This window comes from Ranitomeya imitator, chromosome 2 (assembly GCF_032444005.1).
Source record: "Ranitomeya imitator isolate aRanImi1 chromosome 2, aRanImi1.pri, whole genome shotgun sequence".
NCBI lineage: Eukaryota > Metazoa > Chordata > Amphibia > Anura > Dendrobatidae > Ranitomeya > Ranitomeya imitator.
Genome location: NC_091283.1, coordinates 629,071,491 through 629,132,438, shown reverse-complemented (window position 1 = coordinate 629,132,438; position 60,948 = coordinate 629,071,491). Strand labels below are relative to the sequence as shown.

General features: G+C 44.1%; 1 protein-coding gene across 3 annotated transcripts; it reads left to right on the top strand.

The window, feature by feature from the left end:
- Window positions 1–220: 220 nt before the first annotated feature.
- LOC138665255 (zinc finger protein 34-like) lies at window positions 221–57,070 on the top strand. Of its 3 annotated transcripts, none has more exons than XM_069752567.1 (10): window positions 221–275; window positions 15,163–15,253; window positions 21,702–21,837; window positions 24,152–24,343; window positions 24,431–24,554; window positions 31,128–31,225; window positions 31,310–31,459; window positions 31,533–31,682; window positions 31,760–31,871; window positions 55,768–57,070. In XM_069752567.1, exons 3-10 carry the CDS (start codon window positions 21,730–21,732, stop codon window positions 56,829–56,831), a joined length of 1,998 nt encoding a protein of 665 aa, XP_069608668.1. In that variant the 5' UTR covers window positions 221–275; window positions 15,163–15,253; window positions 21,702–21,729; the 3' UTR covers window positions 56,832–57,070. The 3 variants fall into 3 exon arrangements, with proteins under 3 accessions (XP_069608668.1, XP_069608669.1, XP_069608670.1); XM_069752569.1 differs by having other exon boundaries at window positions 257–275; window positions 15,185–15,253; XM_069752568.1 differs by lacking the exon at window positions 15,163–15,253.
- The last annotated feature ends 3,878 nt before the right edge of the window (window positions 57,071–60,948 follow it).

Below are 60,948 nucleotides of genomic sequence, written 5' to 3'. Positions count from 1 at the left end.
GCTCAGGACTTTATGGAGGAGCAAAAGGAAGAATCTCTGTTTGGAAACGCCACGCAAAATCACACAACTGACTAACACCCACTCGCAATGAGCAGCAACTGACTCACCAGGAAGTAATCCTCCTCATGCGTCTCCGGGCACCAGGACGGTGGAGGAGGGCGACTCCTCCCGCACACGTGACTGGTCACATGACGTTGACATCGTCCCAGGTCCTTGAGCTACATTACTTCCGGGTGAGCTGGTTGGTGAGCAGTGGTGCCTGCAGTCTGCTGACAGTACGTCTTGTCTTTGCCCACATTGTCCCCTGTGTCCTGCTATAGGGGCAGCTGGCCGACACCTCCTGCTGCAGGGCTGTGTGTGCTGATTGGGTTTATGTCTAGGGGGCTTCTATTAGTTCAGAGTAGGAAAGCCTGAGTGTCTTCCATCCAGGAGAGACGTTCTGAGTGGGTGCTGCATAGTACAGGACCAGCACAGTAGATGGCTTCCACACTCTGCAGAAAAATGTCTGCACAAAACTTGGCACCGTGTGGATTTTTTATATTCAGCCTGTCACTGGTTTCCTGTAGATTTCAGCTTTGATTTCACCCCTTGCAAAGAATAGGATGAAACCTGCACCGAATCCACAGCAATATTCGGGGACAGACTAAACTGCATATTGGGATGATGGGCTGCAATACTAGACTCCACCACTAGATGGCAGCACATTTTACAAATGCAGCCCAGGAAATGACTTCTTGTAATATAGCAAGAAGGGAATATGGGTATAACTATTGTTCTGTATGGGGATTATGGGTGAAATATCACAAATACACATGCCCAGGAACATAATTAATCTACTTCTGATATGAATATGGGTATAATTATTGTTCTGTATGGGGATTATGGGTGAAATATCACAAATACACATGCTCAGGAACATACTTCATCTACTTCTGATAGGAATATGGGTATAATTATTGTTCTGTATGGGGATTATGGGTGAAATATCACAAATACACATGCCCAGGAACATACTGCATCTACTTCTGATAGGAATATGGGTATATCTATTGTTCTGTATGGGGATTATGGGTGAAATATCACAAATACACATGCTCAGGAACATACTGCATCTACTTCTGATAGGAATATGGGTATATCTATTGTTCTGTATGGGGATTATGGGTGAAATATCACAAATACACATGCTCAGGAACATACTTCATCTACTTCTGATAGGAATATGGGTATATCTATTGTTCTGTATGGGGATTATGGGTGAAATATCACAAATACACATGCCCAGGAACATACTTCATCTACTTCTGATAGGAATATGGGTATAATTATTGTTCTGTATGGGGATTATGGGTGAAATATCACAAATACACATGCCCAGGAACATACTTCATCTACTTCTGATAGGAATATGGGTATAACTATTGTTCTGTATGGGGATTATGGGTGAAATATCACAAATACACATGTCCAGGAACATACTTCATCTACTTCTGATAGGAATATGGGTATATCTATTGTTCTGTATGGGGATTATGGGTGAAATATCACAAATACACATGCCCAGGAACATATTTCATCTACTTCTGATAGGAATATGGATATAACTATTGTTCTGTATGGGGATTATGGGTGAAATATCACAAATACACATGCCCAGGAACATACTTCATCTACTTCTGATAGGAATATGGGTATAACTATTGTTCTGTATGGGGATTATGGGTGAAATATCACAAATACACATGCTCAGGAACATACTTCATCTACTTCTGATAGGAATATGGGTATAACTATTGTTCTGTATGGGGATTATGGGTGAAATATCACAAATACACATGCCCAGGAACATACTTCATCTACTTCTGATAGGAATATGGGTATAATTATTGTTCTGTATGGGGATTATGGGTGAAATATCACAAATACACATGTTCAGGAACATACTTCATCTACTTCTGATAGGAATATGGGTATATCTATTGTTCTGTATGGGGATTATGGGTGAAATATCACAAATACACATGTCCAGGAACATACTTCATGTACTTCTGATAGGAATATGGGTATAACTATTGTTCTGTATGGGGATTATGGGTGAAATATCACAAATACACATGCCCAGGAACATACTTCATCTACTTCTGATAGGAATATGGGTATATCTATTGTTCTGTATGGGGATTATGGGTGAAATATCACAAATACACATGCCCAGGAACATATTTCATCTACTTCTGATAGGAATATGGGTATAACTATTGTTCTGTATGGGGATTATGGGTGAAATATCACAAATACACATGCCCAGGAACATACCAGGAACGTGGTATATCTCGATTTTTCCAAAGCGTTTGATACCGTGCCGCACAAGAGGTTGGTACACAAAATGAGAATGCTTGGTCTGGGGGAAAATGTGTGTAAATGGGTTAGTAACTGGCTTAGTGATAGAAAGCAGAGGGTGGTTATAAATGGTATAGTCTCTAACTGGGTTGCTGTGACCAGTGGGGTACCGCAGGGGTCAGTATTGGGACCTGTTCTCTTCAACATATTCATTAATGATCTGGTAGAAGGTTTACACAGTAAAATATCGATATTTGCAGATGATACAAAACTATGTAAAGCAGTTAATACAAGAGAAGATAGTATTCTGCTACAGATGGATCTGGATAAGTTGGAAACTTGGGCTGAAAGGTGGCAGATGAGGTTTAACAATGATAAATGTAAGGTTATACACATGGGAAGAAGGAATCAATGTCACCATTACACACTGAATGGGAAACCACTGGGTAAATCTGACAGGGAGAAGGACTTGGGGATCCTAGTTAATGATAAACTTACCTGGAGCAGCCAGTGCCAGGCAGCAGCTGCCAAGGCAAACAGGATCATGGGGTGCATTAAAAGAGGTCTGGATACACATGATGAGAGCATTATACTGCCTCTGTACAAATCCCTAGTTAGACCGCACATGGAGTACTGTGTCCAGTTTTGGGCACCGGTGTTCAGGAAGGATAGAATGGAACTAGAGAGAGTACAAAGGAGGGCAACAAAATTAATAAAGGGGATGGGAGAACTACAATACCCAGATAGATTAGCGAAATTAGGATTATTTAGTCTAGAAAAAAGACGACTGAGGGGCGATCTAATAACCATGTATAAGTATATAAGGGGACAATACAAATATCTCGCTGAGGATCTGTTTATACCAAGGAAGGTGACGGGCACAAGGGGGCATTCTTTGCGTCTGGAGGAGAGAAGGTTTTTCCACCAACATAGAAGAGGATTCTTTACTGTTAGGGCAGTGAGAATCTGGAATTGCTTGCCTGAGGAGGTGGTGATGGCGAACTCAGTCGAGGGGTTCAAGAGAGGCCTGGATGTCTTCCTGGAGCAGAACAATATTGTATCATACAATTATTAGGTTCTGTAGAAGGACGTAGATCTTGGTATTTATTATGATGGAATATAGGCTGAACTGGATGGACAAATGTCTTTTTTCGGCCTTACTAACTATGTTACTATGTTACTATGTTACTTCATCTACTTCTGATAGGAATATGGGTATAACTATTGTTCTGTATGGGGATTATGGGTGAAATATCACAAATACACATGCTCAGGAACATACTTCATCTACTTCTGATAGGAATATGGGTATAACTATTGTTCTGTATGGGGATTATGGGTGAAATATCACAAATACACGTGCCCAGGAACATACTTCATCTACTTCTGATAGGAATATGGGTATAATTATTGTTCTGTATGGGGATTATGGGTGAAATATCACAAATACACATGCCCAGGAACATACTTCATCTACTTCTGATAGGAAAATGGGTATAATTATTGTTCTGTATGGGGATTATGGGTGAAATATCACAAATACACATGCTCAGGAACATACTTCATCTACTTCTGATAGGAATATGAGTATCATTATTGTTCTGTATTTGGATTATGGGTGAAATATCACAAATACACATGCCCAGGAACATACTTCATCTACTTCTGATAGGAATATGGGTATAATTATTGTTCTGTATGGGGATTATGGGTGAAATATCACAAATACACATGCCGAGGAACATATTTCATCTACTTCTGATAGGAATATGGGTATAACTATTGTTCTGTATGGGGATTATGGGTGAAATATCACAAATACACATGCCCAGGAACATACTTCATCTACTTCTGATAGGAATATGGGTATAACTATTGTTCTGTATGGGGATTATGGGTGAAATATCACAAATACACATGCCCAGGAACATACTTCATCTACTTCTGATAGGAATATGAGTATAATTATTGTTCTGTATGGGGATTATGGGTGAAATATCACAAATACACATGCCCAGGAACATACTTCATCTACTTCTGATAGGAATATGGGTATAATTATTGTTCTGTATGGGGATTATGGGTGAAATATCACAAATACACATGCTCAGGAACATACTTCATCTACTTCTGATAGGAATATGAGTATAATTATTGTTCTGTATGGGGATTATGGGTGAAATATCACAAATACACATGCCCAGGAACATACTTCATCTACTTCTGATAGGAATATGGGTATAATTATTGATCTGTATGGGGATTATGGGTGAAATATCACAAATACACATGCCCAGGAACATACTTCATCTACTTCTGATAGGAATATGGGTATAATTATTATTCTGTATGGGGATTATGGGTGAAATATCACAAATACACATGCTCAGGAACATATTTCATCTACTTCTGATAGGAATATGGGTATAATTGTTGTTCTGTATGGGGATTATGGGTGAAATATCACAAATACACATGCCCAGGAACATACTTCATCTACTTCTGATAGGAATATGGGTATAATTATTGTTGTGTATGGGGATTATGGGTGAAATATCACAAATACACATGCCCAGGAACATACTTCATCTACTTCTGATAGGAATATGGGTATAATTATTGATCTGTATGGGGATTATGGGTGAAATATCACAAATACACATGCTCAGGAACATATTTCATCTACTTCTGATAGGAATATGGGTATAATTGTTGTTCTGTATGGGGATTATGGGTGAAATATCACAAATACACATGCCCAGGAACATACTTCATCTACTTCTGATAGGAATATGGGTATAATTATTGTTGTGTATGGGGATTATGGGTGAAATATCACAAATACACATGCCCAGGAACATACTTCATCTACTTCTGATAGGAATATGGGTATAATTATTGTTCTGTATGGGGATTATGGGTGAAATATCACAAATACACATGCCCAGGAACATACTTCATCTACTTCTGATAGGAATATGGGTATAACTATTGTTCTGTATGGGGATTATGGGTGAAATATCACAAATACACATGCCCAGGAACATACTTCATCTACTTCTGATAGGAATATGGGTATATCTATTGTTCTGTATGAGGATTATGGGTGAAATATCACAAATACACATGCCTACGAACATATTTTATCATTATTTTAAGAACATATATATTTATCCCAAATAGTCATGCCCAGTACCACATTTGATGAATTTCCCATAATAATATGAATAGAATTATTCACCTCCATGGTAATTCAATGTGAAATATTATATTTACAGAGGCCAAATAATTTTGCAGCTTTGTTTGAAAAAATATCTTTAAAAACTTGTGGGCACCTAAGCTCCATAATAAATGAATACCTATATGTAGATTTATATTACAGCGTCAAATAGGCTAAGTAATTTCCTTTTACAACTTGGTAATTCTGCATTCAATAGCGCTGTAATAAGTCAGTATAGGCTGTTTATTGTCTCTATATGACGGCTTTTCATTAATATAGCGATAACAGTTTGAACTATTAATTTGAAAATATCTGCATTGATTTCCTGGACATATGCAGTGTTTATACGCTCAAAGATGCTGAAACAGGCCTGGAAAGACGGGTTTAACAAAGTTTTTGCTTTTTTTTTTTTTTTCTTCAAGATTGTGAAAACCGTCTGAAGCATTGACTTGAAAATAGCTTTTGTGACTTTATTGATATATTTTGTGGTTGGACGTCAAGGTTGCTGAAATAAGTAAATAAAGGCTGATTTAAGAGACTTTTAACTGCTTATCTTCAGTACTGAAAAAAAGGCTTAAAGCTGACCTGTCATCACATTCAATGCCACCAAGCCGCAGCTATGGTGGCATAGCTGACAGGTCCAGCAGTGTGGACAGCCCTCTATCCGCCTCCCTGGTGCCTCCGCACTAAAATATTACACTTTATTCCTCTCGACGGGCACCACTGGAAGCATGAAGTGTCTGTATCGGTCCGATGGAGTGTGAACAAATCTGCGCTATCTACAATGCACTGCGTCATCAGTTGCTGGGCAGGAATTTTTTTACTGCCCAGCGACTGATGACGCGGCACAGCGCAGGGCTCAAGCACTGATTGGTTCACACTCCAAAACACCAACAGGACCACTTCTTGATTCCCGTTACGCGCGCCAAGGGGGCAATAAAGTTTAGTATTTCAATGAGGAGGCACCCAGGGAGGTGGACAAAGGTCTCTCCACACAGCTGGACCTGTCAACTATGCCACCATAGCTGCGGCTTGGTGGCATTGAATGTGATGACAGGTCCTCTTTAAAGCGTCGAGTTGAAAATAGCCTGTGTTTTCCTTGTGAAATTTAATACTTAGCTGCTCAATCGTGCATAGCGTGTGCTGTCAACCAACAAACACCTTACCCCACTAATTTCACATAAAATGTAATGTGATATGATCATCAGATGTGGATGATTATATTATTGATTATTATCAATATTCATTTATATGGGGATTATGATTTGGACAACATGGCTACAAATCCCAACTCCCATATTTATCCTTTACCTGATAAAAATATCCAGTAGAGTCTCTTTTATCCAAGCTAAACGTGAGCAGAGGGTGCTTGGATTTGTGAAAAACTGGGATAACTCAAACAACTGAATAAAATGCCCCCCTTTGTATCCTGCTGTCCCGCTTTGGGTCTTCCTGTCCCTCTTGTATCCTTCTGTCCCTCTGAGTATCCTCCTTTTGTGTCATCCTACCTCTCTTTTATGTTCTAGTGTCCGCTTTTGTCCATTTTTTGTGTCTAAAAGGGGAGCCCTGGGCAGCCGCCTGGATGCTTGGATAAAGCAGTAAATTGGCTGGCAAAGTGCTGTACAGTCATGGCCAAAAGTATTGAGAATGAGACAAATAGTAATTTTTCCAAAGTCTACTGCTTCATTTTTGTAATGGCAATTTGCATATACTCCTGAATGTCAGAGTGATCAGCTTAACAGCAATTACTGTACTTGCAAAGTCAATATTTGCCCAGAAAATGAACTTTAACCCCCAAAACACATTTCAACATCATTGCAGTCCTGCCTTAAAAGGAGCAGCTAACATCATTTTAGTGATTGATCCATTAACACAGGTGTGGGTGTTGATGAGCACAGGGCTGGCGATCAATCAGTCATGATTAAGTAAGAATGACATCACTGGACACTTTAAAAGGAGGCTGGTTCTTGGTATCATTGTTTCTCTTCAGTTAACCATGGTTATCTCTAAAGAAACATGTGCAGCCATCATTGCACTGCACAAAAATGGCCTAACAGGGAAGAGTATTGCAGCTACAAAGATTGCACCTCAGTCAACAATCTATCGCATCATCAAGAACTTCAAGGAGAGAGCTTCCATTGTTGTCAAAAAGGCTCCAGGGCGCCCAAGAAAGACCAGCAAGCGCCAGGACCGTATCTTAAAACTGTTTCAGCTGCGGGATCGGACTACCAGCAGTGCCGAGCTTGCTCAGGAATGGCAGCAGGCTGGTGTGAGTGCTTCTGCATGCACTGTGAGACTGCGGAGACTCTTTGAGCAAGGCCTGGTTTCAAGGAGGGCAGCAAAGAAGCCACTTCTCTCCAGAAAAAAACATCAGGGACCGACTGATATTCTGCAAAAGGTACAGGGAGTGGACTGCTGAGGACTGGGGCAAAGTCATTTTCTCTGATGGATCCCCTTTTCGATTGTTTGGGACATCTGGAAAACAGCTTATTCGGAGAAGAAGAGGTGAGCGCTCCCACCAGTCTTGTCTCATGCCAACTGTAAAGCATCCTGAAACCATTCTTGTGTGGGGTTGCTTCTCAGCCAAGGGAATCGGCCTAAAAACAGCCATGAATAAAGAATGGTACCAGAATGTCCTCCAAGAGCAACTTCTCCCAACCGTACAAGAGCAGTTTGGCGCCCAACAATGCCTTTTCCAGCATGATGGAGCACCGTGCCATAAAGCAAAGGTGATAACTAAATGGCTCATGGAACAAAACAGAGATTTTGGGTCCATGGCCTGGAAACTCCCCAGATCTTAATCCCATTGAGAACTTGTGGTCAATCATCAAGAGACGGGTGGACAAACAAAAACCAACAAATTCTGGCAAAATGCAAGCATTGATTATGCAAGAATGGACTGCTATCAGTCAGGATTTGGTCCAGAAGTTGATTGAGAGCATGCCAGGGAGAATTGCAGAGGTCTTGAAGAAGAAGGGTCAACACTGCAAATATTGACTTGCTGCATTAACTCATTCTAACTGTCAATATAACCTATTGGTGCTCATAATATGATTGCAATTATATTTCTGTATGTGATATAAACATCAGACAAACACTAATAAAAACCAGAGGGCAGCAGATCATGTGAAAATAGAATTTTGGTGTCATTCTCAAAACTTTTGGCCATGACTGTATACGTTACCCTCATCTTTTTCCCACAGCCACACACAAAAAAAAAAAAATCTGCCCTGTATAGCGGGGAACAATATGAAGGTTTCCATTCCCATTCAAGTGAACCTGGATGGAAAACAGGCACATAAGATTCAATTATGCCTTGCCTACTGACGAAGAAGCAATACCGAGTCCTATATCAGACATGTGAACGTAAGCAGGATCATTTATTGTTCCATGAAAGCTATTTTGTTGGATTTGTTATGATGGCCTTCGTATTAACCTAGAGACCAGTATACACTAAAATACATGTTCCATTTCCAAATATTTTTGTTAAGATAAAACCTATTATTTTATTAAAAGTTATTAAAAAAAAATTCTATATATCTCCATTAAAAGTTATTGATGTCAACAAACCTAAGTAACCAATAAAATCCTGCAAACGATCCAACATTCTATAAAGAACAATGTATTGAGAATAATATAGGTATATAAGCAAGAAGTATGGTGCAAGACTGCTCATCTCTATGACATGGCCGGCCTAATAAGGAGGTGGGAACACTGGGTCAAAGACCTATGATGCCAGGGCTCACATCTCCCAGGGGTGGGAGAAGTCAATGGACATGTAATCCTGTCAGATGCAAATAGGTTACAGGATCTGTATATCCATGGCATTCTGACCATAACCCCATATAGAATAATAAATATACCCATATTCTTACTGGAAGTTAATGAAATGTTTCATCATATTTTACCAATAATCAACATATAAAACAATAATTGTACACATACGTGTTCTTACCAGGAATTGATCGAATATGATACTGGGCATGTGTATTCACAATATATCACCTATAATCCCCATACAGAACAATAATTATACCCATATTCCTATCAGAAGTAGATGAAGTATGTTCCTGGGCATGTGTATTTGTGATATTTCACCCATAATCCCCATACAGAACAATAATTATACCCATATTCCTATCAGAAGTAGATGAAGTATGTTCCTGGGCATGTGTATTTGTGATATTTCACCCATAATCCCCATACAGATCAATAGATATACCCATATTCCTATCAGAAGTAGATGAAGTATGTTCCTGGGCATGTGTATTTGTGATATTTCACCCATAATCCCCATACAGAACAATAGATATACCCATATTCCTATCAGAAGTAGATGAAGTATGTTCCTGGGCATGTGTATTTGTGATATTTCACCCATAATCCCCATACAGAACAATAATTATACCCATATTCCTATCAGAAGTAGATGAAGTATGTTCCTGAGCATGTGTATTTGTGATATTTCACCCATAATCCCCATACAGATCAATAATTATACTCATATTCCTATCAGAAGTAGATGAAGTATGTTCCTGGGCATGTGTATTTGTGATATTTCACCCATAATCCCCATACAGAACAATAATTATACCCATATTCCTATCAGAAGTAGATGAAGTATGTTCCTGGGCATGTGTATTTGTGATATTTCACCCATAATCCCCATACAGAACAATAATTATACCCATATTCCTATCAGAAGTAGATGAAGTATGTTCCTGAGCATGTGTATTTGTGATATTTCACCCATAATCCCCATACAGATCAATAATTATACTCATATTCCTATCAGAAGTAGATGAAGTATGTTCCTGGGCATGTGTATTTGTGATATTTCACCCATAATCCCCATACAGAACAATAATTATACTCATATTCCTATCAGAAGTAGATGAAGTATGTTCCTCGGCATGTGTATTTGTGATATTTCAGCCATAATCCCCATACAGATCAATAGATATACCCATATTCCTATCAGAAGTAGATGAAGTATGTTCCTGGGCATGTGTATTTGTGATATTTCACCCATAATCCCCATACAGAACAATAATTATACCCATATTCCTATCAGAAGTAGATGAAGTATGTTCCTGAGCATGTGTATTTGTGATATTTCACCCATAATCCCCATACAGATCAATAGTTATACTCATATTCCTATCAGAAGTAGATGAAATATGTTCCTGGGCATGTGTATTTGTGATATTTCACCCATAATCCCCATACAGAACAATAGTTATACCCATATTCCTATCAGAAGTAGATGAAGTATGTTACTCGGCATGTGTATTTGTGATATTTCACCCATAATCCCCATACAGAACAATAGACATACCCATATTCCTATCAAAAGTAGATGAAATATGTTCCTGAGCATGTGTATTTGTGATATTTCACCCATAATCCCCATACAGATCAATAATTATACCCATATTCCTATCAGAAGTAGATAAAGTATGTTCCTGGGCATGTGTATTTGTGATATTTCACCCATAATCCCCATACAGAACAATAATTATACCCATATTCCTATCAGAAGTAGATGAAGTATGTTCCTGGGCATGTGTATTTGTGATATTTCACCCATAATCCCCATACAGAACAATAGACATACCCATATTCCTATCAAAAGTAGATGAAATATGTTCCTGAGCATGTGTATTTGTGATATTTCACCCATAATCCCCATACAGAACAATAGTTATACCCATATTCCTATCAGAAGTAGATGAAGTATGTTCCTGGGCATGTGTATTTGTGATATTTCACCCATAATCCCCATACAGAACAATAGATATACCCATATTCCTATCAGAAGTAGATGAAGTATGTTCCTGGGCATGTGTATTTGTGATATTTCACCCATAATCCCCATACAGAACAATAGTTATACCCATATTCCTATCAGAAGTAGATGAAGTATGTTCCTGGGCATGTGTATTTGTGATATTTCACCTATAATCCCCATACAGATCAATAATTATACCCATATTCCTATAAGAAGTAGATGAAATATGTTCCTGGGCATGTGTATTTGTGATATTTCACCCATAATCCCCATACAGAACAATAATTATACCCATATTCCTATCAGAAGTAGATAAAGTATGTTCCTGGGCATGTGTATTTGTGATATTTCACCCATAATCCCCATACAGAACAATAATTATACCCATATTCCTATCAGAAGCAGATAAAGTATGTTCCTGGGCATGTGTATTTGTGATATTTCACCCATAATCCCCATACAGATCAATAATTATACCCATATTCCTATCAGAAGTAGATGAAATATGTTCCGGGGCATGTGTTTTTGTGATATTTCACCCATAATCCCCATACAGAACAATAGTTATACCCATATTCCTATCAGAAGTAGATAAAGTATGTTCCTGGGCATGTGTATTTGTGATATTTCACCCATAATCCCCATACAGATCAATAATTATACCCATATTCCTATCAGAAGTAGATGAAATATGTTCCTGGGCATGTGATTTTGTGATAATTCACCCATAATCCCCATACAGATCAATAGATATACCCATATTCCTATCAGAAGTAGAGGAAGTATGTTCCTGGGCATGTGTATTTGTGATATCTCACCCATAATCCCCATACAGAACAATAATTATACCCATATTCCTATCAGAAGTAGATGAAGTATGTTCCTGAGCATGTGTATTTGTGATATTTCACCCATAATCCCCATACAGATCAATAGATATACCCATATTCCTATCAGAAGTAGATGAAGTATGTTCCTGGGCATGTGTTTTTGTGATAATTCACCCATAATCCCCATACAGATCAATAGTTATACTCATATTCCTATCAGAAGTAGATGAAATATGTTCCTGGGCATGTGTATTTGTGATATTTCACCCATAATCCCCATACAGAACAATAGTTATACCCATATTCCTATCAGAAGTAGATGAAGTATGTTACTCGGCATGTGTATTTGTGATATTTCACCCATAGTCCCCATACAGAACAATAGACATACCCATATTCCTATCAAAAGTAGATGAAATATGTTCCTGAGCATGTGTATTTGTGATATTTCACCCATAATCCCCATACAGAACAATAGATATACCCATATTCCTATCAGAAGTAGATGAAGTATGTTCCTGGGCATGTGTATTTGTGATATTTCACCCATAATCCCCATACAGAACAATAGTTATACCCATATTCCTATCAGAAGTAGATGAAGTATGTTCCTGGGCATGTGTATTTGTGATATTTCACCTATAATCCCCATACAGATCAATAATTATACCCATATTCCTATAAGAAGTAGATGAAATATGTTCCTGGGCATGTGTATTTGTGATATTTCACCCATAATCCCCATACAGAACAATAATTATACCCATATTCCTATCAGAAGTAGATAAAGTATGTTCCTGGGCATGTGTATTTGTGATATTTCACCCATAATCCCCATACAGAACAATAATTATACCCATATTCCTATCAGAAGTAGATAAAGTATGTTCCTGGGCATGTGTATTTGTGATATTTCACCCATAATCCCCATACAGATCAATAATTATACCCATATTCCTATCAGAAGTAGATGAAATATGTTCCGGGGCATGTGTTTTTGTGATATTTCACCCATAATCCCCATACAGAACAATAGTTATACCCATATTCCTATCAGAAGTAGATAAAGTATGTTCCTGGGCATGTGTATTTGTGATATTTCACCCATAATCCCCATACAGATCAATAATTATACCCATATTCCTATCAGAAGTAGATGAAATATGTTCCTGGGCATGTGATTTTGTGATAATTCACCCATAATCCCCATACAGATCAATAGATATACCCATATTCCTATCAGAAGTAGAGGAAGTATGTTCCTGGGCATGTGTATTTGTGATATCTCACCCATAATCCCCATACAGAACAATAATTATACCCATATTCCTATCAGAAGTAGATGAAGTATGTTCCTGGGCATGTGTATTTGTGATATTTCACCCATAATCCCCATACAGAACAATAGACATACCCATATTCCTATCAAAAGTAGATGAAATATGTTCCTGAGCATGTGTATTTGTGATATTTCACCCATAATCCCCATACAGATCAATAGATATACCCATATTCCTATCAGAAGTAGATGAAGTATGTTCCTGGGCATGTGTTTTTGTGATAATTCACCCATAATCCCCATACAGATCAATAGATATACCCATATTCCTATCAGAAGTAGATGAAATATGTTCCTGGGCATGTGTTTTTGTGATATTTCACCCATAATCCCCATACAGAACAATAGTTATACCCATATTCCTATCAGAAGTAGATAAAGTATGTTCCTGGGCATGTGTATTTGTGATATTTCACCCATAATCCCCATACAGATCAATAATTATACCCATATTCCTATCAGAAGTAGATAAAGTATGTTCCTGGGCATGTGTTTTTGTGATAATTCACCCATAATCCCCATACAGATCAATAGATATACCCATATTCCTATCAGAAGTAGATGAAGTATGTTCCTGGGCATGTGTATTTGTGATATTTCACCCATAATCCCCATACAGAACAATAATTATACCCATATTCCTATCAGAAGTAGATGAAGTATGTTCCTGAGCATGTGTATTTGTGATATTTCACCCATAATCCCCATACAGAACAATAATTATACCCATATTCCTATCAGAAGTAGATGAAATATGTTCCTGAGCATGTGTATTTGTGATATTTCACCCATAATCCCCATACAGAACAATAATTATACTCATATTCCTATCAGAAGTAGATGAAGTATGTTCCTGCGCATGTGTATTTGTGATATTTCACCCATAATCCCCATACAGAACAATAATTATACCCATATTCCTATCAGAAGTAGATGAAATATGTTCCTGGGCATGTGTATTTGTGATATTTCACCCATAATCCCCATACAGAACAATAATTATACCCATATTCCTATCAGAAGTAGATGAAGTATGTTCCTGGGCATGTGTATTTGTGATATTTCACCCATAATCCCCATACAGATCAATAATTATACCCATATTCCTATCAGAAGTAGATGAAATATGTTCCTGGGCATGTGTATTTGTGATATTTCACCCATAATCCCCATACAGAACAATAATTATACCCATATTCCTATCAGAAGTAGATAAAGTATGTTCCTGGGCATGTGTATTTGTGATATTTCACCCATAATCCCCATACAGATCAATAGATATACCCATATTCCTATCAGAAGTAGATGAAATATGTTCCTGGGCATGTGTATTTGTGATATTTCACCCATAATCCCCACACAGAACAATAATTATACCCATATTCGTATCAGAAGTAGATGAAGTATGTTCCTGAGCATGTGTATTTGTGATATTTCACCCATAATCCCCATACAGAACAATAGATATACCCATATTCCTATCAGAAGTAGATGAAGTATGTTCCTGAGCATGTGTATTTGTGATATTTCACCCATAATCCCCATACAGATCAATAATTATACCCATATTCCTATCAGAAGTAGATGAAATATGTTCCTGAGCATGTGTATTTGTGATATTTCACCCATAATCCCCATACAGAACAATAATTATATGCCTTCAGAAGAAGCTAACGCGAAACGCGCGTCGGGGCAGAGGGACGCCGAGGAGCGCATACCAGGCCTATAACTAGGTAACATATCATATCACTACACCGTTCTATGTGAGAATTCAGCATGTTGGGAACCTGAAAGTTAGGATTATAGCATGATTACATGTCTCCCTTTATTAGAATGACTGGCATTCCATAGGCCGTTATGTATGGGGATTTTTCAGAGTCCAACGGCATCTTGATATAAACAGACTGTCTCACTATTATAACATAGCAGTTCATATGTTTATGCATGTTTTGGCCTGGGTTCTAGGCGCTTACCTATGGCAATATAGTCCCTCTTTTTGAGGATCTGTACCCTTTTTCTATGTAGTAATTCATACTTTTACACATTTGTCTTTTTGTACAAAAAAAATATGTCTAATAAAATGTATATTTTATCACAGTACCGTGGTGGATCATATTAATTGTGGTATCACACCTTTTTGTGTAGGTTATCACCATAAGTGCCAGTATTCACAGGAGATCTGTACTTAGTATGCAGTGTCTGTGTAGAGGTAATACAGAGATCACTGGTGACATTATACACAGGAGCTCTGTATATAATGTATAGGTAATACAGTGATCACTGGTGACATTGTACACAGGAGCTCTGTATATAGTGTATAGTGTCAGTGTATAGGTAACACTGACTCACCAGTGATGTCTCTAGGTGAAGTCCTTCATCTTTCATCCAGCACAGACCGCCATCATTTCTTCCAGCCAGGACTCGTTTCTGCAGGAAATAACAGTTATCTCGAGCTCCGCTTGCAGAACACATTACTTAAATTTTCACAACTTCTACATTACAACACATGAAGGAAAAAAAGGTGATATAGTGTCACTCTTCACAGTAACAGGACCGCCCCCCCATTTAAAACAGTATCCTCAAAAAATAAAATAAATACATCACTGCAGTAATAATATCCCTTAATTAGCCCCTATGGTAATAATATTCCCCACCCTGGCCCCGTTTATCTCATTCCTGGCTCCAGCCATATGTTCTCCCATCCTGCACTCATGAGTATCCATTCTACACCATATGATCTCCCCATCCTGCCCCATCTGTCTCCATCGTATTCATCCTGCCCCATGATCCAATCCTGCCCCATGTCTTTCATTCTGCCCCGTGTCTCCAATCATGCCCCGTGTCTACATTCTGCCCATGCCTCCAGTCCTGCCCCCAGTGTGTCCAGCAATCTGCCCCAGTATGTCCAGCATATTGCCCCAGTGTGTCCAGCATTGCCCCCAGACAGTGTGTCCAGCAATCTGTCCCAGTGTTTGACTCCAGCATATTGCCCCCAGTGTGTCCAGCAATCTGCCCTTGTGTGTCCAGCATTGCCCCCAGACAGTGTGTCCAGCAATCTGCCCCAGTGTGTCCAGCAATCTGCCCCAGTGTGTCCAGCATATTACCCCCAGTGTGTCCAGCAATCTGCCCCAGTGTGTCCAGCAATCTGCCCCAGTGTGTCCAGCATATTACCCCCAGTGTGTTCAGCATATTACCCCCAGTGTGTCCAGGAATTTGCCCCAGTGTGTCCAGCATATTGCCCCAGTGTGTCCAGCATTACCCCCAGAAAGTGTGTCCAGCAATCTGCCCCAGTGTGTCCAGCATATTACCACCAGTGTGTCCAGCAATCTGGCCCAGTGTCTCCAGCATTGCTCCAGTGTCTCCAGCATTGCCCCAGTGTCTCCAGCATTGCCCCAGTGTCTCCAGCATTGCCCCAGTGTGTCCTCCAGCAATCTGCCCCAGTGTGTCCAGCAATCTGCCCCAGTGTCTCCAGCAATCATCTGCCCCAGTGTGTCCAGCATTGCTCCAGTGTGTCCAGCAATCTGCCCCAGTGTCTCCAGCATTGCCCCAGTGTCTCCAGCAATCTGCCCTAGTGTGTCCTCCAGCATTGCCCCAGTGTGTCCAGCAATCTGCCCCAGTGTCTCCAGCAATCTTCCCCAGTGTCTCCAGCATTGCCCCCAGTGTGTCCTCCAGCAATCTGCCCCAGTGTCTCCAGCATTGCCCCCAGTGTCTCCAGCATTGCCCCAGTGTGTCCTCCAGCATTGCCCCCCAGTGTGTCTACCGTTAGCTTATCAAAAAACAACAAAAAAAAAAAACAGTCTCCTCACCTGTCCGCGCTCCAGGCGGCGAGCTCCCTCCAGCAGCGCACACTCGCCGGCGACTGACAATGACGTCAGACGCCGGCGACGTGTGCGCTGCGGCCGACTTCAGCTGCCAACCTCCAATTGGCTGGCGGCTGTTGTTGTTAACTATTGACGTGCGGTCGCGTGCCCGCACGTCAATAGGAAACCGCCGCAGCGCCGGAAGGGGCCCGATGCGGACCCCCTCTCTCTGCCCACCGGGTCCGGGGTCACATAAATGCCGGCGGGCATTCACAGACGATTAGTGGAGGGTCAATCTGTGCGGTAGCCCAGGGCCCCCCCAGACCACTGGGCTACCGCCCATATTGACCCTCTGATAATCCGCCCCTGGTTCCCACACACAGGGTGTATGTACAGGATGTGCTCTTTTTGTGTGATAAATGAGGGTCATCTTGAAGTAACAGTAGTGAGACGAGGGCCACACCCATGTTGAAAATGAACGCAGGTGGCTGCACATGTATATGTCAATCGGCGCTCTTACCCATCAGCGTTAATAAAATTGGTCCAATGTTGTTCCTGAAAAGTCGGCCGGGTGTCATGAGAGTATAATGTGATTTTTCTCACCTAGCATCTGTATGACATCCGTGTGGCTTGCGTATGCAATGCGATTTTAACATTAGATTTTACATAGAGTAACTGTCATTGAAAGAAAGTTTTCTAAGGCTACGTTCAGATTACGTTAATGGGACCGCGCTAACGAACAGCGTTGCACGGCAAAATTAACGCCGTGCAACGCATCCGTTAGCGCGCCCATTGGCAGCAATGGGAACGCGCATCGCTAGCGCGTGCCATTTTCGGCACACGCTAGCGATGTGCCGGTGTTTTGTGATGCGCCTCGGACGCTGCTTGCAGCGTCCGCGGCGCGCCCGAGGTCCGTTCCTCGCTCTCGCAGATCGGGGATCTGCGAGAGCGGGGACGTTAAACGCGACCCCGAAAAAGACATTGCGTTAGCGCAATCCGCTAGCGCTTAGCGCTAAACGGATTGCCCTAACGCAATCTGAACCTAGCCTAACAGAATATTCTTCAATACATAGGTAAATAGGTAGAAATATTTGAGCTATATAACCGTTGCTTTGCGTGTATAGCTTACTGTAAATGTATTAAATTAAAAAAATGGTATGGGGTCCGCCGAAATTTAAATAACCAGCTGATGGAAATCTGACAGCTGGGGGCTGAGGTTTATAGCCTGGGAATAGGTAAACATGGAGCTTCCCAGGATATTAATGTCAGCTCACTGCTGTATACTTAGCATTTACTGGTTATTACACTGTGGAACCCCCCAAAAAATGACATGTGGGCCCCTTATAATTAATAACCAGCAAAGGCTAGGCAGACAGCTGTGGGCTGATGTTGATCATGTCATCTTTCAGCACGACATCTAGATGTAGCAGAGCAAGGGATAAATGGATTATCTTCTCGTTGAACAGGTGAGGAATATGGTGGTTTATTATCTCTTGTCTTTTACAGGGGACGTGGGCTTCAGTGGATTAGGTATAAATGGAAGTATAACTTTGCTTTTTTAATTTCAAATAAAGATGTCCGTGTCTTTATTTAAATTAAAGGACTCTATTCAGGTTGTGTTTTTTTTTCCATTTGACTTCAAGGTTAGTAATGGGGGTGTCTTATGGATGCCTCTCCATACTAACCCCTGGGCTTGATGTCAGCTGCCAATACAAAGCTGACCTCAACCCCAATACCATTACCCCACTTGCCACCACACCAGGGCAAGTGGGAAGAGCGGAGGCTAAGCACCAGAATTGGTGCATCTTATGGATGTGCCAGTTCAGGGGCAGCTGAGAGCTGATGTTTTTAATCTGAGAAGGGGGCCAATATCCATGGCCCCTTCCTAGCCTCTTAATATCAGCCTGCAGCTGTCTCTATAGCCTTTGCTGGTTATTATAGAGGGCGCCATTTTAATAACCAGGTACGGCTAGTATTCAGGTGTTAGCTGATATTAATAGCCTGGGAAGCGCCATGCTTACTACCCCCATCCCAGTCTATACACATCTGCCCCTAGCTGTCGGCTTTTCCTGTGCTGGTTATTAGAATTTCGTAGGACCCCACACCATTTTTTTCTTTAAGTTATTAGCTAAACACAAACTACACACGAACTGCACTAATTATATAGGTCACTGACAACTTTCAATGTATTTTTTTCTATATACAGTTGTGGCCAAAAGTATTGACACCCCTGCAATTCTGTCAGATAATACTCAGTTTCTTCCTGAAAATGATTGCAAACACAAATTCTTTGTTATTATTACCTTCATTTAATTTGTCTTAAATGAAAAAGCACAAAAAGAATTGTCCTAAAGCCAAATTGGATATAATTCCACACCAAACATAAAAAATCATGTGATGCTTCCCTAATTTGTGTAATTAACAGCACCTGTAACTTACCTGTGGCACTTAACAGGTGTTGGCTATAACTAAATCACACTTGCAGCCAGTTGACATGGAATAAAGTTGACTCAACCTCTGTTCTGTGTCCTTGTGTGTACCACATTGAGCATGGAGAAAAGAAAGAAGACCAAATAACTGTCTGAGGACTTGAGAAACCAAATTGTGAGGAAGCATGAGCAATCTCAAGGCTACAAGTCCATTTCCAAAGACCTGAATGTTCCTGTGTCTACCGTGCGCAGTGTCATCAAGAAGTTTAAAGCCCATGGCACTGTGACTAACCTCCCTAGATGTGAACGGAAAAAAAAAATTGACAAGAGATTTCAACGCAAGATTGTGCAGATGTTGGCTAAAGAACCTCGACTAACATCCAAACAAGTTCAAGCTGCCCTGCAGTCCGAGGGTACAACAGTGTCAACCCGTACTATCTGTCGGCGTCCGAATGAAAAGGGACTGTATGGTAGGAGACCCAGGAAGACCCCACTTCTTACCCCGAGACATAAAAAAGCCAGGCTGGAGTTTGCCAAAACTTACCTGAAAAAGCCTAAAATGTTTTGGAAGAATGTTCTCTGGTCAGATGAGACAAAAGTAGAGCTTTTTGGGCAAAGGCATCAACATAGAGTTTACAGGAGACAAAAAGATTCATTCAAAGAAAAGAACACGGTCCCTACAGTCAAACATAGTGGAGGTTCCCTGATGTTTTGGGGTTGCTTTGCTGCCTCTGGCACTGGACTGCTTGACCGTGTGCATGGCTTTATGAAGTCTGAAGACTACCAACCAACAAATTTTGCAGCATAATGTAGGGCCCAGTGTGATAAAGCTGGGTCTCCCTCAGAGGTCATGGGTCTTCCAGCAGGACAATGACCCAAAACACACTTCAAAAAGCAATAGAAAATGGTTTGAGAGAAAGTACAGGAGACTTCTAAGGTGGCCAGCAATGAGTCCAGACCTGAATCTCATAGAAAACCTGTGGAGAGATCTAAAAATGGCAGTTTGGAGAAGGCACCCTTCAAATATCAGGGACCTGGAGCAGTTTGCCAAAAAAGAATGGTCTAAAATTCCAGCAGAGCATTGTAAGAAACTCATTGATGGTTACCGGAAGTGGTTGGTCGCAGTTATTTTGGCTAAAGGTTGTGCAACCAAGTATTAGGCTGAGGGTGCCAATACTTTTGTATGGCCCATTTTTGAAGTTTTGTGTGAAATGATCAATGTTTTGCTTTTTGCTTCATTCTCTTTTGTGTTTTTTCATTTACGACAAATTAAATGAAGATAATAATACCAAAGAATTTGTGATTGCAATCATTTTCAGGAAGAAACAGTATTATCTGACAGAATTGCAGGGGTGTCAATACTTTTGGCCACAACTGTATATCTATTCTATCTCTTCTATTCTGACAGGTCACACAGTGAATTTACTGTAATTGGCTGATGAAATGTCGGGTTTTCTAGGACATTGGTTACTAAAAATCGGACGGCACTCGCATTGTCCCTGTGCTGTGCGTTTTTTTTCTTCTTGCGCCCATTGACTTGCATTGGCGAGTCACGTCCGACATACGCAGCAAATCGCAGGATATTGTGATTTTTTTTTTTTTTTTAAAAGTCCAATCTGAGCTAAGAATAAAATCGGGACTCAAAGCTTAACATTGGTCAAAATACAATCCAATTATTTTTAATTAGATTGCACGCGTCTGTTTTTCACGCAAATGAGTATGAGCCCTTAAGGAAAAAAATGAGCACTAAAGATACGTTTTGTCCTCCAGAGATGGGAAGAAACTGGCATCTATCAGTTATTTATGCTCATATGTGTTGGGTGTAATCTTTGTGGATCAGTCATTTATAGCATATTGTGTAGATATGTCTTAAATGTCACCGTTGGGAAAGCCCCTTTAAAAAATGCATTCTTTTTACCAGAGATTTTGGATCATTTTAATTTCTGTTGCAGTCTCTTTAAGAACGTCTTCTATGAAACAATGGTTCTTTCTATAACTGAACCCTGTGGGATGTACAAAGGCAGAAGAGACGTGGCACAGAAGATCCTAACCCTCACCCTAGAGATCATCTACCTGCTGACTGGAGAGGTGAGGGGATCTGTAAATTATGTCATGTGACGTCACTTTTAAAAAAAACCGAGACATAACAGAAATGTATTTTCAAAATCGGTATAGCAGGTCTGGACGAAGCCTTGTCTTCAAAACTGTAAAATAAGTCCAGACAAACAGGCCGCTGAAAGCATCAAGCTCCATCTCTCCAGGCAGAATCGGTCACAAGACCAACCTTGTGCAGTAGAGAAACCTAACAGTGATATTTGACACTGCTCTGTGTTCCTCTACTAACAATGATGGTGGCCTACTTGATTGCACCTTAAATCAGTTGTTAAGGTACCTTCACACATAATGATATTGTTAACGATATCGTTGCTTTTTGTGACGTAGCAACGATATCGTTAAGGAAATCGTTATGTGTGACAGCGACCAACGATCAGGCCCCTGCTGGGAGATCGTTGGTCGCTGAAGAAAGTCCAGAACTTTATTTCGTCGCTGGATCTCCCGCGGACATCGCTGGATCGGCGTGTGTGACACCGATCCAGCGATGTCTTCACTGGTAACCAGGGTAAACATCGGGTTACTAAGCGCAGGGCCGCGCTTAGTAACCCGATGTTTACCCTGGTTACCAGCGTAAAAGTAAAAAAAAAAAACACTACATACTTACCTACCGCTGTCTGTCCCCGGTGCTCAGCTGCTCTGCACTCCTCCTGTACTGGCTGTGAGCACAGCGGCCGGAAAGCAGAGCGATGACGTCACCGCTCTGCTTTCCGGCTGACCGACGCTCACAGCCAGTACAGGAGGAGTGCAGAGCAGCTGAGCACCGGGGACAGACAGCGGTAGGTAAGTATGTAGTGTTTGTTTTTTTTACTTTTAGGATGGTAACCAGGGTAAACATCGGGTTACTAAGCGCGGCCCTGCTCTTAGTAACCCGATGTTTACCCTGGTTACCGGCATCGTTGGTCGCTGGAGAGCGGTCTGTGTGACAGCTCTCCAGCGACCAAACAGCGACGCTGCAGCGATCCGGATCGTTGTCGGTATCGCTGCAGCGTCGCTTAATGTGAAGGGGCCTTAAGTGTTAAGTATTGACACATGGTCATAATCTCTCTATTCATCAACCAATCCATTAGGCTGAATTTGTACAAATATCTATTTAGAGGGTTATTCCCATCTTAATAGATGGATATTACTGGATAGTGTTTCTAAATACAGGCACCTTTGTCATTTACTGCTTATTAAAACGTGTAGCCTTTCTTTAGGTATTAAAACTTTTATTTTTTTACTTCTTGTTGCCTGGAAGACCGACCACCACTGCTGTAAAGCTTAAGGGGAATTTGTCTTCAGATTTTGCCAGCTATTCTGAGAGCAGCATAATATAGAGACAGAGACCCTGATTCCATGATGGAATACTTGCTGTAGTTTCAATAAACTTCTTCTGATAATATTGTGATTTTATTTTATCACTAGAGTACTAGTAAACGTGATGTCATGTAATCCTCCATATTCATGTCCTCTGTACAACCCTCTCTCCCTTTTCTTTCACTGATTGGCAGCTTTCTGCCTATGTACAGTGTACGTAGAAGGCTGCCAATCAGTGGTGTGGGCGGGGTTATACAGAACACAACATTCATAGAACAGAAGATAAAACAGTAATTCCATCAAAACTGCAGCAAGCAGCCAAGTAAGTGATACATTATTAAAATCAAAGTCTTTGCCCCTACATCATGCTGCTTTCAGAGGGGTAGCAAAAACATGGTGACAGATTCCCTTTAAAAGCACTGAACTGGAAATTATTAGAAGGAAACTTTGCCCTCCTCCAATCCTGGCTTCAAAAAAGTACTTACAAGCTAAATGGAGAAGAACTTGTAAGTGCTGTGCATGTTCTGCTGTCTAGCTGTGGTGGTCGGTCTCCAAGGCGATGAACTGCAATCAAAAGTAAAGTGTTAATTTAATATCTCAGGATCAACTGACAATTTCTATCACCAATAAATTGGCTTATATTTACAAGCACTATCCCACAATACCAATTTATGAAGATGGGAGTAAACTTTTAATCACTGCCATGTTTGCACTTCAAACTTCATTACCTGGGTGACCTGTCATTCTGTACTGTGCTATTAGATTTCAGTACTACAGCTCACATGGCTTATAGATGGACCGCAGCACATCCCGAACTTATGTGCCAACCTATTACCAAAAGAATGCCCCTGGGGATACAGGGCAGCTGCTATGGCTACTGAGCAACAGTGTGTTACCATTGCTGGCTCCTAAATTTTGAATGTGTTTACTAGACCTTGCTAAAATTTTGGACGTGTATACAGGAATACTTACATGCTGTCTACATATTTAGGATTATAGATTAGTAAAAAAGACATCTAGTGAGCATGTGATTACTAGAAGATGCCTCCATGTGTCAGAAGGATGGAGCAGGAGCCACAGCCCCATCATGGAGCCTCCACCTCACTCACTGATACCTGAGAGATACAATGATCAGAAGATCCTGGACCTCACCAACAAGATGATTGAGCTGCTGACTGGAGAGGTGAGCGCTGCTGGGAATACTGAGGCATTATACGGTAACACAAGGGATGATGTGTCTGGATGATGACTGTATCATTGTATGTGTCAGGTTCCTATAAGGAGTCAGGATGTCACTGTCCATTTCTCCATGGAGGAGTGGGAGTATATAGAAGGACACAAGAATCTGTACAAGGACGTCATGATGGAGAACCATGAGTCTCCCCCTTTACCAGGTAGGAGGAGACTTACATTAATTGAATGGAGAAAGCAATTTTCATTTGATTTGATTTATGACTTACACACAATGGATCCTATTTATTAAGGCCGAGAGTACTGTAAATTGTAAGGTGGTTGGTGAGATTTGGGACAAATTTATAAACGAAAATGCAAACACATTTTCACCTCTTAGGCAAAAATCATTTTACAGTTGTGATCAAAAATTTACATACCCCGGCAGAATTTTTGCTTTCTTGGCCTTCTTTCAGAGAATACGAATGATAATACCAAAACTTTTTCTCCACTCATTTTTAGTGGACGGGTGAAACCATTTATAGTCAAACTACTGTGTTTTCTCTTTTGAAATCAGAATGACAACCCAAAACATCCAAAATGCCCTTTTTTATATATACTTTCTTTTCCATCAGTGTTGTATTGTTTAAGCACTAGACTATTTTCTCCCTCGCCACATTGGGGGACACCGGACCATGGGTGTTATGCTGCTGTCACTAGGAGGCTGACTCTAAGCTGAGACAAAAAAAGGTTAGCTCCTCCCCTGCAGTATACACCCTCATGCTGGCTTCCAGAGACCCAGTTCAAGCTTAGTGTCCGTAGGAGGCACACTGATTTTTAATCTTTCTATTCCGGACGAAGGGGGCGACGGATTCTTTCATGTTCCGATCTCCCCCGAACCAACAACAGGCGAGCACGGGAGTTTCACCTCTCCGTATCCTCTCCTGCGACGTGGGAGCCACTGCCTGAGCTAACCCTTTTGGGCGACGGGCCCTTTCCCGGGCACCGATCTCCCCTCTAAGTACAGACGAGCACTGGTGTTTTACCTCCAGTATCCTCCTCTGCAGCCAGGCCTTTTATTGCCGGACATCTGCCCTGTCCACCAGGTTTCACCCTCGGCTGTACAGAGGCACTATTACCCATGGCGTCCGTGCAGCCCACACTGCATCACCACTTTTTATGCGACTGATACAGGTGGTGGACGGTTCCTCTCCACCCCCCTCCTGGGGTCGGTGGATGGAGGCTTCCCAACCCCTGCACCGTCCCTGTCTTTCACCCCAGGCACTCCTCACCTCATCACCTCAGGCCCCTTGTGTCTCGGGGAGGGGGGGGGGGGTCGCCGGCTCTGCGGTCCGGAGGGCTCTCTTTCTTAGGATGGCACACTTTTTTTCTGGGCCTCTTATATTCCGGCCATCAGCGGCCGCGCACCGGGCCGAAGCCGAAAATTTAGTCCCCGGCTTCGGCCTAGCACAGGCCGCATCCCGATAGGCTCCGCACCCTATTACACGTCATTATACGGCGCCTCCCCTTGGTCCTGGCGCTTCTCGCTCTCTGCGAGATCTCCTCTCCCCACTCTCGGCGGCCATCTTGGATCGTTCCTCTGCACGCCGCAAGCTCCTGCTCTCCAGCCGCACGTGCAGCGTTTTCTCCGTCTGTCTCCAGCACCGCCGCCGCCTCTCCTCTCTCTCTCTGCGGGACACAGGACCTCGGGTAAGGAGACCACGTCAGGTTCTCCCCTGCAGCGCCGCCCTCGCTTCCTTAGATTTAGACCCTGGTCTTACATTAGGGTACACCATGTCCCAGTCAAAGTCTAAAAAGTCTTCTAAGGTGCATACTACCTTTTTTTCTGGGTGTACCACCTGCCAGGCTCCACTTCCTCGGCCTCAGAGCTCCCCCCTCTGCTCAGCCTGCGATGCCCCATGTGCCCAGGAGCCCTCCACCGCCACCGACTCCGGTGTACCTAGTCCCCCCGCGTGGGTCGCGTCGCTTTCACAGTCCATGGACTTTTTAGCCAATGCCATCAAATCCATTCAGAACCCTCCTGGGGAACGGGGCAATCCGTTACAGGTGTTAAGAGATCCCTCCGTATCAGGGGAATCGTCAGCCAGCAGGGGCCGCTCTCTCTGGAAAGAGGCACGGTCATCCAGAAAACGGATCCGCACTACCTCTCCTGAGCGCTCACCTCGCCACTCAGCTTCTGGCAGCTCCACCTCTCGCTCACCCTCTTTGGGGGCTCGCAGCGTTCATGACTCTGAATATGAGTCTGATGTATCCTTAGACCCAGAGGCTCCGGAGTTTAGATCTACGGTTGACTCCCTCATTGTAGCAGTCAATCACGCACTTAAAGTGGACGATGACTCTAATGCTGCTCCGGACCACGCAGTCTCCTTTACCAGAACCAAACGTTCTCATAAGACTTTCGCCTCTCACCCAGATTTTCTTGAGATAGTCAGGCGACACAGGGAGCGTCCGGATAAGCGTTTCACGGGAAAAAAGGACCTGGTATCGAAGTATCCTTTTTCAGCAGATCTCGTGAAAGACTGGACGGATCCCCCACTAGTAGATCCTCCGGTTTCGCGCCTTGCTTCCAAAACGCTCCTATCTGTTCCGGAGGGCGCTACGATTAAGAGTCCCACTGAACGCCAGCTAGATTCCCTAGCTCGCTCAGTGTACGAAGCCTCAGGCTCTTCCCTATCTCCCTCCTTCGCCGCGGCTTGGGTGGCCAAGGCAATGGTTTCCTGGGCGGATGCTCTAGCGAAATCCATTCATGAACAGGATCTCCCGGCTGAAATGGTGGACCTTGCTAAACAGATTGCCATGGCTGGTGATTACGTGATGTACGCATCTCTCGATGCAGCGAATTGCGCAGCCTCGGCGGCCTCAAACGCCATCACTATCCGAAGGGCTATTTGGCTCAGAGAGTGGCGCGCAGATTCCTCCTCTAAAAAATCTCTGATTTCTCTCCCTTTTCAGAGCGGGCGTCTTTTTGGTGAAAAGTTAGACCAGCTTATTTCCGATGCTACAGGGGGAAAGAGCAAGTTCCTTCCACAACAGAGGCCCAAGGCGGCCTTCCAGTGCCAGCCATATTTTCGTTTTCGGCCCTTTCGTACCAGCCCAGCCTGCTCCAATCCTGCCGGTTTCTCCAGATCGGACCGATCCGCTCGCTCAGACAGAGACGCTCGTCCCTCTTTCAGGCCGAATCCGTCCTGGAGAAGAAAGCCTAGGCAGCCCAGGACCAGAGGTTCTAGACCTCCCAGATTTCCTTCTCAATGACTCGGGAACGGCGCCAGTCGATACCACCAGAGTAGGCGGACGCCTACTTCTTTTTCAGCAAGCCTGGCTCTCCATCGTTCACGACGAATGGGTCAGGGATCTGGTGTCGTCTGGCTACAAAATAGAGTTCTCCGCTCCCCCTCCAACTCGGTTTTTTCCCTCTCATCTCCCCAGTTCGGGAGCTCAGTCTCGCGCTCTCCTTTGCGCCATTCACTCCCTCCGCCAGAGCGGGGTCATTGTTCCGGTTCCGGAACACGAGAAGTTCAAAGGTTTCTACTCAAACCTCTTCGTCGTACCAAAGAAGGACGGGAAAGTGCGCCCCATTTTGGATCTGAAGCTCCTGAACAAGTGCGTAAAAGTACGACACTTCAGGATGGAATCGCTCAGGTCGGTCATCTCCTCGATGGAAAGAGGGGAATTCTTGGCATCGATAGACATCAAGGATGCCTATCTTCACATTCCAATATTCCCGCCACATCAAAGGTTCCTCCGCTTTGCCGTTCTAGAGGACCATTTCCAGTTCACGGCCTTACCCTTCGGTCTTGCCACGGCACCCAGGGTATTCACAAAGGTCATGGCGGCCGTCATGGCCATTCTTCATTCACGAGGAGTAGTCGTCTTACCTTACTTGGACGACCTCCTCATAAAGGGTCCGTCTTAGCAGGCCTGCGAGGCAAGCGTCCACATTACCTTGGATTTCCTTTCACGCCTGGGCTGGTTGATCAACTTGAGCAAGTCCTCTCCCGTTCCTGCCCGACGCATCTCCTTTCTGGGAATGATCCTGGACACTTCAAGGGGTCTAGTCTTGCTTCCTCGGTCCAAGGCCCAAGCGCTTCAGCAAGGAGCCCGGACTCTCTGCCATCCTCGCCCGCGACCCATTCGGTTCGCTATGAAGATCCTGGGCAAAATGGTCGCAGCAATCGAAGCGGTGCCTTTCGCTCAACTCCATCTCCGTCCCTTGCAGCAGGCTCTGCTGGACAATTGGGACAGGAGTCTCTCATCTCTCGACCGTCCTTGCCCGTTGTCTCCGCGGGTCAGACAATCTCTTGTATGGTGGACCCTGGGTACATCTCTTCTCCAGGGGAAGTCCTTTCTCCCGATCCGCTGGTTAGTGCTAACTACCGACGCCAGTCTCCTCGGCTGGGGTGCGGTGCTTCTTCACCACTCTGCCCAGGGCCGTTGGACTGTTCGGGAGTCGAGGCTCCCTATCAACATTCTGGAGATTCGTGCGATCAGGCTTGCTCTGAGTCGCTTTCACGCCCTGCTTGCGGGTCACCCGATACTAGTCCAATCGGACAACGTCACAGCGGTGGCTTACATCAACCACCAGGGGGGTACCCGCAGCAGGGCGGCGATGCAGGAGCTCTCCCACATTCTTCGTTGGGCCGAAACCAACCATTCCACCATTTCCGCGGTGCACATTCCGGGAGTCGAAAACTGGGCGGCGGACTTTCTGAGCCGCCAGGGCCTTGCCTCGGGGGAGTGGGAACTCCATCCAGAGGTTTTTCGACAGATCTGCCTTCGCTGGGGGACCCCGGACGTGGATCTGATGGCGTCCAGATTGAACGCCAAGGTCCACAACTTCATTGCGCGTTCTCGGGATCCTCAGGCCATCGGAGTGGACGCGCTGATATTCCCTTGGAATCAGTTTCAACTCCCATATGTGTTTCCTCCACTTCCCTTACTGCCGAAGGTGATCCGAAAGATCAAGATGGAGGGAGTTCCGGTCATTCTGGTCTCCCCAGATTGGCCACGTCGCGCTTGGTACGCGGAGCTCGTTCAGCTCGTAGCCGACGTCCCCTGGCGGTTACCAGACCGCCCAGACCTGCTTCGCCAAGGACCGATCTGCCACCAGAGCTCAGGGGCCCTACGTTTAACGGCGTGGCTGTTGAAACCTGGATTCTAACTCGAGCTGGTTTCTCTCAGCAGGTCATTCCCACCATGCTAAGCGCTCGCAAGGCGTCTTCCGCTTCCATTTACCACTGCGCCTGGAAGACCTTCTTCTCATGGTGCAGGCTCCGAGGTCACCCTCCGCTAGTCTTCTCAATCCCTTGCATCTTGGATTTCCTTCAGTCCGGGTTGGATTCCGGCTTGGCACTGAGTTCCCTCAAAGGTCAGATCTCAGCGTTATCCGTGTTGTTTCAACGCAGGATCGCTGCCAACCTTCAGGTCAAGACTTTCATTCAGGGGGTCTCCCATGTGGTACCCCCCTACAGAATGCCGTTAGCGACCTGGGATCTCAACTTGGTCCTGGGGGTTCTTCAGGAACCTCCATTTGAACCCCTTCAGGACGTTCCGCTTTCTGTCCTCTCCTGGAAGGTTGCCTTCCTCGTAGCCGTAACGTCTATCAGACGGGTCTCAGAATTGGCCGCTTTATCCTGTCGGGCTCCTTTTCTTGCCTTCCATCAGGACAAGGTAGTCCTACGCCCTTCTCCGGCCTTTCTTCCTAAGATGGTATCATCTTTTCACCTTAACGAGGACATCATTCTTCCCTCTTTTTGCCCGCAGCCAAAACACAGAGTTGAAAAAGCCCTTCATACCCTGGACGTGGTACGGGCTCTTAGGAGGTACATTTCCAGAACGGCTCATTTCAGAAAATCGGACGCCCTTTTCGTGCTCCCAGAGGGTCACAGAAAGGGTTTGGCTGCCTCTAAAGCCACGATAGCCAGATGGATTCGATCTGCTATCCAGGAATCCTATCGGGTCAGGGGTAGTCCTATCCCAGCGGGGATTAGAGCACACTCCACTCGGTCGATGGGTGCGTCCTAGGCCATCCGGCACCAGGCTACAGCGGAGCAGGTGTGCAAGGCTGCTACGTGGTCCAGCCTGCATACTTTCACAAAGCACTACAATGTTCACATTCACTCCTCTGCGGACGCGGCCCTTGGCAGACGTATTCTGCAAGCGGCCGTTGCGCATTTGTAGTCAGATGGTACACGGAGTTATTTGGTTGTATTGTTTCCCTCCCAGGGACTGCTTTGGGACGTCCCATGGTCCTGTGTCCCCCAATGTGGCGAAGGAGAAATAGGGATTTTTGTGTGTACTCACCGTAAAATCCTTTTCTCCGAGCCACTCATTGGGGGACACAGCACCCACCCTGGTAGCCTTACGGCTCGTTACCTTTCTTAGTTTTTGACTGTTTTGTTGACATGTTATACTCTAATGTTACTTGATATTTTGTTGTTATTATTCTACTGCTTTTGCACTGAACTGGGTCTCTGGAAGCCAGCATGAGGGTGTATACTGCAGGGGAGGAGCTAACCTTTTTTTGTCTCAGCTTAGTGTCAGCCTCCTAGTGACAGCAGCGTAACACCCATGGTCCTGTGTACCCCAATGAGTGGCTCGGAGAAAAGGATTTTACGGTGAGTACACACAAAAATCCCTATTTTTCAAATCTCACACATTTCTAAATTGACACGTGCAGTTAAAGATCCTAAGAAACGTGCAATTGTGACACAAATTTGATGCAACTGTAGTAAAAATATCAATAAATCTGGGGAATTTGGTCACTGTGTCTCCTACAGATAAATCCAGTAATAGAAATCCACAAGAGAGATGTCCCAGTCCTCTGTATTCCCAGGACTGTCCAGTAGAAGATGAGAATAATCCACAGGCTTGTCAGGTAGAGGCAGAAAAATGGTTTTAAATGTTCTAAGTCAGTAAATAAAATTTTAAATTGGCTTTATATAACTTTTTTTTTGTCTAGATTGAAGATCTGATTCATATTAAAGTTGACACTTCAGACGATAAAGAACAAGCTTGTTTAAATAAGAGAAATCCACCAGAGCGATGTCCAAGTCCTCTATATTCCCAGGACTGTCCGGTGGAAGATGACAATAATCCACAGGCTTGTCAGGTTGAGGCAGAAAAAATATTTAAAATCTTCTAAATCAGTAAATAAAATTATATGACTCTTTTTTTTTCTCCAGATTGAAGATCTGATTCATATTAAAGTTTACGCTTCAGACGATGAAGAACAAGCATTTTTAAGTAAGAAAGATCCACCAGAGCGATGTCCAAGTCCTCTGTATTCCCAGGACAGTACAGTGGAAGATGACAATAATCCACAGGCTTGTCAGGTAGAGGCAGAAAAATTATTTTAAATCTTCTAAATAAAATAAAAAATTGCCTGTATATAACTTTTTTTTTTGTCCAGCTAGAAGATCTGATTGATATTAAAGTTGACGTTTCAGACGACGAAGAACAAGCTTGTTTAAGCAGTGATCAGCAGATTAAGGAGGAGGAAATTAATGTAGTTATCATTTCTGGTGAGAAAATCCTATCCTCAAATTTCTATTACAGTTTATTATAAGAGCAGTTTTTGTGCAGCATTAGTCTAATGTCTTCTATCTGAACTTAATTGTGTTATCAGAGATTGACAATGATAATAAATACATTTTACAGTGGCTTTGTAACATGGACGAGCGCTCCTAGGACTGCTCGTTCTCTGATCAATCTGTCTAAACAGGCTGACAATCACCCGAGGAACGAGGAAAACACGGATCTTGGAGTAAAATGATATTTAAGCTTGCTGCAAGAGAGCCTGTTATCACAGAATAACTGTTGAAACCAAGTACAGGTGGTCAGTGCCCTCTTTGTGTGGTCAAACATTTACGGTAAGTGCACCTTCCCACCTACTTATTTTCTGTTTATCTCCGTCCTTTTTTGGATAGCTAAAAAACAGATCTGTCCGTCAAGCAAGAAAAGTTGGTGGTGATAGATGGAAAACTAGTAGGTGGGAAGGTTGCACTTAAATGTTTGGCCCCACTAAGTGTGCACCAAGCATCTGTACTTGATTTGACATGTCATTCTGTGCTGACAGACTCCTTTTAAAAATCATCCAACCTGAAGAATAAAGTTGCTTAGTCACTTATACCGCACGAAGAACAGTGTAAAAAATAAATCTTAACTTTGTTGATTTGTTCATTCTGACTCCCAAAGATCATAGTAAGGCTTGGCTCACATTTATTCTGCGCTCTACGCTGAGCCCTTACACCGGGATTTGTGTAAATCTCTGAAATACATGATTTAGACGAAACCCCAAGCGGGAATATTCCCTATAATGAGGCAGATGGAGGTGCTGTGGATGCCATCTGACCCGTGATCCGGTGGTGTACATCTTTTTAGGCTAGCTTAAATGCGTGGTCCTCCACAGTTTTGTGTACTTATGAAAAGAAAGACACCGCTGAACGGAGGCCAGACGGAGTCCAGAGTAACTTTTCTGCCTAATTTTAGTGAATGGATCCCTCGTGGATTTCATCTGAATCACATCATTTGGAGATTTAGATGGAAACCCCGATATAAGTGCTTAGCGTAGAGCGCAGGATAAATGTGATCCCAATGGTTATGTCAAATGTTCCCAATAAAAGCAGTCCACAAAAAAAGTCCCCACTCAGATCCGTTATCTGTCAATAAACAAATAGGGGCTTCCACGTTACTGGTAGTACAAAGGCTCTGGATAAACGAAATAGTTTTCCACACCCAAAAGAGATCCAGAGAATTATGCGCTCCCAAATCCAAATGCCCCCTCTGTTCTGAGCCGCACATTGTGCCTAAACTGCAGTTAGCATTCACTTTTGGTATTTCTGTAGGGATGAGAGCCTGCTTAATTTATGAGGTCCATGTCTCCAGAAGCACAACCTGGTTACAATGTATGGATACTACAATGGCAGATTGACAATTTGCAAATGTTCAAGGTGCTCACCACACAAACTTGGGTCACTTGTGGGTGGTTTCCATTGTTTAGGCACGTCAGGGGCTCTACTGCAAACATGACATGGTGTCCGCTATCTATTCCAGACAATTTTTTGGTGTTCCAAAAATCCTTCCCTTCTGAGCCCTGCCGCGCGCCAAAACAGTAGTTCTTCACCACATATGTGGTATGTGTGTACTCAGGAGAAATTACACAGCAAATGTCATTCATTTTCTCTTGTTAACCTTGTAAAAATGCAAACTTTGAGGCTAAAGTAACATTTTTGTGGGAAAATTACATTTTCATTTTTTCCTTCCACGTTGCTTTAATTTTAGTGAAGCAAGGGTTAATAAACTTATTGCATGTGGTTTTGAACACCTTGAGGGGTGCATTTTTAGAATGGTGTCACTTTTGGGTATTTTCTGTTATATAGGCCCCTCACCCTCAAAGTGACTTCAAATGTGATGTGGTCCCTAAAAAAATGGTTTTCTAAATTTTGTTGTAGAAATTAGAAATCGCTGGTCAACTTTTTAAGCCTTCTAACTTTCTAACAAAAAAAAAATAATGTTTCAAAAATTGTGCTCATGTAAAGTACACATGTGGGAAATGTTATTTATTAATCCTTTTGTGCAACATAACTCTCTCTGGTTTAAAGCAAGCCTGACAGCAGGATTTTGCTAAGTAAACTACAGACAGTGTCAGATTGGCGCTGTTATACTGATTAAAATGATACCTTTGTTGATGAAATCTGTCAGTGACCAGTGAAGGGTCAGTGAACTGTCATAAGCCCATACAGATGCATATGTAAGCAGAGCACCACATGGAGCCCCATCCACAGGCCACCCCAGAGCACGAGAATCTCATTAACTTTCTAACTTCTAGAAATAGGGCTTACCCGTATTTTTCGGATTATAACATGCACTGGACCATAAGACGCACCTAGGTTTTAGAGGAGGAAATTAGAAAAAAAATTGAAGCAAAAAAGAGGTAAATTATGTACTAATATCTTCTGTCCTGGTATATATGGTCCCCTCATCCCTACCCTGGTATACATGGCCCCCTCATCTCTACCCTGATATGCATTACCCGCTCATGTATGCATGGCCCCTTCATCTCTACCCTGGTATGCATGGCCCCCTCATCTCTACCCTGGTATGCATGGTCCCTTCATCTCTACCCTGGTATGCATGGCCCCCTCATCTCTACCCTGGTATGCATGGTCCCTTCATCTCTACCCTGGTTTGCATGGCCCCCTCATCTCTACCCTGGTATGCATGGTCCCTTCATCTCTACCCTGGTTTGTATGGCCCCCTCATCTCTACCCTGGTATGCATGGTCCCCTCATCTCTACCCTGGTGTGCATGGCCCCCTCATCTCTACCCTGGTATGCATGGGCCCCCTCATTTATACCCTAGTATGCATGGCCTCCTCATCCCTTTCCTGGTATCCATGGTGCCCATCCCCATCCTGGTATGCATGGCCCCCTCATCCCTATCGTCATGTGCATGGCCCATATCAGAAAAACATTAAAAAAAAACATAAACCATTATCCTCCCTCGCAACGTGTTGTTCCGATGCCAGCAGCTGCTTTATGTTTGTAGGCAGCATATGGCAGGGATGTCATGTGCTGCTTACAAGCCGAGGACTGCTGCCAGAATACTCACTGCTTCCCACTCCAGGACTATGTGCGTGGAGAGCAGTGACTATTCATTGTTCTTTATTAGCAGACACGCTGTTAGCAGCAGCTTCCTGTCCTTTCTGCAGCTGCCGGGCTGTTCACATGTGCCCGCTACTAAAGGGAATGAATATTCACTGCATTCCACACCTATGGGAGTGGAGAGCAGTGAATATTGATTCCTTTAAGTAGCGAAGGAAGCCGGCTGCTGTGGCTAACAACGTGTCTGCTATTAAAGAGAAATGAATATTCACTGCTCTCCACTCCCATAGATGGCATGCAGTGAATATTCATTTGTCTTTCTAGCAGCAGGCACAGGGGTTAGCTGCAGCCACGGTCTCCTGCCTTCTGTGACCCGCTGCCGCTCCCTCACCTCCCCATCCACAACTAGAGCGGGACTATAAGATGCTTCCCCATTTTCCTAAAACATTTTTTGAAAAAAGTGTGTCTTATAGTCCAAAAAATACGGTATATACTTCTCTTCACTTGCATGCCCAGTATTACTACTAAGTTCACTTTAATCTGTTTCTAATTAGAACAGACACTGACACATCGTTAATGTAGTACCAGGACCAAGCTCTTGGATAAAAACTAATAATTCAAGGAGTACCCATCTCCAACAATCAATCAGGAAGCGATGAAACTGCAGAGCAGTGAGCTACTCAAGAGACAATGTGAGCACACCCTTTTAAGCATAAACAAAACCATTTAGTATAATAATAGAATATTTACCTTCCCTCTCTCCTCCTCACCTTCCAGCCCCTTTAATATCAATTCCACAAAAATAAACAAGGCATTTTGTGCTTTTAGGACCAAGAAGCCAATTCATTAAATGGGTTGTCCAGGCTCAATACAAAAGTTCACAGTCACTCTGTGACTTCAGACTTGTGAATCCTCACATATCACGAAGCATGCGCTGTGAGGATTCTCTGGTGTTAGCAGCAAGAAGGAGCAGTCATGCGTCTGCAAGTATTGGATATGCATACTTCCAGCTAAATTCCAACTGGACGTGTGCCGGCTCACTCATTATCAGTAAATTGAGCAAGGCAGCTCACATCTAGTCGAAATGTAGCTGCATCAATAGGTATTGCATGCTTACCGCTCGGACTTGACGACAGCACCAGAGAATCCTCGCAAAACATGCAATGTGAGGATTCACAGATCTGTAGTCACATAGAGTGAATGCACATTTCTGTGATATGTCTGGACAACCTCTTTAACCCCTTCATGACCCAGCCTATTTTGACCTTAAAGACCTTGCCGTTTTTTGCAATTCTGACCAGTGTCCCTTTATGAGGTAATAACTCAGGAACGCTTCAACGGATCCTAGCGGTTCTGAGATTGTTTTTTCGTGACATATTGGGCTTCATGTTAGTGGTAAATTTAGGTCAATAAATTATGCGTTTATTTGTGATAAAAACGGAAATTTGGCGAAAATTTTGAAAATTTCGCAATTTTCACATTTTGAATTTTTATTCTGTTAAACCAGAGAGTTATGTGACACAAAATAGTTAATAAATAACATTTCCCATATGTTTACTTTACATCAGCACAATTTTGGAAACAAAATTTTTTTTTGCTAGGAAGTTATAAGGGTTAAAATTTGACCAGCGATTTCTCATTTTTACAACGAAATTTACAAAACCATTTTTTTAGGGACCACCTCACATTTGAAGTCAGTTTGAGGGGTCTATATGGCTGAAAATACCCAAAAGTGACACCATTCTAAAAACTGCACCCCTCAAGGTACTCAAAACCACATTCCAGAAGTTTATTAACCCTTCAGGTGCTTCACAGCAGCAGAAGCAACATGGAAGGAAAAAATGAACATTTAACTTTTTAGTCACAAAAATTATCTTTTAGCAACAATTTTTTAATTTTCCCAATGGTAAAAGGAGAAATTGAACCATGTACGTTGTTGTCCAATTTGTCCTGAGTACGCTGATACCTCATATGTGGGGGTAAACCACTGTTTGGGCGCACGGCAGGGCTTGGAAGGGAAGGAGCGCCATTTGACTTTTTGAATCAAAAATTGGCTCCACTCTTTAGCGGACACCATGTCACGTTTGGAGAGCCCCTGTGTGCCTAAAAATTGGAGCTCCCCCACAAGTGACCCCATTTTGGAAACTAGACGCCCCAGGGAACTTATCTAGATGCATAGTGAGCACTTTGAACCCCCAGGTGCTTCACAAATTGATCTGTAAAAATGAAAAAGTACTTTTTTTTCACAAAAAAATTCTTTTCGCCTCAATTTTTTCATTATCACATGGGCAATGGGATAAAATGGATCATAAAATTTGTTGGGCAATTTCTCCCGAGTACGCCGATACCTCATATGTGGGGGTAAACCACTGTTTGGGCGCACGGCAGGGCTCGGAAGGGAAGGCACGCCATTTGGCTTTTTAAATGGAAAATTAGCTCCAATCATTAGCGGACACCATGTCACGTTTGGAGAGCCCCTGTGTGCGTAAACATTGGAGATCCCCCAGAAATTTTGGAAACTAGTCCACCAAAAGAACTAATCTAGATGTGTGGTGAGGACTTTGAACCCCCAAGTGCTTCACAGAAGTTTATAACGCAGAGCCATGAAAATAAAAAAAAAAAATTATTTTCTCAAAAATGATCTTTTAGCCTGCAATTTTTTATTTTCCCAAGGGTATCAGGAGAAATTTGACCCCAAAAGTTGTTGTCCAGTTTCTCCTGAGTATGCTGATACCCCATATGTGGGGGTAAACCACTGTTTGGGCACATGCCGGGGCTCGGAAGTGAAGTAGTGACGTTTTGAAATGCAGACTTTGATGGAATACTCTGTGGGCGTCACGTTGCGTTTGCAGAGCCCCTGATGTGGCTTAACAGTAGAAACCCCCCACAAGTGACCCCATTTTGGAAACTAGACCCCGAAAGGAACTTATCTAGATGTGTGGTGAGCACTTTGAACCCCCAAGTGCTTCACAGAAGTTTATAATGCAGAGCCGTGAAAATAATAAATACGTTTTCTTTCCTCAAAAATAATTATTTAGCCCAGAATTTTTTAATTTTCCCAAGGGTAACAGGAGAAATTTGACCCCAATATTTGTTGTCCAGTTTCTCCTGAGTACGGTGATACCCCATATGTGGGGGTAAACTACTGTTTGGGAACATGCCGGGGCTCGGAATTGAAGTAGTGACGTTTTGAAATGCAGACTTTGATGGAATGCTCTGCGGGCGTCACGTTGCGTTTGCAGAGCCCCTGATGTGGCTAAACAGTAGAAACCCCCCACAAGTGACCCCATTTTGGAAACTAGACCCCGAAAGGAACTTATCTAGATGTGTGGTGAGCACTTTGAACCCCCAAGTGCTTCATAGAAGTATATAATGCAGAGCCGTGAAAATAATAAATACGTTTTCTTTCCTCAAAAATAATTATTTAGCCCAGAATTTTTTATTTTCCCAAGGGTTACAGGAGAAATTGGACCCCAAAAGTTGTTGTCCAGTTTCTCCTGAGTACGCTGATACCCCATGTGTGGAGGTAAACCACTGTTTGGGCACACGTCGGGGCTCAGAAGGGAAGTAGTGACTTTTGAAATGCAGACTTTGATGGAATGGTCTGCGGGCGTCACGTTGCGTTTGCAGAGCCCCTGTGTGCCTAAACAGTAGAAACCCCCCACAAGTGACCCCATTTTAGAAACTAGACGCCCCAAGGAACTTATCTAGATATGTGGTGAGCACTTTGAACCCCCAAGTGCTTCACAGACGTTTACATCGTAGAGCCGTGAAAATAATAAATCATTTTTCTTTCCTCAAAAATGATGTTTTAGCAAGCATTTTTTTATTTTCACAAGGGTAACAGGAGAAATTGGACCCCAGTAATTGTTGCGCAGTTTATCCTGAGTATGCTGGTACCCCATATGTGGGGGTAAACCACTGTTTGGGCACACGTCAGGGCTCGGAATTGAGGGAGCACCATTTGACTTTTTGAATACGAGATTGGCTGGAATCAATGGTGGCGCCATGTTGCGTTTGGAGACCCCTGATGTGCCTAAACAGTGGTAACCCCCCAATTCTACCTCCAACACTAACCCCAACACACCCCTAACCCTAATCCCAACTGTAGCCATAACCCTAATCACAACCCTAACCACAACCCTAATTCCAACTCTAACTCTAAGGCTATGTGCCCACGTTGCGGATTCGTGTGAGATTTTTCAGCATCATTTTTGAAAAATCCGCGGGTAAAAGGCACTGCGTTTTACCTGCGGATTTTCCGCGGATTCCAGTGTCTTTTGTGCGGATTTCACCTGCGGATTCCTATTGAGGAACAGGTGTAAAACGCTGCGGAATCCGCACAAAGAATTGACATGCTGCGGAAAATACAACGCAGCGTTTCCGCGCGGTATTTTCCGTACCATGGGCACAGCGGATTTGGTTTCCATATGTTTACATGGTACTGTAAACCTGATGGAACACTGCTGCGGATCCGCAGCGGCCAATCCGCACCGTGTGCACATAGCCTAATTCTAAAGGTATGTGCACACGCTGCGGAAAACGCTGCGGATCCGCAGCAGTTTCCCATGAGTTTACAGTTCAATGTAAACATATGGGAAACAAAAATCGCTGTACACATGCTGCGGAAAAACTGCACGGAAACGCAGCGGTTTACATTCCGCAGCATGTCACTTCTTTGTGCGGATTCCGCAGCGGTTTTACAACTGCTCAAATAGAAAATCGCAGTTGTAAAACCGCAGTGAAATGCGCAGAAAAAACGCGGTAAATCCGCCATAAATCCGCAGCGGTTTAGCACTGCGGATTTATCAAATCCGCAGCGGAAAAATCCGCAGAGGACCAGAATACGTGTGCACATACCGAAACCCTACCCCTAACCCTAACCCTACCCCTAACCCTAACCCTATTCTAACATTAGTGGAAAAAAAAAAATTCTTTATTTTTTTTATTGTCCCTACCTATGGGGGTGACAAAGGGGGGGGGTCATTTATTATTTTTTTTAATTTGATCACTGAGATAGATTATATCTTAGTGATCAAAATGCACTTTGGAACGAATCTGCCGGCCGGCAGATTCGGCGGGCGCACTGCGCATGCGCCCGCCATTTTGGAAGATGGCGGCGCCCGGGGAGAAGACGGACGGACCCCGGCAGGATCGGTAAGTATGATGGGGTGGGGGGGGAGCACGGGGGGGATCGGAGCATGGGGGGGTGAATCGGAGCGCGGGAGGGGTGGAACGGAGCACGGGGGGGTAGAACGGAGCACGGGGGGTGGAACGGAGCACGGGGGGTGGAACGGAGCACGGAGGGGGGTGGATCGGAGTGCAGGGGGGGTGATTGGAGCACGGGGAGGGTGATTGAAGCACGGGGGGAGCGGACAAGAGCACGGGGGGGAGCGGAGCACAGGACAGAGGGGAGCCGGAGCAGTGTCCCGGACAGATCGGGGGGCTGGGGGCGCGATCGGTGGGGTGGGGTGGGGGCACATTAGTATTTCCAGCCATGGCCGATGATATTGCAGCATCGGCCATGGCTGGATTGTAATATTTCACCAGTTATAATAGGTGAAATATTACAAATCGCTCTGATTGGCAGTTTCACTTTCAACAGCCAATCAGAGCGATCGTAGCCACGAGGGGGTGAAGCCACCCCCCCTGGGCTAAACTACCACTCCCCCTGTCCCTGCAGATCGGGTGAAATGGAAGTTAACCCTTTCACCCGATCTGCAGGGACGCGATCTTTCCATGACGCCACATAGGCGTCACAGATCGGATTGGCACCGACTTTCATGACGCCTACGTGGCGTCATGGGTCGGTAAGGGGTTAAGACTGGCTTTGTGCCCACTATTCCTAATGGAGTTACTGCTGGTAATGATGCGCATAATTCATTAAAAGGCAGACACCACTTAATGAATTAGGCACATTTTATAGTTGTCGTGCACTGCTACCAGGAATATACTCCAGTCTGGGACCGGAGTACATTTCTGGAGTAAATTATGCCACTGAAGTGGTGTAACTTTTCTTGAATTTGACGGGCAGGTGTCCATTCTATTCTCATATAGACGTAGCTGGCTGAGACTGATGTGAAAATGCCAAAAGTGGCAGTTACGTAAAAATATTAAGAGTTCTTAAGGTATTTTATGCAAGTATTCTATCACCAAGTCTTTGACACCTAACCTGAGAGCAGCATAATCTAGAGACAGAGACCCTGATTCCAGCGATGTGTCACTTACTGAGTTGTTTAGTGTAGTTTTGGGAAAATCACTGTTTTTGAGTAGGAAATTCTCCTTAGAGGACTAGTAAACCTGCTGTGAGGTAGTCAAGCATATTCATGAGCTCTGTATAGCTCCGCCCCCACCACTGATTGGCAGCTTTCTGTGCAACACTGTACATAGCCAGAAAACTGCCAGTCAATGATGTGGGTGGGTTATACAGAGCTCACCATTCAGAAAACTACTATATCTGCAGGAGATAAAACAATGGTTTTAATTGAGTTATTCTGCTCACAGATAGGACAGATTGCTTGGTGACAGATTCCTGTTAATGAATCAACCCCACAATCTTTTTCTTTTTATTCGTTACCTTCCTACATTCTGAAACCCATACCTCTTCTTTTTTCTCCCTCTCATTGATTTAGCTTGTAGGTCCTGTTGTTTTGCAAGAAATTAGATAGATAGATAGATAGATAGATAGATAGATAGATATTTTACATACAGTAGGTACGGAAAGTATTCAGACCCCTTTAAATTTTTCACTTTGTTTTATTGCAGCCATATGGTAAATTAAAAAATTCATTTTTTTTTCTCATTAATGCACACTCTGCACCCCATCGTCACTGAAAAAAAACAGAAATTTAGAAATTTTTGCAAATGTATTGAAAAAGAAAAACTGAAATATCACATGGTCATAAGTATTCAGACCCTTTGCTCAGACACTCATATTTAAGTCACATGCTGTCCATTTCCTTGTGATCTTTCTTGAGATGGTTCTACTCCTTCATTGGAGTCAAGCTGTGTTTAATTAAACTGATAGGACTTGATTTGGAAAAGCACACACCTGTCTATATAAAGGTACCGTCACACTAGACGATATCGCTAGCGATCCGTGACGTTGCAGCGTCCTGGCTAGCGATATCGTCCAGTGTGACAGGCAGCAGCGATCAGGCCCCTGCTGTGATATCACTAGTCGGGGAAGAAAGTCCATAACTTTGTTTCATCGCTGGATCTCCCGCTGACATCGCTGAATCGGTGTGTGTGACACCGATTCAGCGATGTCTTCGCTGGTAACCAGGGTAAACATCGGGTTACTAAGCGCAGGGCCGCGCTTAGTAACCCGATGTTTACCCTGGTTACCATCGTTAAAGTAAAAAAAACAACCACTACATACTTACCTACCGCTGTCTGTCCCCGGCGCTCAGCTTCTCTGCACTCCTCCTGCACTGGCTGTGAGCACAGCGGCCGGAAAGCAGAGCGGTGACGTCACCGCTCTGCTTTCCAGCTGCCCGGCGCTCACAGCCAGAGCAGGAGGAGTGCAGAGAAGCTGAGCGCCGGGGACAGACAGCGGTAGGTAAGTATGTAGTGGGTTTTTTTTTACTTTAACGATGGTAAACAGGGTAAACAACGGGTTACTAAGCGCGGCCCTGCGCTTAGTAACCCGATGTTTACTCTGGTTACCGGGGACCTCGGGATCGTTGGTCGCTGGAGAGCTGTCTGTGTGACAGCTCTCCAGCGACCAAACAGCGACGCTGCAGCGATCCGGATCGTTGTCGGTATCGCTGCAGCGTCGCTAAGTGTGACGGTACCTTTAGACCTCACAGCTCACAGTGCATGTCAGGCTAAATAAGAATCATGAGGTGATAGGAACTGGCCAAGGAGCTCAGAGACTGAATTGTGGCAAGGCACACATCGGGCCAAGGTTACAAAAGAATTTCTGCAGTAGTCAAGGATCCTAAGAGCACAGTGGCCTCCATAATCGTTAAATGGAAGAAGTTTGGGGCCACCAGAAGTCTTCCTAGACCTGGCCGTCCAGCCAAACTGAGCAATCGTGGGAGAAGAGCCTTGTGAGAGAGGTAAAGAGGAACCCCAAGATCACTGTGGCTGAGCTCCAGAGATGCAGTAGAAAGATTGGAGAAAGTTCCACAAAGTCAACTGTCACTGCAGCCCTCCACCAGTTGGGCCTTTATGGCAGAGTGGCCCGATGGAAGCCTCTCCTCAATGCAAGAAATATGAAAGCCCGCATAGAGTTTACTAAAAAACACATGAAGGACTCCCAGACTATGAGAAATAAGATTCCCTGGTCTGATGAGATGAAGATGGACCTTTTTGGTGATAATTCTAAGCGGTATGTGTGGAGAAAACCAGGCACTGCTCATCACCTGCCCAATACAATCCCAACAGTGAAACGTGGTGGAAGCATCATGCTATGGGGATGTTTTTCAGCTGCAGAGACAGGACGACTGTACAGAGATACCCTGGATGAAATGGACCTCAGACTTGGCCGAAGGTTCACTTTCCAACTAGACAATGACCCTAAGCACACAGCTAAAATAAGAAAGGAGTGGCTTCAGAACAACTCTGTGACCCTTCTTGACTGGCCCAGCCAGAGCCCTGACCTAAACCCAATTGAAAATCTCTGGAGAGACCTGAAAATGAATGTCCATCCTCCAACCTGATGGAACTGGAGAGGATCTGCAAGGAAGAATGGCAGAGGATCCCCAAATCCAGGTGTGAAAAACTTGTTGCATCACTCCCAAGAAGACTCATGGCTGTACTAGCTCAAAAGGGTGCTTCTACTCAATACTGAGCAAAGGGTCTGAATACTCATGACCATGTGATATTTCAGCTTTTCTTTTTTAAGAAATTTGCAAAAATTTCTACATTTCTGGGGGTTTTTTTCAGTCAAGATGGGGTGCAGAGAAAAAATATAAGTCGGTTCTACTCCCAATATTATTGACTGCAATTAACGATAGCCTCCGGCTTGGGGTCCTTCCGCCATCTATGCGGGAACCTATTATTACTGTCTTACCAAAAAAAGATAAGGATCCTACCCTCCCGGCCTCGTATAGACCAATTTCCCTTCTGACAGTAGATCTTAAGCTATTAGCAAAGGTGTTAGCCATTCGTCTTTCCAAAGTCGTGGAATCTCTAATACACTCGGATCAGACGGGATTTATGCCTTGTAAGTCAACGGCCCTAAATGTTAGAAGACTATATCTCAATATGCAAGTGGGGGTGGACAATATGGGGAGGAGGGCAGTTCTGTCCCTTGATGCCGCTAAGGCATTTGACAGCGTGGAATGGAAATACCTGTTTGCTACGCTTCAGTGCATGGGTTTTGGTCCAGGCTTTATTGGTTGGATTAAGCTTTTGTATTCAGAACCGTCGGCAAGAATACGAGTGAATGGACTGTTATCTGAGCCCTTCAATCTGTATAGGGGTACGAGGCAGGGTTGCCCTCTGTCTCCGATGCTTTTCGCCCTGGCGGTGGAGTCTTTGGCTTCAAGGATAAGACTTAGCCCAGAAATTGAGGGGTTTAGGTACGGGACATTAGAGGAGAAAGTGGCTCTTTACGCAGATGACATTCTCCTGTTTTTGGCCGATTCTGACGGATCGCTCAATGGAGCAATGTCACTTTTTGCTGCGGTTTGGCCATAAATTGGGAAAAGTCTGCTATTTTACCATTAGACCGAACTGTGGTTAGAGTTCCTCAGGCGCCAGTAGTGTCATGTTTTAAATACCTGGGTATCAATGTATCAAACAACATATTAGACTATGTTGTCTATGTTTCCCCGCTTGTGGCTAGGATTAAACAGAAGATTAAGGCCCTGACTAAGTTACATTTGTCAATAGTTTGGAGAGTGAACCTGTTGAAAATGGTGATTATGCCTCAGCTTTTATATGTTCTTCATAACTCCCCAATTTGGCTTCCCCAAAATAGGTTCTTTAAAATTAACCCCTTTACCCCCAAGGGTGGTTTGCAAGTTAATGACAAGGTCAATTTTTACAATTCTGACCACTGTCCCCTTATGAGGTTATAACTCTGGAACGCTTCAACGGATCCCGGTGATTCTGACATTTTTTTTCTCGTGACATATTGTACTTCATGGTACTGGTAAAATTTCTTTGATATTACCTTCGTTTATTTGTGAAAAAAATGGAAATTTGGCGAAAATTTTGAAAATTTCGCAATTTTCCAAATTTGAATTTTTATGCAATTAAATCACAGAGATATGTCACACAAAATACTTAATAAGTAACATTTCCCACATGTCTACTTTACATCAGCACAATTTGGGAACCCCAATTTTTTTTCTTAGGGAGTTATAAGGGTTAAAAGTTGACCAGCAATTTCTCATTTTTACAACACCATTTTTTTTTTAGGGACCACATCTCATTTGAAGTCATTTTGAGAGGTCTATATGATAGAAAATAACCAAATGTGACACCATTCTAAAAACTGCACCACTCAAGATACTCAAAACCACATTCAAGAAGTTTATTAACCCTTCAGGTGTTTCACAGGAATTTTTGGAATGTTTAAATAAAAATGAACATTTAACTTTTTTTCACAAAAAATTTACTTCAGCTCCAATTTCTTTTATTTTACCAAGGGTAACAGGAGAAAATGGACCCCAAAAGTTGTTGTACAATTTGTCTTGAGTACGCCGATACCCCATATGTGGGGGTAAACCACTGGTTGGGCGCATGGGAGAGCAAGGAAGGGAAGGAGCGCCGTTTGACTTTTTAATGCAAAATTTACAGGAATTGAGATGGGATGCCAGGTTGGGTTTGGAGAGCCACTGATGTGCCTAAACATTGAAACCCCCCATAAGTGACACCATTTTGGAAAGTAGACCCCCTAAGGAACTTATCTAGACGCGTGGTGAGCACTTTGACCCACCAAGTGCTTCACAGAAGTTTATAATGCAGAGCCGTGAAAATAAAAAATCCTATTTTTTCACAAAAATGATCTTTTCACCCCCAATTTTTTATTTTCCCAAGGGTAAGAGAAGAAATTGGACTCCAAAAGTTGTTGTACAATTTGTCCTGAGTACGCTGATACACCATATGTGGGGGGAACCACCGTTTGGGCGCATGGGAGAGCTCGGAAGGGAAGGAGCGCCATTTGGAATGCAGACTTAGGCTATGTGCACACATTTCGGATTAGTCTTAGGAATTTCTGGTGCGGATTCTGCCTCTCCTGACAGAAAACGCACCTGCGGTTCCGCAGCGTTTTTTGTGTGGTTCTGCAGCGTTTTTTGTGCGTTTTTGCTGCGGTTTTCTTGCGGCTCTTCTGCATTTTTTACCCCTGCGGTTTTCTATAATGGAATGGGTACAAAAACACTGCAGATTCAGAAAAAAGAAGTGACATGCTACTTCTTTTAAACCGCAGCGTTTCCGCAGCGGATTTTCCGCAAAGTGTGCACAGCATTTTTTTCTCATTGATTTACATTGTACTGTAAATCAATTGCGGATCTGCAGCGTTTCTGCACCCCAAAATTATTTTTTAGCCCCCAGTTTTGTATTTTTCCAAGGGTAACAGTTGAAATTGGACCCCAAAAGTATTTGTCCTGAGTACGCTGACACCCCATATGTGGGTGGGAACCACCGTTTGAGCGCATGGCAGAGCTTGGAAGGGAAGGAGCGCCATTTGGAATGCAGACTTACCGTATATACTCGAGTATAAGCCGACCCGAGTATAAGCCGACCCCCCTAATTTTGCCACAAAACACTGGGAAAACTTTTTGAGTATAAGCCTAGGGTGGAAAATGCAGCAGCTACCGGTGAATTTCAAAAATAAAAATAGATCATTATTGTTTCATAGCTGTGCAATATAGTGCTCTGCACCGTTCATATTTCCCCATAGCTGTGCCATATAGTGCTCTGCACCGTTCATATTTCCCCATATCTGTGCCATATAGTGCTCTGCCCCGTTCATATTTCCCCATAGCTGTGTCATATAGTGCTCTGCACCGTTCATATTTCCCCATAGCTGTGCCATATAGTGCTCTGCACCGTTCATATTTCCCCATAGCTGTGCCATATAGTGCTCTGCACCGTTCATATTTCCCCATATCTGTGCCATATAGTGCTCTGCCCCGTTCATATTTCCCCATAGCTCTGCCATATAGTGCTCTGCGCCGTTCAGTATTGCCCCATAGCTGTGCCATATAGTGCTCTGCGCCGTTCAGTATTGCCCCATAGCTCTGCCATATAGTGCTCTGCACCGTTCATATTTCCCCATAGCTCTGCCATATAGTGCTCTGCACCGTTCATATTTCCCCATAGTTCTGCCATATAGTGCTCTGCACCGTTCATATTTCCCCATAGCTCTGCCATATAGTGCTCTGCACCGTTCATATTTCCTGTTATGAAAGGTAATTCAGTACCACAATGGACATAGAGGTCAGCGCACATACAGTGACCTGGCAATAACCCAAAAAACAAGAACGAGCTCTGAGACGTGGAAACTCTGTTGACCGCAATCCCTAATCCTCTCCAACCACACTAAAGGCAGCCGTGGAATGCGCCTAACGCTCCCTATGCAACTCGGCACGGCCTGAGAAACTAGCCTGAAGATAGAAAATAAGCCTACCTTGCCTCAGAGAAATACCCCAAAGGAAAAGGCAGCCCCCACATATAATGACTGTGAGTTAAGATGAAAAGACAAACGTAGAGATGAAATAGATTTAGCAAAGTGAGGCCCAACTTTCTGAACAGAGCGAGGATAGGAAAGGTAACTTTGCGGTCAACACAAAACCCTACAAAAACCACGCAAAGGGGCAAAAAGACCCTCCGTACCGAACTAACGGCACGGAGGTACACCCTCTGCGTCCCAGAGCCCCCAGCAAGCAGAAAAAAACAAATTGACAAGCTGGACAGAAAAAAACAGCAAACAAATAGCAAAGAGTAACTTAGCTATGCAGAGCAGCAGGCCACAGGAACGATCCAGGAGGAAACAGGTCCAATACTAGAACATTGACTGGAGGCCAGGATCAAAGCACTAGGTGGAGTTAAATAGAGCAGCACTCTATGTGACTTCACCACATCACCTGAGGAAGGAAACTCAGAAGCCGCAGTACCACTTTCCTCCACCAACGGAAGCTCACAGAGCGAACCAGCCGAAGTACCACTTGTGACCACAGGAGGGAGCTCTGCCACAGAATTCACAACAATTTCCCCATAGCTCTGCCATATAGTGCTCTGCGTCGTTCAGTATTGCCCCATAGTGCTCTGCGCCGTTCAGTATTGCCCCATAGCTGTGCCATATAGTGCTCTGCGCCGTTCATTATTGCCCCATAGCTGCCATATAGTGCTCTGCGCCGTTCAGTATTGCCCCATAGCTGCCATATAGTGCTCTGCGCCGTTCAGTATTGCCCCATAGCTGCCATATAGTGCTCTGCGTCGTTCAGTATTGCCCCATAGCTGTGCCATAGAAAGCTCTGCCATTGCTGCTGCTGCTGCAATAAAAAAAAAACGCCATACTCACCTCTCTTGATTGCAGCTCCCCAGCGTCCGCTCCCGGCGTCTCTCCACACTGACTGATCAGGCAGAGGGCGCCGCGCACACTATATGCGTCATCGCGCCCTCTGACCTGCACAGTCAGAGCGGAGAGACGCCGGGAAGATGGAGTGGCGCCGGGAAGATGGAGCGGCGCCCGGCGTGTGAAACGGGGACAGGTAAATATGCGATACTTACCTGGTCCCGGTGTCCGGCTCCTTCTCTCGCACAGCTGTCTTCAGTGCTGCAGCCTCTTCCTCTATCAGCGGTCACCGTTACCGCTGATTAGAGAAATGAATATGCGGCTCAACCCCTATGGAGGTGGAGGTGGAGCCGCTTATTCATTTCTCTAATGAGCGGTCCCACGTGACCGCTGAAGAGGAGAAGAACTGCAGCACCGAAGACCGTGGGACAGGCGGGGAGCACCAGGATCGCTGGAAGCAGGTAAGTATGCCTCAGCGCCCTCACCCGCCGACCCTGCCACCCACCTTGACTCGAGTATAAGCCGAGAGGGGCACTTTCAGCCCAAAAATTTGGGCTGAAAATCTCGGCTTATGCTCGGGTATGTACGGTAGATGGATTGGTCTGCAGACGTCACATTGCGTTTGCAGAGCCCTTAATGTACCTAAACAGTAGAAACCCCCCACAAGTGACCCCATATTGGAAACTAGACCCCTCAAGGAACTTATCTAGATGTGTTGTGAGAACTTTGAACCCCCAAGTGTTTCACTACAGTTTATAATGCAGAGCTGTGAAAATAAAAAATCCTTTTTTTTCCACAAAAATTATTTTTTAGCCCCCAGTTTTGTATTTTCCCAAGGGTAACAGGAGAAATTGGACCCGAAAAGTTGTTGTCCAATGTGTCCTCAGTACGCTGATACCCCATATGTTGGGGTAAACCCCTGTTTGGGCGCACGGGAGAGCTCGGAAGGGAAGGAGCACTGTTTTACTTTTTCAACGCAGAATTGGCTGGAATTGAGATCGGACGCCATGTCACGTTTGGAGAGCCCCTGATGTGCCTAAACAGTTGAAACCCCCCATATATAACTGAAACCCTAATCCAAACACACCCCTAACCTTAATCCCAACGGTAACCCTAACCACACCCCTAACCCTGACACACCCCTAACCCTAATCCCAACCCTATTCCCAACCGTAAATATAATCCTAACCCTAACTTTAGCCCCAACCCTAACTGTAGCCTTAACCCTAGCCCTAACCCTAATGGGAAAATGGAAATAAATATTTTTTTTTTAATTTTTCCCCAACTAAGGGGGTGATGAAGGGGGGTTTGATTTACTTTTATAGTGGGTTTTTTAGCAGATTTTTATGATTGGCAGCCGTCACACACTAAAAGACGCTTTTTATTGCAAAAAATATAATTTTTTGCGTTGCCACATTTTGAGAGCTATAATTTTTCCATATTTTGGTCCACAGAGTCATGTGAGGTCTTGTTTTTTGCGGGACGAGTTGACGTTTTTATTGGTAACATTTTCGGGCACGTGACGTTTTTTGATCGCTTTTTCCGAATTTTGTGAGGCAGAATGATCAAAAACCAGCTATTCATGAATTTCTTTTGGGGGAGGCGTTTATACCGCTATGCGTTTGGTAAAATTGATAAAGCAGTTTTATTCTTCGGGTCAGTACGATTAGAGCGATGCCTCATTTTTATCATTTTTTATGTTTTGGCGCTTTTATACGATAAAAACTATTTTATAGAAAAAATAATTATTTTTGCATCGCTTTATTCTGAGGACTATAACTTTTTTATTTTTTCGCTGATGATGCTGTATGGCGGCTCGTTTTTTGCGGGACAAGATGACGTTTTCAGAGGTACCATGGTTATTTATATTTGTCTTTTTGATCGCTTAGTATTCCACTTTTTGGGGGGCATCATGTTATAGTGTAAGATTGCTGATCTTGACACTTTGCTGTGCACTGTGTCAGATCAGCGATCTGACGTGCACTCATAGAGGCTTCCTGGCGCCTGCTCTGAGCAGGCGCTGTGAAGCCACCTCCCTGCAGGACCCGGTTCCAGCTCCGCGACAATTTTGGATCCGGGGCCTGCAGGAAGGAGGAGGTAGGAGACCCTCGGTGCAACGCAATCACATCGCGTTGCTCCAGGGGTCTCAGGGAAGCCCGAAGGGAGCCCCCTCCCTGCGCAATGCTTCCCTATACTGCCGGAACACTGCGATCATGTTTGATCGCAGTGTGCCGGGGGTTAATGTGCCGGGGGCGGTGGTCCGTGACCGCTCCTGGCACATAGTGCAGGATGTCAGCTGCGATAGTCAGCTAACACCCGGCTGCGATCGGCCGCGCTCCCCCCATGAGCGCGGCCGATCGCTATGACGTACTATCCCGTCGGTGGTCATACGGGCCCACCCCACCTCGACAGGATAGTACGTCACATGTCAGAAAGGGGTTAATGCACTGTTTAGGGAACTTACAGTGGGGCAAAAAAGTATTTAGTCAGTCAGCAATAGTGCAAGTTCCACCACTTAAAAAGATGAGAGGCGTCTGTAATTTACATCATAGGTAGACCTCAACTATGGGAGACAAACTGAGAAAAAAAAATCCAGAAAATCACATTGTCTGTTTTTTTAACATTTTATTTGCATATTATGGTGGAAAATAAGTATTTGGTCAGAAACAAAATTTCATCTCAATACTTTGTAATATATCCTTTGTTGGCAATGACAGAGGTCAAACGTTTTCTGTAAGTCTTCACAAGGTTGCCACACACTGTTGTTGGTATGTTGGCCCATTCCTCCATGCAGATCTCCTCTAGAGCAGTGATGTTTTTGGCTTTTCGCTTGGCAACACGGACTTTCAACTCCCTCCAAAGGTTTTCTATAGGGTTGAGATCTGGAGACTGGCTAGGCCACTCCAGGACCTTGAAATGCTTCTTACAAAGCCACTCCTTCGTTGCCCTGGCGGTGTGCTTTGGATCATTGTCATGTTGAAAGACCCAGCCACGTTTCATCTTCAATGCCCTTGCTGATGGAAGGAGGTTTGCACTCAAAATCTCACGATACATGGCCCCATTCATTCTTTCATGTACCCGGATCAGTTGTCCTGGCCCCTTTGCAGAGAAACAGCCCCAAAGCATGATGTTTCCACCACCATGCTTTACAGTAGGTATGGTGTTTGATGGATGCAACTCAGTATTCTTTTTCCTCCAAACACGATAAGTTGTGTTTCTACCAAACAGTTCCAGTTTGGTTTCATCAGACCATAGGACATTCTCCCAAAACTCCTCTGGATCATCCAAATGCTCTCTAGCAAACTTCAGACGGGCCCGGACATGTACTGGCTTAAGCAGTGGGACACGTCTGGCACTGCAGGATCTGAGTCCATGGTGGCGTAGTGTGTTACTTATGGTAGGCCTTGTTACATTGGTCCCAGCTCTCTGCAGTTCATTCACTAGGTCCCCCCGCGTGGTTCTGGGATTTTTGCTCACCGTTCTTGTGATCATTCTGACCCCACGGGGTGGGATTTTGCGTGGAGCAACAGATCGAGGGAGATTATCAGTGGTCTTGTATGTCTTCCATTTTCTAATTATTGCTCCCACTGTTGATTTCTTCACTCCAAGCTGGTTGGCTATTGCAGATTCAGTCTTCCCAGCCTGGTGCAGGACTACAATTTTGTTTCTGGTGTCCTTTGACAGCTCTTTCGTCTTCACCATAGTGGAGTTTGGAGTCAGACTGTTTGAGGGTGTGCACAGGTGTCTTTTTATACTGATAACAAGTTTAAACAGGTGCCATTACTACAGGTAATGAGTGGAGGAAAGAGGAGACTCTTAAAGAAGAAGTTACAGGTCTGTGAGAGCCAGAAATCTTGATTGTTTGTTTCTGACCAAATACTTATTTTCCACCATAAAATGCAAAAAAAATGATAAAAAAACAGACAATGTGATTTTCTGGATTTTTTTTTCTCAGTTTGTCTCCCATAGTTGAGGTCTACCTATGATGTAAATTACAGACGCCTCCCATCTTTTTAAGTGGTGGAACTAGCACTATTGCTGACTGACTAAATACTTTTTTGCCCCACTGTATATGGTTGAAAAAGGGTGCGAGAATTAAGGCCGGGATCACCCATGCGAGAAACACGTCCGTGTCTCGCATGTGAAATCCAAGCTCTGGCGCCGGCACTTGGGAGCGGAGCGTGCGGCTCCATGTGTTCCTATGCGGCCGCACGCTCCGCTCTGGAGTGCCAGCGCCAGAGCTTGGATTTCACATGCGAGACACGGACGTGTTTCTCGCATGTGTGATCCCGGCCTTAAGTTAGAGCACTTACAAAGGAGTAAGGAGGAGGGAGGGTTGGCATTGCCTAACCCTTGGCTATATTTTTTATCTTCCCAGTGTCAACCTCTGGCAAGTAGAATGGAGGATACATCTGTGGAAATAGGGGGAGGTCGAGGGATTCTTCAGTTTCTGGGGGGTCGGGGTCCCCTATTGTCTAAGTTAGAGGCGAATAAATTTAAACCGTGGGTGTCTAAATTAACGACGGTAATGCTTATGGTTAAAGTATGGGGTAAAATTAAAAGTTTAAGAGGAATTACTGGGTTCACAAGGTATACCCCTATATGGGATAATCCATATCTGCCGCAATTGAGGACATTGAAGCGGTTTGCGCAATGGCGACGAGTGGGTATCTGGTGGCTCTCACAGCTGATAGATGGGGGAGTCTTTAAATCATTTGAGGACTTACGAAAGGAGTTCTCACTTCAGCATTCTATATTTTATCAGTATTTACAAGTAAGACACACTTATATAATGCAGACTCATATACACCCTATTATTATACATCATGATACTGTTATTAATAGGCTCGGTTTACAGGCATCTACAAGGGGACTAATTTCATTTGAGTATGGGGAGCTCCTCTGGAGGGTGCTATTGGGTCACCTGATGACGGCATTGGCGAAATGGGAACAACAAGTGGGGGGGATTTCGGTAGATCAATTGGAGTCAATAATGCAAATGATCCCTAAGTTGTCCCTCAGTGAGCCTTACCGTCTGTCTCAACTATAAATCTTTTATAGGGTTTATAGGACTCCTAAGTGGCTGTTTGATTTGGGTCTAAGGCCAGATTCAAAATGTCCCAAGTGTACGCTCGATAATGCAGATATCCTACATATGTTCTGGACGTGTCCCTGTATACAAATATTCTGGATTATGGTTCTCAATATATATGGCCACAGAGCAGGATATTCCCAGAGATCCTATTGTCTGTGTGCTTGGATATGTTGAGGAGGCGGAAGGAGATGATTATTCACAAATAGCTGTTGCCAGAATGCTTTTTACTGCTAGAAAATTAATAGCATATCACAGGATCTCAGATAAAGTTCCCACGAGGAAAGAATACGTAAATAAGCTAAACCTCATACTATGCAGAGAGAAGGCCATTTATCTTAAACGGGGTAGACTGGCAGTGTTTGAGAAAATTTGGGCAGGATGTTTTAATATTCCGAGCTTATCGTCTGTAAGTTTATTCTCGTGATACCCTGTTTATATCACCCTGAAAGTGATTTAGTTGTACTCCATGACTGGTGCTTTGGGATATGTGCCTTATCTATGTCTGTATTTTTCTTGTGATATTTTATTGGACCAGGGTTGGTTGGGGGGGGGAGTGCTTGGGAATGGGGAAAAGATTTCTGAGAAAATACTGTTATGTTCTGAAAACTTTAATAAAAAATATCTGATTTAAAAAAAAGATGGGGTGCAGAGTGTACATTAATGAGAAAAAAATGTTTTTTTTTTAAATTTACCAAATGGCTGCAATGAAACAAAGAGTGAAAAATGTAAAAGTGTATATATATTACTAGCTATTGAACCCGTTCTACGCCCGGGTGGCGAGCATTTATATTGGTATATGGTCTCCATCATGTGCTGCTGCCATCCTGCGCCCGTTCTGTCATGTGCTGCTGCCATCCTGCGCCCGTTCTGTCATGTGCTGCTGCCATCCTGCGCCCGTTCTGTCATGTGCTGCTGCCATCCTGCGCCCGTTCTGTCATGCGCTGCTGCCATCCTGCGCCCGTTCTGTCATGTGCTGCTCCCATCCTGCGTCCGTTCTGTCATGTGCTGCTCCCATCCTGCGCCCCCGTTCTGTCATGTGCTGCTCCCATCCTGCTGCCATCCTGCGCCCGTTATGTCATGCGCTGCTGCCATCCTGCGCCCGTTCTGTCATGTGCTGCTGCCATCCTGCGCCCGTTCTGTCATGTGCTGTTGCCATCCTGCGCCCGTTCTGTCATGTGCTGCTGCCATCCTGCGCCCGTTCTGTCATGTGCTGCTGCCATCCTGCGCCCGTTCTGTCATGCGCTGCTGCCATCCTGCGCCCGTTCTGTCATGTGCTGCTCCCATCCTGCTGCCATCCTGCGCCCGTTATGTCATGCGCTGCTGCCATCCTGCGCCCGTTCTGTCATGTGCTGCTGCCATCCTGCGCCCGTTCTGTCATGTGCTGCTGCCATCCTGCGCCCGTTCTGTCATGTGCTGCTGCCATCCTGCGCCCGTTCTGTCATGTGCTGCTGCCATCCTGCGCCCGTTCTGTCATGCGCTGCTGCCATCCTGCGCCCGTTCTGTCATGTGCTGCTGCCATCCTGCGCCCGTTCTGTCATGTGCTGCTCCCATCCTGCGCCACTATTGTATTATATGCCCCCCATAAGACGCTCCAGTGTGTATGCCCCCGTATGCTGCTGCCATATAAAAAAAAAAAAAATACCATACTCACCTATCGTCCGGCTCCACTGCAGGTGTGTCTTCAAGAAAATGGCACCGGAAAGCGCGGACTGCGCAGGCGCCGATTCCGGCAGCAGGAATCGGCGCCTGCGCAGTCCGCGCTCTCCGGCGCCATTTTCTTGAAGACACACCTCCAGTGGAGCCGGAGTGTGTCTTCAAGAAAATGGCGCCGGAAAGCGCGGACTGAGCAAGCGCCGATTCCGGCAGCAGGAATCGGCGCCTGCGCAGTCCGCGCTTTCCGGCGCCATTTTCTTGAACACACACTCCGGCTCCTCTGCCTGTGACTGGACTCTGTCACAGCAGAGGAGCCGGGAGACGGAGCCGCACGCAGCGCTGGAACGGAGGACAGGTGAATATACTTACCCTCCCTCCTGGCGCGTCCACGGTCCCTGACTCTCCGGGGGAGATCGCGGTATGCGTTCAGTGCTTATGCATACCGCGATCTCCTGGGAGCGTCACTCTGTAAAGGCTTCGGACAGAGTGATGCTCCCAGCGTTATATTATAATGTACATATATTATTTTGTCCCTTTTATTTCATTTCCACGTGAGCAGAGAATAATAAACATTTTTTAAATCCCAACAGGTGACTACAACAAAGATTTGAATGGAAATGTCTCAAGTATTCCAGATTGCGAAGTTGAAGTAAAGAATATCACAAAATATTCTCCTGGAAAAAAGACTCTTACACAAATGATTTATCCCGCACACAACAGTAGAACTCTGCAGTCCCATCCTTCCAACCAAGAACGTCCTTCTCTTAGATCAGACATAATTACAGACCAAACATATAGCAGAAGATGTGAATTATTTCCTAGAATTGAGTTGGGAGAAAGTTTTTTACAGAAAGCACCAATTGTTAATTTTCAGAGGCTGCACATGGATATTGGTAAACTTTCGTCTTCTGAAGCTAATATATGCCTTACTCAGAACAATATTCTTTGTAGTCATATAAAGATTCATGGAGGATTTTCATGTTCACTGTGTGGGAAAATATTCTCCCAGAACGCCAATCTTGTTCAACATCAGAGAATACACAATGCAAAGAGGCCATTTTTATGTTCAGAATGTGGGAAGTATTTTGGCCGCAAATCGGATCTTTTTCAGCATCAAAGAATTCACACGGGAGAAAAGCCATTTTCATGTGAAGAATGTGGGAAATGCTTTACTCAGAAATCTTCTCTTATTCAACATCAGAGGTTTCACACAGGGGAAAGGCCATTTTCATGTTCAGAATGTGGAAAATGTTTCATCACTAAATCAGATCTTGTTAAACATTGGAAAATCCACACAGGAGAGCGGCCATTTTCATGTTCGGAATGTCGGAAACGTTTTATTTGTAAATCTACTCTTGTTGAACATCAGAGAATTCACACAGGGGAGAAGCCATTTTCATGCTTAGAATGTGGGAGATGTTTTACCCAGAAATCCAGTCTTGTTGAACACCAGAGAATCCACACAGGAGAGAAGCCATTATTCTGTTCAGAATGTGGGAAATGCTTTGCCAAAAGATCAGGACTCTTTATGCATCAAAGAAGTCACATAGGGTTGAAGCCATTTGCATGTATAAAATGTGGAAAATGTTTTGCCCAAAAAGCAGGTTTAGCTGAACATCACAAAATTCATAAAGGAGAGAAAACATATACATAATTTATATGTAGAAGATGTGAAAGAACAGACTCCATATTGTCTCTGAGTATCCATCTTGTCTCATTCTCTTCTTCCATGGCAATCAAATAGTTAACACTGTTGGTCAGAGAAGTTTCACATTTCTGTTCATGCCCCTAAATTCCTATTGGCCTCATCTTTCTGCAAGTTTCCTTTCATGTGACACTATTTATACTTGACCTGTGCATTAATAAAGCAGAAACCCTGCTTTGTACACCATACTATGGCTGTGCTGTTTGATGTCCCGAGCGCTCGTAAAACTATCTTAATATTTGAAGTTAAAAAAATATAGATTAGAACAGGGGTGGGCAATTTATTTTCCCAAGGTGCCACATGAGAGACCATGACCATTGTGGAGGGCCGAACCAATAGGCCGTAATTAATTCTGCTCAATATTAATATCGATATATTATAATCATTATATTATTGATAATTTTATTAATATTAATTGTATAAGTTAATATTGAGCAGAATTAAGAATGCTGACTGTTATGATCCGGTGACCTTGGAGCTGCATGAGAACTTTCGCTGGAGAAAGTGGCCACTATACTGACCGCCAACCTGAACTTAACACCGCAACTAGAAGTAGCCGTGGAGTGTACCTAACACACCTAGACACCTCGTCACAGCCGGAGGACTAAATACTCCTAAAGATGGAAATCGGAATACTGACTTGCCTCAGAGAAAATCCCCAAAGGATAGACAGCCCCCCACAAATATTGGCGGTGAGTCGGAGAGGAAAAAACATACACAGGCAGAAAAAACAGGATTTAGCACAGGAGGCCACTCTAGCAGGATAGGACAGAATTTTGTGCGGTCAGTATTAAAACCCTTCAAAAAATCCACAGCAGAATATACAAAAAACTTCCTACATCTAACTAAAGATGTAGGAGCGTATATCTGCAACTCCAGTGAAACCAACCAGACTGAGAAAACACAGACACAGTCTAATCTGGACAAAAGAAAAACAAACGAACAGTACTGAAAATAAGCACACTGCATGTGTACCACAGGAAAAAAACAGACACTTACCTTTGCTGAACTGGCAGATAAGCAGGAGAGGCCAGGCAGAGATCCAACACTTCCAGAGAAACATTGCAACTGGCAGGGGCTAAAGGATCCTGCACACCTAAATATCCCAGTCAGAATTGTAATTATCCGATACACCTGGCCAGGACTGCGAGTCAGAGACAACTGCATTTCCACCAACAACCACTGGAGGGAACCCAAGAGCAGAATTCACAACAGTACCCCCCCTTGAGGAGGGGTCACCGAACCCTCACCAGGGCCCCCAGGACGATCAGGACGAGCCAGATGAAAGGCACGGACCAAATCAGCAGCATGGACATCAGAGGCAAAAACCCAAGAATTATCCTCCTGGCCATAACCCTTCCATTTGACCAGGTACTGAAGCTTCCGCCTCGAAAAACGGGAATCCAAAATCTTCTCAACAACATATTCCAATTCCCCATCAACCAACACAGGGGCCGGAGGATCAGCAGAGGGAACAACGGGCTCCACATATTTCCGCAACAAAGATCTATGGAAGACATTATGGATAGCAAAAGAGGCCGAAAGCGCCAGTCGAAAAGACACCGGATTAATAATCTCAGAAATCCTATAAGGACCAATAAACCGAGGTTTAAACTTAGGAGAAGAAACCTTCATAGGAACATGACGGGAAGACAACCAGACCAGATCCCCAACCCGAAGCCAGGAACCAACACACCGACGACGATTAACAAAATGTTGAGCCTCCTCTTGAGACAACACCAACTTGTCCACCACATGAGCCCAAATCTGCTGCAACCTGTCCACCACAGAATCCAAACCAAAACAGTCAGAAGGCTCAACCTGCCCAGAAGAAAAACGAGGATGAAAACCAAAATTACAAAAGAAAGGCAAAACCAAGGTAGCAGAACTAGCCCGATTATTAAGGGCAAACTCGGGCAATGGCAAGAAGGCCACCCAATCATCCTGATCAGCAGACACAAAGCATCTCAAATAAGTCTCCAAGGTCTGATTAGTACGCTCGGTCTGGCCATTTGTCTGAGGATGAAATGCAGAAGAAAAAGACAAATCAATGCCCAGCCTAGCACAAAAGGCCCGCCAAAACCTAGAAACAAACTGGGAACCTCTGTCGGAAACAATATTCTCCGGAATACCATGCAAACAAACCACATGCTGAAAGAACAACGGAACCAAATCAGAAGAGGAAGGCAATTTAGGTAAGGGCACCAAATGAACCATCTTAGAGAACCGGTCACAAACAACCCAGATAACAGACATCTTCTGGGAGACCGGAAGATCAGAAATAAAATCCATCGAAATATGTGTCCAGGGCCTCGCAGGGACTGGCAATGGCAAAAGCAACCCACTAGCACGGGAGCAACAAGGCTTGGCCCGCGCACAAGTCCCACAGGACTGCACAAAAGAACGCACATCACGTGACAATGAAGGCCACCAAAAGGACCTACCAACCAAATCTCTGGTACCAAAAATGCCAGGATGACCGGCCAACACGGAACAGTGAACCTCCGAAATCACTCTACTAGTCCATCTATCAGGAACAAACAATTTCCCCACAGGGCAGCGGTCAGGTTTGTCAACCTGAAATTCCTGACGAACCCGTCGTAAATCAGGGGAAATGGCAGAAAGGACCACCCCCTCTTTCAGAATACCGACCGGCTCTAAGACCTCAGGAGAATCAGGCAAAAAACTCCTAGAGAGGGCATCAGCCTTAATATTCTTAGAACCCGGAAGGTACGAGACCACGAAATCAAAACGGGAAAAAAACAAGGACCATTGAGCCTGTCTAGGATTCAGCCGTTTAGCAGACTTGAGGTAAATCAAATTCTTATGATTGGTCAAGACCACAATACGGTGCTTAGCTCCCTCAAGCCAATGTCGCCACTCCTCAGACGCCCACTTCATAGCCAACAACTCCTGATTGCCGACATCATAACTGCATTCAGCAGGCGAAAACTTACGGGAAAAGAAGGCACACGGTTTCATTAAGGAACCAACAGGATCCCTCTGAGACAAAACGGCCCCTGCCCCAATCTCAGAAGCGTCAACCTCAACCTGAAACGGAAGAGAAACATCCGGTTGGCGCAACACTGGAGCAGAAGTAAATCGACGTTTAAGCTCCTGAAAGGCAGAGACAGCCGCAGAGGACCAATTCGCCACATCAGCGTCCTTCTTCGTCAAATCGGTCAAGGGTTTAACCACGCTGGAAAAATTAGCAATGAAACGGCGATAAAAATTTGCAAAACCCAAAAATTTCTGAAGGCTCTTCACGGATGTGGGCTGAATCCAATCATGAATGGCCTGAACCTTATCCGGATCCATCTCTATAGACGAAGGAGAAAAAATGAAGCCCAAAAAAGAGACTTTCTGCACCCCAAAGAGACACTTGGACCCTTTCACAAACAGGGCATTGTCACGAAGTATCTGAAATACCATCCTGACCTGTTGCACATGAGACTCCCAATCATCGGAAAAAATCAAAATATCGTCCAAATATACAATCAAGAATTTATCAAGATAAGTCCGGAAGATATCATGCATGAAGGACTGAAAAACAGATGGAGCATTAGCGAGTCCGAATGGCATCACAAGGTATTCAAAATGGCCTTCGGGCGTTTTAAACGCAGTTTTCCATTCATCACCCTGCTTAATATGAACAAGATTATATGCCCCTCGAAGGTCAATCTTGGTAAACCAGCTAGCTCCCTTAATCCTAGCAAACAAATCGGAAAGCAAAGGTAACGGGTATTGAAACTTGACCGTGATTTTATTCAAGAGGCGATAATCTATACAGGGTCTCAAGGAACCATCTTTTTTAGCAACAAAAAAGAACCCTGCTCCCAACGGTGAAGAAGATGGCCGAATATGCCCTTTCTCCAAAGACTCCTTAATATAGCTCCGCATGGAGGTATGTTCAGGCACAGATAGATTAAAAAGTCGACCCTTAGGAAACTTACAGCCTGGAATCAAGTCAATAGCACAATCACAGTCCCTGTGCGGTGGAAGGGAACTGGACTTGGGCTCATCGAATACATCCTGAAAATCGGACAAAAACTCTGGAATCTCAGAA

What these genes read in the sequence shown, in the direction of transcription:
- LOC138665255 (XM_069752568.1), top strand. Translation starts at nt 21,730, where the DNA reads ATGGTTCTTTCTATAACTGAACCCTGTGGGATGTACAAAGGCAGAAGA. An exon ending in TTGAGCTGCTGACTGGAGAG is followed by an intron (nt 24,344 to 24,430) that starts GTGAGCGCTGCT and finishes TGTATGTGTCAG; the next exon opens with GTTCCTATAAGGAGTCAGGA. An exon ending in ATAATCCACAGGCTTGTCAG is followed by an intron (nt 31,683 to 31,759) that starts GTAGAGGCAGAA and finishes TTTTTTGTCCAG; the next exon opens with CTAGAAGATCTGATTGATAT.